Genomic DNA, 69,927 nt, shown 5'->3' with positions numbered 1-69,927 from the left:
GAGTTACATTGAGATAGAGGGGTCACTCTGGTCTCCCCTGGGTGTGTTACATTGACAGAGTTGGGTGAGTCTGCTCTTCCCTGGGTCTGTGATAATGACAGAGTGGGGTCAGTCTGCTCTTCCCTGGGTGGGTTCCATTGTCTGAGTGCAGTCAGTCTGCTCTTCCCTGGGTGGGTTACCTTGACAGAGTGGGGTCAGTCTGCTCTTCCCTGGGTGTGTTACATTGACAGAGTGGGGTCAGTCTGCCCTTCCCTGGGTGTGTTACATTGACAGAGTGGGGACAGTCTGCTCTTCCCTGGGTGTGTTACACTGACAGAGTGGGGTCAGTCTGCTCTTCCCTGGGTGTGTTACATTAACAGAACGGGGTCAGTCTGTTCTTCCCTGGGTGGGTTATATTGACAGAACGGGGTCTGTCTGCTCTTCCCTGGGTGTGTTACATTGACAGAGTGGGGTCAGTCTGCTCTTCCCTGGGTGTGTTACATTGACAGAGTGGGGTCAATCTGCTCTTCCCTGGGTGTGTTACATTGACAGAGTGGGGTAAGTCTGCTCTCCCCTGGGTGTCTTACATTGACAGATTGGGGTCAGTCTGTTCTTCCCTGGGTGTGTTACATTGACAGAATGGGGTCAGTCTGCTCTTCCCTGAGTGTGTTACATTGACAGAGTGGGGTCAGTCTGCTCTTCCCTGGGTCTGTTACATTGACAGAGTGGGGTAAATCTGTTCTTCCCTGGGTGTGTTACATTGACAGAGAGGGGTCAGTCTGCTCATCCCTGGGTGGGTTACATTGACCGAGTGCGGTCAGTCTGCTCTTCTCTGGATGTGTTACATTGAAAGTGTGGGGTCAGTCTGCTCTTCCCTGGGTGTGTTACATTGACACAGTGGGATCAATCTTCTCTTCCCTGGGTGTGTTACATTGACAGAGTGCGGTCAGTCTGCTCTTCCCTGGGTGCATGACATTGACAGAGTGGGGTCAGTCTGCTCTTCCCTGGGTGTGTTACATTGACAGAGTGGGGTTAGTCTGCTCTTCCCTGGGTATGTTACATTGAGATAGAGGGGTCACTCTGGTCTCCCCTGGGTGTGTTACATTGACAGAGTTGGGTGAGTCTGCTCTTCCCTGGGTCTGTGATAATGACAGAGTGGGGTCAGTCTGCTCTTCCCTGGGTGGGTTACATTGTCTGAGTGCAGTCAGTCTGCTCTTCCCTGGGTGGGTTACCTTGACAGAGTGAGGTCAGTCTGCTCTTCCCTGAGTGTTTTACTTTGACAGAGTGGGAAGAGTCTGCTCTTCCCTGAGTGTGTTACTTTGACAGAGTGGGGTCTGTCTGTTCTTCCCTAGGTGAGTTACATTGAGATAGAGGGGTCACTCTGGTCTCCCCTGGGTGTGTTACATTGACAGAGTTGGGTGAGTCTGCTCTTCCCTGGGTCTGTGATAATGACAGAGTGGGGTCAGTCTGCTCTTCCCTGGGTGGGTTACATTGTCTGAGTGCAGTCAGTCTGCTCTTCCCTGGGTGGGTTACCTTGACAGAGTGGGGTCAGTCTGCTCTTCCCTGGGTGTGTTACATTGACAGAGTGGGGTCAGTCTGCTCTTCCCTGGGTGTGTTACATTGACAGAGTGGGGACAGTCTGCTCTTCCCTGGGTGTGTTACACTGACAGAGTGGGGTCAGTCTGCTCTTCCCTGGGTGTGTTACATTAACAGAACGGGGTCAGTCTGTTCTTCCCTGGGTGGGTTATATTGACAGAACGGGGTCTGTCTGCTCTTCCCTGGGTGTGTTACATTGACAGAGTGGGGTCAGTCTGCTCTTCCCTGGGTGTGTTACATTGACAGAGTGGGGTCAATCTGCTCTTCCCTGGGTGTGTTACATTGACAGAGTGGGGTAAGTCTGCTCTCCCCTGGGTGTCTTACATTGACAGATTGGGGTCAGTCTGTTCTTCCCTGGGTGTGTTACATTGACAGAATGGGGTCAGTCTGCTCTTCCCTGGGTGTGTTACATTGACAGAGTGGGGTCAGTCTGCTCTTCCCTGGGTCTGTTACATTGACAGAGTGGGGTAAATCTGTTCTTCCCTGGGTGTGTTACATTGACAGAGAGGGGTCAGTCTGCTCATCCCTGGGTGGGTTACATTGACCGAGTGCGGTCAGTCTGCTCTTCTCTGGATGTGTTACATTGAAAGTGTGGGGTCAGTCTGCTCTTCCCTGGGTGTGTTACATTGACACAGTGGGATCAATCTTCTCTTCCCTGGGTGTGTTACATTGACAGAGTGCGGTCAGTCTGCTCTTCCCTGGGTGCGTGACATTGACAGAGTGGGGTCAGTCTGCTCTTCCCTGGGTGTGTTACATTGACAGAGTGGGGTCAGTCTGCTCTTCCCTGGGTGTGTTACATTGACAGAGTGGGGTTAGTCTGCTCTTCCCTGGGTATGTTACGTTGAGATAGAGGGGTCACTCTGGTCTCCCCTGGGTGTGTTACATTGACAGAGTTGGGTGAGTCTGCTCTTCCCTGGGTCTGTGATAATGACAGAGTGGGGTCAGTCTGCTCTTCCCTGGGTGGGTTACATTGTCTGAGTGCAGTCAGTCTGCTCTTCCCTGGGTGGGTTACATTGACAGAATGGGGTCAGTCTGCTCTTCCCTGGGTGAGTTACATCGAGGGAGAGGGGTCAGTCTGCTCTTCACTGGGTGGGTTACATTGACAGAGTGGGGTCAGTCCGCTCTTCCCTGGGTGTGTTACATTGACAGAGTGGGGTCAGTCTGCTCTTCCCTGGGTGTGTTACACTGACAGAGTGGTGTCAGTCTGCTCTTCCCTGGGTGTGTTACATTGACAGAGTGGGGTCAGTCTGCTCTTCCCTGGGTGGGTTACATTGTCAGAGTGGGGTCAGTCTGCTCTTCCCTGGGTGTGTTGCATTGACAGTGTAGGGTCAGTCTGCTCTTCCCTGGGTGTGTTACATTGACAGAGGGGGGTCAGTCTGCTCTTCCCAGGGTCTGTGATATTGACAGAGTGGGGTCAGTCTGCTCTTCCCTGGGTGTGTTACATTGACAGAGTGGGGTCAGTCTGCTTTTCCCTGGGTGTGTTACATTGACAGGGTGGGGTCAGTCTATCTTCCCTGGGTGAGTTACATGGAGAGAGAGGGGTCAGTCTGCTCTCCCCTAGGTGTGTTGCATTGACAGAGTGGGGTCAGTCTGCTCTTCCCTGGGTGTGTTACATTGAAAGAGTGGGGTCAGTCTGCTCTTCCCTGGGTGAGTTACACGGAGGGAGAGGGGTCAGTCTGCTCTTCCCTGGGTGTGTTACATTGACAGAGTGGGGTCAGTCTGCTCTTCCCTGGGTGTGTTACATTGACAGAGTGGGGACAGTCTGCACTTCCCTGGGTGTGTTACATTGACAGAGTGAGGTCAGTCTGCTCTTCCCTGAGTGTGTTACATTGACAGAGAGGGATCAGTCTGCTCTTCCCTGGCTGTGTTACAATGACAGAGTGGGGTCAGTCTTCTCTTCCCTGGTGGGTTACATTGACAGAGTGGGGTCAGTCTGTTCTTCCCTGGGTGTGTTACTTTGACATAGTGGGGTCAGTCTGCTCTTCCCTGAGAGTCTCACATTGACAGAGTGCGGTCAGTCTGCTCTTCCCTGAGAGTATCACATTGACAGAGAGGGGTCAGTGTGCTCTTCCCTGGCTGTGTTACAATGACAGAGTGGGGTCAGTCTGCTCTTCCCTGGGTGGGTTACATTGAAAGAGTCGGGTCAGTCTGCTCTTCCCTGGGTGAGTTACTCGGAGGGAGAGGGGTCAGTCTGCTCTTCCCTGGGTGTTTTACATTGACAGAGTGGGGTCAGTCTGCTCTTCCCGCGGTGTGTAACATTGACAGAGTGAGGTCAGTCTGCTCTTCCCTGGGTGAGTTACATTGACAGGGTTGGTTCAGTCTGCTCTCCCCTGGGTGTGATACATTGACAGAATGGGGTCAGACTGCTATTCCCTGATTATGTTACATTGACAGAGTGGGGTGTGTCTGCTCTTCCCTGGGTGTGTTACATTGACAGGGTGGGGTCAGTCTGCTCTTCCCTGGGTGTGATACATTGACAGAGTGGGGTCAGACTGCTATTCCCTGAGTATGTTACATTGACAGAGTGGGGTCAGTCTGCTCTTCACTGAGAATGTCACATTGACAGATTGGGGTCAGTCTGCTCCTCCCTGGGTGTGTGACATTGACAGAGTGCGGTCAGTCTGCTCTTCCCTGGGTGAGTTACATGGAGGGAGAGGGGTCAGTCTGCTCTTCACTGGGTGGGTTACATTGACAGAGTGGGGTCAGTCTGCTCTTCTCTGGGTGTGTTACATTGACAGAGTGGGGTCAGTCTGCTCTTCTCTGGGTGTGTTACTTTGACAGAGTGGGGTCTGTCTGCTCGTCCCTGGGTGTGTTACACTGACAGAGTGGGGTCAGTCTGCTCTTCCCTGGGTGTGTTACATTGACAGAACGGGGTCAGTCTGTTCTTCCCTGGGTGGGTTACATTGACAGAACGGGGTCTGTCTGCTCTTCCCTGGGTGTGTTACATTGACAGAGTGGGGTCAGTCTGCTCTTCCCTGGGTGTGTTACATTGACAGATTGGGGTCAGTCTGTTCTTCCCTGGGTGTGTTACATTGACAGAATGGGGTCAGTCTGCTCTTCCCTGGGTGTGTTACATTGACAGAGTGGGGTCAGTCTGCTCTTCCCTGGGTCTGTTACATTGACAGAGTGGGGTAAATCTGCTCTTCCCTGGGTGTGTTACATTGACAGAGAGGGGTCAGTCTGCTCTTCCCTGGGTGGGTTACTTTGACCGAGTGCGGTCAGTCTGCTCTTCTCTGGATGTGTTACATTGAAAGTGTGGGGTCAGTCTGCTCTTCCCTGGGTGTGTTACATTGACACAGTGGGATCAATCTTCTCTTCCCTGGGTGTGTTACATTGACAGAGTGCGGTCAGTCTGCTCTTCCCTGGGTGCGTGACATTGACAGAGTGGGGTCAGTCTGCTCTTCCCTGGGTGTGTTACATTGACAGAGTGGGGTCAGTCTGCTCTTCCCTGGGTGTGTTACATTGACAGAGTGGGGTTAGTCTGCTCTTCCCTGGGTATGTTACATTGACCGAGTGAGGTCAATCTTCTGTTCTCTGGGTGAGTTTCATTGACAGAGAGGGGTCAGTCTGTTCTTCCCTGGCTGTGTTACAATGACAGAGTGGGGTCAGACTGCTCTTCCTTGGGTGTGTTACATTGACAGAGTGGGGTCAGTCTGCTCTTCCCTGGGTGAGTTACATTGACCGAGTGCGGTCAGTCTGCTCTTCTCTGGATGTGTTACATTGAAAGTGTGGGGTCAGTCTGCTCTTCCCTGGGTGTGTTACATTGACACAGTGGGATCAATCTTCTCTTCCCTGGGTGTGTTACATTGACAGAGTGGGGTCAGTCTGCTCTTCCCTGGGTGTGTTGCATTGACAGAGTGGGGTCAGTCTGATCTTCCCTGTTTATGTTGCATTGACAGAGTGGGGTCAGTCTGCTCTTCCCCTGGGTGTGTTACATTAACAGAGTGGGGTCAGTCTGTTCTTCCCTGGGTGTGTTACTTTGACAGAGTGGGGTCAGTCTGCTCTTCCCTGAGAGTCTCACATTGACAGAGTGCGGTCAGTCTGCTCTTCCCTGAGAGTGTCACATTGACAGAGTGGGGTCAGTCTGCTCTTCACTGAGAGTGTCACATTGACAGATTGGGATCAGTCTGCTCTTCCCTGGGTGTGTGAAATTGACAGAGTGCGGTCAGTCTGCTCTTCCCTGGGTGAGTTACATGGAGGGAGAGGGGTCAGTCTGCTCTTCACTGGGTGCGTTACATTGACAGAGTGGGGTCAGTCCACTCTTCTCTGGGTGTGTTACATTGACAGAGTGGGGTCAGTCTGCTCTTCTCTGGGTGTGTTACTTTGACAGAGTGGGGTCAGTCTGCTCTTCCCTGTGTGTGTTACACTGACAGAGTGGGGTCAGTCTGCTCTTCCCTGGGTGTGTTAAATTGACAGAACGGGGTCAGTCTGTTCTTCCCTGGGTGGGTTACATTGACAGAACGGGGTCAGTCTGCTCTTCCCTGTGTGTGTTACATTGACAGAGTGGGGTAAATCTGCTCTTACCTGTGTGTGTTACATTGACAGAGTGGGGTAAGTCTGCTCTCCCCTGGGTGGCTTACATTGACAGAGTGTGGTCAGTCTGTTCTTCCCTGGATGTGTTACATTGCCAGAATGGGGTCAGTCTGCTCTTCCCTGGGTGTGTTACATTGACAGAGAGGGGTCAGTCTGCTCTTCCCTGGGTCTGTTACATTGACAGAGTGGGGTAAATCTGCTCTTCCCTGGGTGTGTTACATTAAAAGAGAGGGGTCAGTCTGCTCTTCCCTGGGTGGGTTACATTGACCGAGTGCGGTCAGTCTGCTCTTCTCTGGATGTGTTACATTGAAAGTGTGGGGTCAGTCTGCTCTTCGCTGGGTGTGTTACATTGACAGAGTGGGATCAATCTTCTCTTCCCTGGGGGTGTTACATTGACAGAGTGCGGTCAGTCTGCTCTTCCCTGGGTGCGTGACATTGACAGAGTGGGGTCAGTCTGCTCTTCCCTGGGTGTGTTACATTGACAGAGTGGGGTCAGTCTGCTCTTCCTTGGGTGTGTTACATTGACAGAGTGGGGTTTGTCTGCTCTTCCCTGGGTATGTTACATTGACAGGTTTGGTTCAGTCTGCTCTCCCCTGGGTGTGATACATTGACAGAGTGGGGTCAGACTGCTATTCCCTGAGTATGTCACATTGACAGAGTGGGGTCAGTCTGCTCTTCACTGAGTGTGTCACATTGACAGATTGGGGTCAGTCTGCTCTTCCCTGGGTGTGTGACATTGACAGAGTGCGGTCAGTCTGCTCTTCCCTGGGTGAGTTACATGGAGGGAGAGGGGTCAGTCTGCTCTTCACTGGGTGGGTTACATTGACAGAGTGGGGTCAGTCCGCTCTTCTCTGGGTGTGTTACATTGACAGAGTGGGGTTAGTCTGCTCTTCCCTGGGTATGTTACATTGACCGAGTGAGGTCAATCTTCTGTTCTCTGAGTGAGTTACATTGACAGAGAGGGGTCAGTCTGCTCTTCCCTGGCTGTGTTACAATGACAGAGTGGGGTCAGTCTGCTCTTCCCTGGGTGTGTTACATTGACAGAGTGGGGACAGTCTGCTCTTCCCTGGGTGTGTTACATTGACAGAGTGAGGTCAGTCTGCTCTTCCCTGAGTGTGTTACTTTGACAGAGTGGGAAGAGTCTGCTCTTCCCTGAGTGTGTTTCTTTGACAGAGTGGGGTCTGTCTGTTCTTCCCTAGGTGAGTTACATTGAGATAGAGGGGTCACTCTGGTCTCCCCTGGGTGGGTTACATTGTCTGAGTGCAGTCAGTCTGCTCTTCCCTGGGTGGGTAACATTGACAGAATGGGGTCAGTCTGCTCTTCCCTGGGTGAGTTACATCGAGGGAGAGGGGTCAGTCTGCTCTTCACTGGGTGGGTTACATTGACAGAGTGGGGTCAGTCCGCTCTTCCCTGGGTGTGTTACATTGACAGAGTGGGGTCAGTCTGCTCTTCCCTGGGTGTGTTACACTGACAGAGTGGTGTCAGTCTGCTCTTCCCTGGGTGTGTTACATTGACAGAGTGGGGTCAGTCTGCTCTTCCCTGGGTGGGTTACATTGTCAGAGTGGGGTCAGTCTGCTCTTCCCTGGGTGTGTTGCATTGACAGTGTAGGGTCAGTCTGCTCTTCCCTGGGTGTGTTACATTGACGGAGGGGGGTCAGTCTGCTCTTCCCAGGGTCTGTGATATTGACAGAGTGGGGTCAGTCTGCTCTTCCCTGGGTGTGTTACATTGACAGAATGGGGTCAGTCTGCTTTTCCCTGGGTGTGTTACATTGACAGGGTGGGGTCAGTCTATCTTCCCTGGGTGAGTTACATGGAGAGAGAGGGGTCAGTCTGCTCTCCCCTGGGTGTGTTGCATTGACAGAGTGGGGTCAGTCTGCTCTTCCCTGGGTGTGTTACATTGAAAGAGTGGGGTCAGTCTGCTCTTCCCTGGGTGAGTTACACGGAGGGAGAGGGGTCAGTCTGCTCTTCCCTGGGTGTGTCACATTGACAGAGTGGGGTCAGTTTGCTCTTCCCTGGGTGTGTTACATTGACAGAGTGGGGACAGTCTGCACTTCCCTGGGTGTGTTACACTGACAGAGTGAGGTCAGTCTGCTCTTCCCTGAGTGTGTTACATTGACAGAGAGGGATCAGTCTGCTCTTCCCTGGCTGTGTTACAATGACAGAGTGGGGTCAGTCTGCTCTTCCCTGGGTGGGTTACATTGACAGAGTGGGGTCAGTCTGTTCTTCCCTGGGTGTGTTACTTTGACATAGTGGGGTCAGTCTGCTCTTCCCTGAGAGTCTCACATTGACAGAGTGCGGTCAGTCTGCTCTTCCCTGAGAGTGTCACATTGACAGAGAGGCGTCAGTCTGCTCTTCCCTGGCTGTGTTACAATGACAGAGTGGGGTCAGTCTGCTCTTCCCTGGGTGGGTTACATTGAAAGAGTCGGGTCAGTCTGCTCTTCCCTGGGTGAGTTACACGGAGGGAGAGGGGTCAGTCTGCTCTTCCCTGGGTGTGTTACATTGACAGAGTGGGGTCAGTCTGCTCTTCCCTGGGTGAGTTACTTTGACAGGGTTGGTTCAGTCTGCTCTCCCCTGGGTGTGATACATTGACAGAGTGGGGTCAGACTGCTATTCCCTGATTATGTTACATTGACAGAGTGGGGTGTGTCTGCTCTTCCCTGGGTGTGTTACATTGACAGGGTGGGGTCAGTCTGCTCTTCCCTGGGTGTGTTACATTGACAGAGTGGGGTCACTCTGATCTTCCCTGGGTATGTTACATTGACGGGTTTGGTTCAGTCTGCTCTCCCCTGGGTGTGATACATTGACAGAGTGGGGTCAGACTGCTATTCCCTGAGTATGTTACATTGACAGAGTGGGGTCAGTCTGCTCTTCCCTGGGTGTGTGACATTGACAGAGTGCGGTCAGTCTGCTCTTCCCTGGGTGAGTTACATGGAGGGAGAGGGGTCAGTCTGCTCTTCACTGGGTGGGTTACATTGACAGAGTGGGGTCAGTCCGCTCTTCTCTGGGTGTGTTACATTGACAGAGTGGGGTCAGTCTGCTCTTCTCTGGGTGTGTTACTTTGACAGAGTGGGGTCTGTCTGCTCTTCCCTGTGTGTGTTACACTGACAGAGTGGGGTCAGTCTGCTCTTCCCTGGGTGTGTTACATTGACAGAACGGGGTCAGTCTGTTCTTCCCTGGGTGGGTTACATTGACAGAACGGGGTCTGTCTGCTCTTCCCTGGGAGTGTTACATTGACAGAGTGGGGTCAGTCTGCTCTTCCCTGCGTGTGTTACATTGACAGAGTGGGGTCAATCTGCTCTTCCCTGGGTGTGTTACATTGACAGAGTGGGGTAAGTCCGCTCTCCCCTGGGTGTCTTACATTGACAGATTGGGGTCAGTCTGTTCTTCCCTGGGTGTGTTACATTGACAGTATGGGGTCAGTCTGCTCTTCCCTGGGTGTGTTACATTGACAGAGTGGGGTCAGTCTGCTCTTCCCTGGGTCTGTTACATTGACAGAGTGGGGTAAATCTGCTCTTCCCTGGGTGTGTTACATTGACAGAGAGGGGTCAGTCTGCTCTTCCCTGGGTGGGTTACATTGACCGAGTGCGGTCAGTCTGCTCTTCTCTGGATGTGTTACATTGAAAGTGTGGGGTCAGTCTGCTCTTCCCTGGGTGTGTTACATTGACACAGTGGGATCAATCTTCTCTTCCCTGGGTGTGTTACATTGACAGAGTGCGGTCAGTCTGCTCTTCCCTGGGTGCGTGACATTGACAGAGTGGGGTCAGTCTGCTCTTCCCTGGGTGTGTTACATTGACAGAGTGGGGTCAGTCTGCTCTTCCCTGGGTGTGTTACATTGACAGAATGGGGTTAGTCTGCTCTTCCCTGGGTATGTTACATTGACCGAGTGAGGTCAATCTTCTGTTCTCTGGGTGAGTTACATTGACAGAGAGGGGTCAGTCTGCTCTTCCCTGGCTGTGTTACAATGACAGAGTGGGGTCAGACTGCTCTTCCTTGGGTGTGTTACATTGACAGAGTGGGGTCAGTCTGCTCTTCCCTGGGTGAGTTACATTGACCGAGTGCGGTCAGTCTGCTCTTCTCTGGATGTGTTACATTGACAGAGTGGGGTCAGACTGCTCTTCCCTGGGTGTGTTACATTGACAGAGTGGGGTCAGTCTGCTCTTCCCTGGGTGTGTTACATTGACACAGTGGGATCAATCTTCTCTTCCCTGGGTATGTTACATTGACCGAGTGAGGTCAATCTTCTGTTCTCTGGGTGAGTTACATTGACAGAGAGGGGTCAATCTGCTCTTCCCTGGCTGTGTTACAATGACAGAGTGGGGTCAGACTGCTCTTCCTTGGGTGTGTTACATTGACAGAGTGAGGTCAGTCTGCTCTTCCCTGGGTGAGTTACATTGACAGGGTTGGTTCAGTCTGCTCTCCCCTGGGTGTGATACATTGACAGAGTGGGGTGTGTCTGCTCTTCCCTGGGTGTGTTACATTGACAGAGTGGGGTCAGTCTGCTCTTCCCTGGGTGTGTTACATTGACAGAGTGGGGTCAGTCTGCTCTTCCCTGGGTGTGTTGCATTGACAGAGTGGGGTCAGTCTGATCTTCCCTGGGTATGTTGCATTGACAGAGTGGGGTCAGTCTGCTCTTCCCCTGGGTGTGTTACATTGACAGCGTGGGGTCAGTCTGTTCTTCCCTGGGTGTGTTACATTGACAGTATGGGGTCAGTCTGCTCTTCCCTGGGTGTGTTACATTGACAGAGTGGGGTCAGTCTGCTCTTCCCTGGGTCTGTTACATTGACAGAGTGGGGTAAATCTGCTCTTCCCTGGGTGTGTTACATTGACAGAGAGGGGTCAGTCTGCTCTTCCCTGGGTGGGTTACATTCACCGAGTGCGGTCAGTCTGCTCTTCTCTGGATGTGTTACATTGAAAGTGTGGGGTCAGTTTGCTCTTCCCTGGGTGTGTTACATTGACACAGTGGGATCAATCTTCTCTTCCCTGGGTGTGTTACATTGACAGAGTGCGGTCAGTCTGCTCTTCCCTGGGTGCGTGACATTGACAGAGTGGGGTCAGTCTGCTCTTCCCTGGGTGTGTTACATTGACACAGTGGGATCAATCTTCTCTTCCCTGGCTGTGTTACAATGACAGAGTGGGGTCAGACTGCTCTTCCTTGGGTGTGTTACATTGACAGAGTGAGGTCAGTCTGCTCTTCCCTGGGTGAGTTACATTGACAGGTTTGGTTCAGTCTGCTCTCCCCTGGGTGTGATACATTGACAGAGTGGGGTGTGTCTGCTCTTCCCTGGGTGCGTTACATTGACAGAGTGGGGTCAGTCTGCTCTTCCCTGGGTGTGTTACATTGACAGAGTGGGGTCAGTCTGCTCTTCCCTGGGTGTGTTGCATTGACAGAGTGGGGTCAGTCTGATCTTCCCTGGGTATGTTGCATTGACAGAGTGGGGTCAGTCTGCTCTTCCCCTGGGTGTGTTACATTGACAGAGTGGGGTCAGTCTGTTCTTCCCTGGGTGTGTTACATTGACAGTATGGGGTCAGTCTGCTCTTCCCTGGGTGTGTTACATTGACAGAGTGGGGTCAGTCTGCTCTTCCCTGGGTCTGTTACATTGACAGAGTGGGGTAAATCTGCTCTTCCCTGGGTGTGTTACATTGACAGAGAGGGGTCAGTCTGCTCTTCCCTGGGTGGGTTACATTCACCGAGTGCGGTCAGTCTGCTCTTCTCTGGATGTGTTACATTGAAAGTGTGGGGTCAGTTTGCTCTTCCCTGGGTGTGTTACATTGACACAGTGGGATCAATCTTCTCTTCCCTGGGTGTGTTACATTGACAGAGTGCGGTCAGTCTGCTCTTCCCTGGGTGCGTGACATTGACAGAGTGGGGTCAGTCTGCTCTTCCCTGGGTGTGTTACATTGACAGAGTGGGGTCAGTCTGCTCTTCCCTGGGTGTGTTACATTGACAGAGTGGGGTCAGTCTGCTCTTCCCTGGGTATGTTACATTGACCGAGTGAGGTCAATCTTCTGTTCTCTGGGTGAGTTACATTGACAGAGAGGGTCAGTCTGCTCTTCCCTGGCTGTGTTACATTGACAGAGTGGGGTCAGACTGCTCTTCCTTGGGTGTGTTACATTGACAGAGTGCGGTCAGTCTGCTCTTCCCTGGGTGAGTTACATTGACCGAGTGCGGTCAGTCTGCTCTTCTCTGGATGTGTTACATTGACAGAGTGGGGTCAGTCTGCTCTTCCCTGGGTGTGTTACATTGACAGAGTGGGGTCAGTCTGCTCTTCCCTGGGTGTGTTACATTGACACAGTGGGATCAATCTTCTCTTCCCTGGGTATGTTACATTGACCGAGTGAGGTCAATCTTCTGTTCTCTGGGTGAGTTACATTGACAGAGAGGGGTCAGTCTGCTCTTCCCTGGCTGTGTTACAATGACAGAGTGGGGTCAGACTGCTCTTCCTTGGGTGTGTTACATTGACAGAGTGGGGTCAGTCTGCTCTTCCCTGGGTGTGTTGCATTGACAGAGTGGGGTCAGTCTGATCTTCCCTGGGTATGTTGCATTGACAGAGTGGGGTCAGTCTGCTCTTCCCCTGGGTGTGGTACATTGACAGAGTGGGGTCAGTCTGCTCTTCCCCTGGGTGTGTTACATTGACAGAGTGGGGTCAGTCTATTCTTCCCTGGGTGTGTTACTTTGACAGAGTGGGGTCAGTCTGCTCTTCCCTGAGAGTCTCACATTGACAGAGTGCGGTCAGTCTGCTCTTCCCTGAGAGTGTCACATTGACAGAGTGGGGTCAGTCTGCTCTTCACTGAGAGTGTCACATTGACAGATTGGGTTCAGTCTGCTCTTCCCTGGGTGTGTTACATTGACAGAGTGGGGTCAGTCTGCTCTTCCCTGGGTGTGTTACTTTGACAGAGTGGGGTCAATCTGCTCTTCCCTGGGTGTGTTACATTGACAGAGTGGGGTAAGTCCGCTCTCCCCTGGGTGTCTTACATTGACAGATTGGGGTCAGTCTGTTCTTCCCTGGGTGTGTTACATTGACAGTATGGGGTCAGTCTGCTCTTCCCTGGGTGTGTTACATTGACAGAGTGGGGTCAGTCTGCTCTTCCCTGGGTCTGTTACATTGACAGAGTGGGGTAAATCTGCTCTTCCCTGGGTGGGTTACATTGACCGAGTGCGGTCAGTCTGCTCTTCTCTGGATGTGTTACATTGAAAGTGTGGGGTCAGTCTGCTCTTCCCTGGGTGTGTTACATTGACACAGTGGGATCAATCTTCTCTTCCCTGGGTGTGTTACATTGACAGAGTGCAGTCAGTCTGCTCTTCCCTGGGTGCGTGACATTGACAGAGTGGGGTCAGTCTGCTCTTCCCTGGGTGTGTTACATTGACAGAGTGGGGTCAGTCTGCTCTTCCCTGGGTGTGTTACATTGACAGAATGGGGTTAGTCTGCTCTTCCCTGGGTATGTTACATTGACCGAGTGAGGTCAATCTTCTGTTCTCTGGGTGAGTTACATTGACAGAGAGGGGTCAGTCTGCTCTTCCCTGGCTGTGTTACAATGACAGAGTGGGGTCAGACTGCTCTTCCTTGGGTGTGTTACATTGACAGAGTGGGGTCAGTCTGCTCTTCCCTGGGTGAGTTACATTGACCGAGTGCGGTCAGTCTGCTCTTCTCTGGATGTGTTACATTGACAGAGTGGGGTCAGTCTGCTCTTCCCTGGGTGTGTTACATTGACAGAGTGGGGTCAGTCTGCTCTTCCCTGGGTGTGTTACATTGACACAGTGGGATCAATCTTCTCTTGCCTGGGTATGTTACATTGACCGAGTGAGGTCAATCTTCTGTTCTCTGGGTGAGTTACATTGACAGAGAGGGGTCAGTCTGCTCTTCCCTGGCTGTGTTACAATGACAGAGTGGGGTCAGACTGCTCTTCCTTGGGTGTGTTACATTGACAGAGTGAGGTCAGTCTGCTCTTCCCTGGGTGAGTTACATTGACAGGGTTGCTTCAGTCTGCTCTCCCCTGGGTGTGATACATTGACAGAGTGGGGTGTGTCTGCTCTTCCCTGGGTGTGTTACATTGACAGAGTGGGGTCAGTCTGCTCTTCCCTGGGTGTGTTACATTGACAGAGTGGGGTCAGTCTGCTCTTCCCTGGGTATGTTGCATTGACAGAGTGGGGTCAGTCTGCTCTTCCCTGGTTGTGTTACTTTGACAGAGTGGGGTCAGTCTGCTCTTCCCTGGTTGTGTTACATTGACAGAGTGGGGTCAGTCTGCTCTTCCCTGGGTCTGTTACATTGACAGAGTGGGGTAAATCTGCTCTTCCCTGGGTGTGTTACATTGACAGAGAGGGGTCAGTCTGCTCTTCCCTGGGTGGGTTACATTGACCGAGTGCGGTCAGTCTGCTCTTCTCTGGATGTGTTACATTGAAAGTGTGGGGTCAGTCTGCTCTTCCCTGGGAGTGTTACATTGACACAGTGGGATCAATCTTCTCTTCCCTGGGTGTGTTACATTGACAGAGTGCGGTCAGTCTGCTCTTCCCTGCGTGCGTGACATTGACAGAGTGGGGTCAGTCTGCTCTTCCCTGGGTGTGTTACATTGACAGAGTGGGGTCAGTCTGCTCTTCCCTGGGTGTGTTACATTGACAGAGTGGGGTTAGTCTGCTCTTCCCTGGGTATGTTACATTGACCGAGTGAGGTCAATCTTCTGTTCTCTGGGTGAGTTACATTGACAGAGAGGGGTCAGTCTGCTCTTCCCTGGCTGTGTTACAATGACAGAGTGGGGTCAGTCTGCTCTTCCCTGGGTGTGTTACATTGACAGAGTGGGGACAGTCTGCTCTTCCCTGGGTGTGTTACATTGACAGAGTGAGGTCAGTCTGCTCTTCCCTGAGTGTGTTACTTTGACAGAGTGGGAAGAGTCTGCTCTTCCCTGAGTGTGTTTCTTTGACAGAGTGGGGTCTGTCTGTTCTTCCCTAGGTGAGTTACATTGAGATAGAGGGGTCACTCTGGTCTCCCCTGGGTGGGTTACATTGTCTGAGTGCAGTCAGTCTGCTCTTCCCTGGGTGGGTAACATTGACAGAATGGGGTCAGTCTGCTCTTCCCTGGGTGAGTTACATCGAGGGAGAGAGGTCAGTCTGCTCTTCACTGGGTGGGTTACATTGACAGAGTGGGGTCAGTCCGCTCTTCCCTGGGTGTGTTACATTGACAGAGTGGGGTCAGTCTGCTCTTCCCTGGGTGGGTTACATTGTCAGAGTGGGGTCAGTCTGCTCTTCCCTGGGTGTGTTGCATTGACAGTGTAGGGTCAGTCTGCTCTTCCCTGGGTGTGTTACATTGACGGAGGGGGGTCAGTCTGCTCTTCCCAGGGTCTGTGATATTGACAGAGTGAGGTCAGTCTGCTCTTCCCTGGGTGTGTTACATTGACAGAGTGGGGTCAGTCTGCTTTTCCCTGGGTGTGTTACATTGACAGGGTGGGGTTAGTCTATCTTCCCTGGGTGAGTTACATGGAGAGAGAGGGGTCAGTCTGCTCTCCCCTGGGTGTGTTGCATTGACAGAGTGGGGTCAGTCTGCTCTTCCCTGGGTGTGTTACATTGAAAGAGTGGGGTCAGTCTGCTCTTCCCTTGGTGAGTTACACGGAGGGAGAGGGGTCAGTCTGCTCTTCCCTGGGTGTGTCACATTGACAGAGTGGGGTCAGTCTGCTCTTCCCTGGGTGTGTTACATTGACAGAGTGGGGACAGTCTGCACTTCCCTGGGTGTGTTACATTGACAGAGTGAGGTCAGTCTGCTCTTCCCTGAGTGTGTTACATTGACAGAGAGGGATCAGTCTGCTCTTCCCTGGCTGTGTTACAATGACAGAGTGGGGTCAGTCTGCTCTTCCCTGGGTGGGTTACATTGACAGAGTGGGGTCAGTCTGTTCTTCCCTGGGTGTGTTACTTTGACATAGTGGGGTCAGTCTGCTCTTCCCTGAGAGTCTCACATTGACAGAGTGCGGTCAGTCTGCTCTTCCCTGAGAGTCTCACATTGACAGAGAGGGATCAGTCTGCTCTTCCCTGGCTGTGTTACAATGACAGAGTGGGGTCTGTCTGCTCTTCCCTGGCTGTGTTACAATGACAGAGTGGGGTCAGTCTGCTCTTCCCTGGGTGGGTTACATTGAAAGAGTTGGGTCAGTCTGCTCTTCCCTGGGTGAGTTACACGGAGGGAGAGGGGTCAGTCTGCTCTTCCCTGGGTGTGTTACATTGACAGAGTGGGGTCAGTCTGCTCTTCCCTGGGTGAGTTACATTGACAGGGTTGGTTCAGTCTGCTCTCCCCTGGGTGTGATACATTGACAGAGTGGGGTCAGACTGCTATTCCCTGATTATGTTACATTGACAGAGTGGGGTGTGTCTGCTCTTCCCTGGGTGTGTTACATTGACAGGGTGGGGTCAGCCTGCTCTTCCCTGGGTGTGTTACATTGACAGAGTGGGGTCACTCTGATCTTCCCTGGGTATGTTACATTGACGGGTTTGGTTCAGTCTGCTCTCCCCTGGGTGTGATACATTGACAGAGTGGGGTCAGACTGCTATTCCCTGAGTATGTTACATTGACAGAGTGGGGTCAGTCTGCTCTTCCCTGGGTGTGTGACATTGACAGAGTGCGGTCAGTCTGCTCTTCCCTGGGTGAGTTACATGGAGGGAGAGGGGTCAGTCTGCTCTTCACTGGGTGGGTTACATTGACAGAGTGGGGTCAGTCCGCTCTTCTCTGGGTGTGTTACATTGACAGAGTGGGGTCAGTCTGCTCTTCTCTGGGTGTGTTACTTTGACAGAGTGGGGTCTGTCTGCTCTTCCCTGGGTGTGTTACACTGACAGAGTGGGGTCAGTCTGCTCTTCCCTGGGTGTGTTACATTGACAGAACGGGGTCAGTCTGTTCTTCCCTGGGTGGGTTACATTGACAGAACGGGGTCTGTCTGCTCTTCCCTGGGAGTGTTACATTGACAGAGTGGGGTCAGTCTGCTCTTCCCTGGGTGTGTTACATTGACAGAGTGGGGTAAGTCCGCTCTCCCCTGGGTGTCTTACATTGACAGATTGGGGTCAGTCTGTTCTTCCCTGGGTGTGTTACATTGACAGTATGGGGTCAGTCTGCTCTTCCCTGGGTGTGTTACATTGACAGAGTGGGGTCAGTCTGCTCTTCCCTGGGTCTGTTACATTGACAGAGTGGGGTAAATCTGCTCTTCCCTGGGTGTGTTACATTGACAGAGAGGGGTCAGTCTGCTCTTCCCTGGGTGGGTTACATTGACCGAGTGCGGTCAGTCTGCTCTTCTCTGGATGTGTTACATTGAAAGTGTGGGGTCAGTCTGCTCTTCCCTGGGTGTGTTACATTGACACAGTGGGATCAATCTTCTCTTCCCTGGGTGTGTTACATTGACAGAGTGCGGTCAGTCTGCTCTTCCCTGGGTGCGTGACATTGACAGAGTGGGGTCAGTCTGCTCTTCCCTGGGTGTGTTACATTGACAGAGTGGGGTCAGTCTGCTCTTCCCTGGGTGTGTTACATTGACAGAATGGGGTTAGTCTGCTCTTCCCTGGGTATGTTACATTGACCGAGTGAGGTCAATCTTCTGTTCTCTGGGTGAGTTACATTGACAGAGAGGGTCAGTCTGCTCTTCCCTGGCTGTGTTACATTGACAGAGTGGGGTCAGACTGCTCTTCCTTGGGTGTGTTACATTGACAGAGTGCGGTCAGTCTGCTCTTCCCTGGGTGAGTTACATTGACCGAGTGCGGTCAGTCTGCTCTTCTCTGGATGTGTTACATTGACAGAGTGGGGTCAGTCTGCTCTTCCCTGGGTGTGTTACATTGACAGAGTGGGGTCAGTCTGCTCTTCCCTGGGTGTGTTACATTGACACAGTGGGATCAATCTTCTCTTCCCTGGGTATGTTACATTGACCGAGTGAGGTCAATCTTCTGTTCTCTGGGTGAGTTACATTGACAGAGAGGGGTCAGTCTGCTCTTCCCTGGCTGTGTTACAATGACAGAGTGGGGTCAGACTGCTCTTCCTTGGGTGTGTTACATTGACAGAGTGAGGTCAGTCTGCTCTTCCCTGGGTGAGTTACATTGACAGGGTTGGTTCAGTCTGCTCTCCCCTGGGTGTGATACATTGACAGAGTGGGGTGTGTCTGCTCTTCCCTGGGTGTGTTACATTGACAGAGTGGGGTCAGTCTGCTCTTCCCTCGGTGTGTTACATTGACAGAGTGGGGTCAGTCTGCTCTTCCCTGGGTGTGTTGCATTGACAGAGTGGGGTCAGTCTGATCTTCCCTGGGTATGTTGCATTGACAGAGTGGGGTCAGTCTGCTCTTCCCCTGGGTGTGTTACATTGACAGAGTGGGGTCAGTCTGTTCTTCCCTGGGTGTGTTACTTTGACAGAGTGGGGTCAGTCTGCTCTTCCCTGAGAGTCTCACATTGACAGAGTGCGGTCAGTCTGCTCTTCCCTGAGAGTGTCACATTGACAGAGTGGGGTCAGTCTGCTCTTCACTGAGAGTGTCACATTGACAGATTGGGTTCAGTCTGCTCTTCCCTGGGTGTGTGACATTGACAGAGTGCGGTCAGTCTGCTCTTCCCTGGGTGAGTTACATGGAGGGAGAGGGGTCAGTCTGCTCTTCACTGGGTGGGTTACATTGACAGAGTGGGGTCAGTCCGCTCTTCTCTGGGTGTGTTACATTGACAGAGTGGGGTCAGTCTGCTCTTCTCTGGGTGTGTTACATTGACAGAGTGGGGTCAGTCTGCTCTTCCCTGGGTGTGTTACACTGACAGAGTGGGGTCAGTCTGCTCTTCCCTGGGTGTGTTACATTGACAGAATGGGGTCAGTCTGTTCTTCACTGGGCGGGTTACATTGACAGAACGGGGTCTGTCTGCTCTTCCCTGGGTGTGTTACATTGACAGAGTGGGGTCAGTCTGCTCTTCCCTGGGTGTGTTACATTGACAGAGTGGGGTAAATCTGCTCTTACCTGGGTGTGTTACATTGACAGAGTGGGGTAAGTCTGCTCTCCCCTGGGTGGCTTACATTGACAGAGTGGGCTCAGTCTGTTCTTCCCTGGATGTGTTACATTGACAGAATGGGGTCAGTCTGCTCTTCCCTGGGTGTGTTACATTGACAGAGTGGGGTCAGTCTGCTCTTCCCTGGGTCTGTTACATTGACAGAGTGGGGTAAATCTGCTCTTCCCTGGGTGTGTTACATTGACAGAGAGGGGTCAGTCTGCTCTTCCCTGGGTGGGTTACATTGACCGAGTGCGGTCAGTCTGCTCTTCTCTGGATGTGTTACATTGAAAGTGTGGGGTCAGTCTGCTCTTCTCTGGGTGTGTTACATTGACACAGTGGGATCAATCTTCCTTTCCCTGGGTGTGTTACATTGACAGAGTGCGGTCAGTCTGCTCTTCCCTTGGTGCGTGACATTGACAGAGTGGGGTCAGTCTGCACTTCCCTGGGTGTGTTACATTGACAGAGTGGGGTCAGTCTGCTCTTCCCTGGGTGTGTTACATTGACAGAGTGGGTCTAGTCTGCTCTTCCCTGGGTATGTTACATTGACCGAGTGAGGTCAATCTTCTGTTCCCTGGGTGAGTTACATTGACAGAGAGGGGTCAGTCTGCTCTTCCCTGGCTGTGTTACAATGACAGAGTGGGGTCAGACTGCTCTTCCTTGGGTGTGTTACATTGACAGAGTGGGGTCAGTCTGCTCTTCCCGCAGTGTGTTACATTGTCAGAGTGAGGTCAGTCTGCTCTTCCCTGGGTGAGTTACATTGACAGGATGGGGTCAGTCTGCTCTCCCCTGGGTGTGATACATTGACAGAGTGGGGTCAGACTGCTATTCCCTGAGTATGTTACATTGACAGAGTGGGGTCAGTCTGCCCTTCCCTGGTTGTGTTACATTGACAGAGTGGGGTAAGTCTGCTCTTCCCTGGGTGTGTTACATTGACAGAGTGGGGTCTCTCTGCTCTTCCCTGGGTGCGTTACATTGACAGGGTGGGGTCAGTCTGCTCTTCCCCGGGTGTGTTACATTGATGGAGAGGGGTCAGTCTGCTCTTCCCTGGGTGTGTTACATTGAAAGAGTGGGGTCAGTCTGTTCTTCCCTGGGTGAGTTAAACGGAGGGAGAGGGGTCAGTCTGCTCTTCCCTGGGTGTGTTACATTGACAGAGTAGGGTCAGTCTGCTCTTCCCTGGGTGTGTTACATTGACAGAGTTGGGACAGTCTGCTCATCCCTGGGTGTGTTACATTTACAGAGTGAGGTCAGTCTGCTCTTCCCTGAGTGTGTTACTTTGACAGAGTGGGAAGAGACTGCTCTTCCCTGAGTGTGTTACTTTGACAGAGTGGGTTCAGTCTGTTCTTCCCTGGGTGCGTGACATTGACAGAGTGGGGTCAGTCTGTTCTTCCCTGGGTGTGTTACATTGACAGAGTGGGGTCAGTCTGCTCTTCCCTGGGTGTGTTACATTGACAGAGTGGGGTTAGTCTGCTCTTCCCTGGGTATTTTACATTGACCGAGTGAGGTCAATCTTCTGTTCCCTGGTTGAGTTACATTGACAGAGAGGGGTCAGTCTGCTCTTCCCTGGCTGTGTTACAATGACAGAGTGGGGTCAGACTGCTCTTCCTTGGGTGTGTTACATTGACAGAGTGGGGTCAGTCTGCTCTTCCCGCGGTGCGTTACATTGACAGAGTGAGGTCAGTCTGCTCTTCCCTGGGTGAGTTACATTGACAGGGTGGGGTCAGTCTGCTCTCCCCTGGGTGTGATACATTGACAGAGTGGGGTCAGACTGCTATTCCCTGAGTATGTTACTTTGACAGAGTGGGGTCAGTCTGCCCTTCCCTGATTGTGTTACATTCACAGAGTGGGGTCAGTCTGCTCTTCCCTGGCTGTGTTACATTGACAGAGTGGGGTCTGTCTGCTCTTCCCTGGGTGCGTTATATTGACAGGGTGGGGTCAGTCTGCTCTTCCCCGGGTGTGTTACATTGATGGAGTGGGGTCAGTCTGCTCTTCCCTGGGTGTGTTACATTGAAAGAGTGGGGTCACACTGCTCTTCCCTGGGTGAGTTACACGGAGGGAGAGGGGTCAGTCTGCTCTTCCCTGGGTGTGTTACATTGACAGAGTGGGGTCAGTCTGCTCTTCCCTGGCTGTGTTACATTGACAGAGTGGGGACCGTCTGCTCTTCCCTGAGTGTGTTACTTTGACAGAGTGGGGTCAGTCTGTTCTTCCCTAGGTGAGTTACATTGAGATAGAGGGGTCACTCTGGTCTCTCCTAGGTGTGTTACATTGACAGAGTTGGGTGAGTCTGCTCTTCCCTGGGTCTGTGATAATGACAGAGTGGGGTCAGTCTGCTCTTCCCTGGGTAGGTTACATTGACTGAGTGCGGTCAGTATGCTCTTCCCTGGGTGGGATTCATTGACAGAATGGGGTCAGTCTGCTCTTCCCTGGGTGAGTTACATGGAGGGAGAGGGGTCAGTCTGCTCTTCACTGGGTGGGTTACATTGACAGAGTGGGGTCATTCTGCTCTTCCCTGGGTGTGTTACACTGACAGAGTGGGGTCAGTCTGCTCTTCCATGGGCGTGTTACATTGACAGAGTGGGGTCAGTCTGCTCTTCCCTGGGTGGGTTACATTGTCAGAGTGGGGTCAGTCTGCTCTTCCCTGGGTGTGTTACATTGACATTGTAGGGTCAGTCTGCTCTTCCCTGGGTGTGTTACATTGACAAAGGGGGGTCAGTCTGCACTTCCCAGAGTCTGTGATATTGACAGAGTGGGGTCAGTCTGCTCTTCCCTGGGTGTGTTACATTGACAGAGTGGGGTCAGTCTGCTTTTCCCTGGGTGTGTTACATTGACAGGGTGGGGTCAGTCTATCTTCCCTGGGTGAGTTACATGGAGAGAGAGGGGTCAGTCTGCTCTCCCCTGGGTGTGTTGCATTGACAGAGTGGGGTCAGTCTGCTCTTCCCTGGGTGTGTTACATTGAAAGAGTGGGGTCAGTCTGCTATTCCCTGGGTGAGTTACATTGACAGGGTTGGTTCAGTCTGCTCTCCCCTGGGTGTGATACATTGACAGAGTGGGGTGTGTCTGCTCTTCCCTGGGTGTGTTACATTGACAAAGTGGGGTCAGTCTGCTCTTCCCTGGGTGTGAAACATTGACAGATTGGGGTCAGTCTGCTCTTCCCTGGGTGTGTTGCATTTACAGAGTGGGGTCAGTCTGATCTTCCCTGGGTATGTTGCATTGACAGAGTGGGGTCATTCTGCTCTTCCCTGGGTGTGTTACATTGACAGAGTGGGGTCAGTCTGTTCTTCCCTGCGTGTGTTACTTTGACAGAGTGGGGTCAGTCTGCTCTTCCCTGAGAGTCTCACATTGACAGAGTGCGGTCAGTCTGCTGTTCCCTGAGAGTGTCACATTGACAGAGTGGGGTCAGTCTGCTCTTCACTGAGAGTGTCACATTGACAGATTGGGCTCAGTCTGCTCTTCCCTGGGTGTGTGACATTGACAGAGTGCGGTCAGTCTGCTCTTCTCTGGATGTGTTACATTGAAAGTGTGGGGTCAGTCTGCTCTTCCCTGGGTATGTTACATTGACACAGTGGGATCAATCTTCTCTTCCCTGGGTGTGTTACATTGACAGAGTGCGGTCAGTCTGCTCTTCCCTGGGTGCGTGACATTGACAGAGTGGGGTCAGTCTGCTCTTCCCTGGGTGTGTTACATTGACAGAGTGGGGTTAGTCTGCTCTTCCCTGGGTATGTTACATTGACCGAGTGAGGTCAATCTTCTGTTCCCTGGGTGAGTTACATTGACAGGGAGGGGTCAGTCTGCTCTTCCCTGGCTGTGTTACAATGACAGAGTGGGGTCAGACTGCTCTTCCTTGGGTGTGTTACATTGACAGAGTGGGGTCAGTCTGCTCTTCCCGCGGTGTGTTACATTGACAGAGTGGGAAGAGTCTGCTCTTCCCTGAGTGTGTTACTTTGACAGAGTGGGGTCAGTCTGTTCTTCCCTAGGTGAGTTACATTGAGATAGAGGGGTCACTCTGGTCTCCCCTGGGTCTGTTACATTGACAGAGTTGGGTGAGTCTGCTCTTCCCTGGGTCTGTGATAATGACAGAGTGGGGTCAGTCTGCTCTTCCCTGGGTGGGTTACATTGTCTGAGTGCAGTCAGTCTGCTCTTCCCTGGGTGGGTTACATTGACAGAATGGGGTCAGTCTGCTCTTCCCTGGGTGAGTTACATAGAGGGAGAGGGGTCCGTCTGCTCTTCACTGGGTGGGTTACATTGACAGAATGGGGTCAGTCTGCTCTTCCCTGGGTGTGTTACATTGACAGAGTGGGGTCAGTCTGCTCTTCCCTGGGTGTGTTGCATTTACAGAGTGGGGTCAGTCTGATCTTCCCTGGGTATGTTGCATTGACAGAGTGGGGTCAGTCTGCTCTTCCCTGGGTGTGTTACATTGACAGAGTGGGGTTAGTCTGCTCTTCCCTGGGTATGTTACATTGACCGAGTGCGGTCAGTCTGCTCTTCCCTGGGTGTGTTACATTGACAGAGTGGGGTCAGTCTGCTCTTCCCTGGGTCTGTTACATTGACAGAGTGGGGTAAATCTGCTCTTCCCTGGGTGAGTTACATTGACAGGGTGGGGTCAGTCTGCTCTCCCCTGGGTGTGATACATTGACAGAGTGGGGTCAGACTGCTATTCCCTGAGTATGTTACATTGACAGAGTGGGGTCATTCTGCCCTTCCCTGGTTGTGTTACATTCACAGAGTGGGGTCAGTCTGCTCTTCCCTGGGTGGGTTACATTGACAGAGTGGGGTCTGTCTGCTCTTCCCTGGGTGCGTTATATTGACAGGGTGGGGTCAGTCTGCTCTTCCCCGGGTATGTTACATTGATGGAGTGGGGTCAGTCTGCTCTTCCCTGGGTGTGTTACATTGAAAGAGTGGGGTCACACTGCTCTTCCCTGGGTGAGTTACACGGAGGGAGAGGGGTCAGTCTGCTCTTCCCTGGGTGTGTTACATTGACAGAGTGGGGTCAGTCTGCTCTTCCCTGAGTGTGTTACACTGACAGAGTGGGGTCAGTCTGCTCTTCCATGGGCGTGTTACATTGACAGAGTGGGGTCAGTCTGCTCTTCCCTGGGTGGGTTACATTGTCAGAGTGGGGTCAGTCTGCTCTTCCCTGAGTGTGTTGCATTGACATTGGAGGGTCAGTCTGCTCTTCCCTGGGTGTGTTACATTGACAAAGGGGGGTCAGTCTGCTCTTCCCAGAGTCTTGTGTTATTGACAGAGTGGGGTCAGTCTGCTCTTCCCTGGGTGTGTTACATTGACAAAGTGGGGTCAGTCTGCTTTTCCCTGGGTGGGTTACATTGACAGGGTGGGGTCAGTCTATCTTCCCTGGGTGAGTTACATGGAGAGAGAGGGGTCAGTCTGCTCTCCCCTGGGTGTGTTGCATTGACAGAGTGGGGTCAGTCTGCTCTTCCCTGGGTGTGTTACATTGAAACAGTGGGGTCAGTCTGCTATTCCCTGGGTGAGTTACACGGAGGGAGAGGGGTCTTTCTGCTCTTCCCTGGGTGTGTTACATTGACAGAGTGGGGTCAGTCTGCTCTTCCCTGGGTGTGTTACATTGACAGAGTGGGGACCGTCTGCTATTCCCTGGGTGTGTTACATTGACAGAGAGGGGTCAGTCTGCTCTTCCTTGGGTGTGTTACATTGACAGAGTGGGGTCAGTCTGCTCTTCCCGCGGTGTGTAACATTGACAGAGTGAGGTCAGTCTGCTCTTCCCTGGGTGAGTTACATTGACAGGGTTGGTTCAGTCTGCTCTCCCCTGGGTGTGATACATTGACAGAGTGGGGTGTGTCTGCTCTTCCCTGGGTGTGTTACATTGACAGAGTCGGGTCAGTCTGCTCTTCCCTGGGTGTGTTACATTGACAGAGTGGGGTCAGTCTGCTCTTCCCTGGGTGTGTTGCATTTACAGAGTGGGGTCAGTCTGATCTTCCCTGGGTATGTTGCATTGACAGAGTGGGGTCAGTCTGCTCTTCCCTGGGTGTGTTACATTGACAGAGTGGGGTCAGTCTGTTCTTCCCTGGGTGTGTTACTTTGACAGAGTGGGGTCAGTCTGCTCTTCCCTGAGAGTCTCACATTGACAGAGTGCGGTCAGTCTGCTGTTCCCTGAGAGTGTCACATTGACAGAGTGGGGTCAGTCTGCTCTTCACTGAGAGTGTCACATTGACAGATTGGGCTCAGTCTGCTCTTCCCTGGGTGTGTGACATTGACAGAGTGCGGTCAGTCTGCTCTTCTCTGGATGTGTTACATTGAAAGTGTGGGGTCAATCTGCTCTTCCCTGGGTGTGTTACATTGACACAGTGGGATCAATCTTCTCTTCCCTGGGTGTGTTACATTGACAGAGTGCGGTCAGTCTGCTCTTCCCTGGGTGCGTGACATTGACAGAGTGGGGTCAGTCTGCTCTTCCCTGGGTGTGTTACATTGACAGAGTGGGGTTAGTCTGCTCTTCCCTGGGTATGTTACATTGACCGAGTGAGGTCAATCTTCTGTTCCCTGTGTGAGTTACATTGACAGGGAGGGGTCAGTCTGCTCTTCCCTGGCTGTGTTACAATGACAGAGTGGGGTCAGACTGCTCTTCCTTGGGTGTGTTACATTGACAGAGTGGGGTCAGTCTGCTCTTCCCGCGGTGTGTTACATTGACAGAGTGAGGTCAGTCTGCTCTTCCCTGGGTGACTTACATTGACAGGATGGGGTCAGTCTGCTCACCCCTGGGTGTGATACATTGACAGAGTGGGGTCAGACTGCTATTCCCTGAGTATGTTACATTTACAGAGTGGGGTCAGTCTGCCCTTCCCTGGTTGTGTTACATTGACAGAGTGGGGTAAGTCTGCTCTTCCCTGGGTGTGTTACATTGACAGAGTGGGGACTGTCTGCTCTTCCCTGGGTGCGTTACATTGACAGGGTGGGGTCAGTCTGCTCTTCCCCGGGTGTGTTACATTGATGGAGTGGGGTCAGTCTGCACTTCCCTGGGTGTGTGACATTGAAAGAGTGGGGTCAGTCTGCTCTTCCCTGGGTGAGTTACACGGAGGGAGAGGGGTCAGTCTGCTCTTCCCTGGGTGTGTTACATTGACAGAGTGGGGTCAGTCTGCTCTTCCCTGTGTGTGTTACATTGACAGAGTGGGGACAGTCTGCTCTTCCCTGGGTGTGTTACATTGACAGAGTGAGGTCAGTCTGCACTTCCCTGAGTGTGTTACTTTGACAGAGTGGGAAGAGTCTGCTCTTCCCTGAGTGTGTTACTTTGACAGAGCGGGGTCAGTCTGTTCTTCCCTAGGTGAGTTACATTGAGATAGAGGGGTCACTCTGGTCTCCCCTGGGTGTGTTACATTGACAGAGTTGGGTGAGTCTGCTCTTCCCTGGGTCTGTGATAATGACAGAGTGGGGTCAGTCTGCTCTTCCCTGGGTGGGTTACATTGTCTGAGTGCAGTCAGTCTGCTCTTCCCTGGGTGGGTTACATTGACAGAATGGGGTCAGTCTGCTCTTCCCTGGGTGAGTTACATAGAGGGAGAGGGGTCCGTCTGCTCTTCACTGGGTGGGTTACATTGACAGAATGGGGTCAGTCTGCTCTTCCCTGGGTGTGTTACATTGACAGAGTGGGGTCAGTCTGCTCTTCCCTGGGTGTGTTGCATTTACAGAGTGGGGTCAGTCTGATCTTCCCTGGGTATGTTGCATTGACAGAGTGGGGTCAGTCTGCTCTTCCCTGGGTGTGTTACATTGACAGAGTGGTGACAGTCTGTTCTTCCCTGGGTGTGTTACTTTGACAGAGTGGGGTCAGTCTGCTCTTCCCTGAGAGTCTCACATTGACAGAGTGCGGTCAGTCTGCTCTTCCCTGAGAGTGTCACATTGACAGAGTGGGGTCAGTCTGCTCTTCACTGAGAGTGTCACATTGACAGATTGGGGTCAGTCTGCTCTTCCCTGGGTGTGTGACATTGACAGAGTGCGGTCAGTCTGCTCTTCTCTGGATGTGTTACATTGAAAGTGTGGGGTCAGTCTGCTCTTCCCTGGGTGTGTTACATTGACACAGTGGGATCAATCTTCTCTTCCCTGGGTGTGTTACATTGACACAGTGGGATCAATCTTCTCTTCCCTGGGTGTGTTACATTGACAGAGTGCGGTCAGTCTGCTCTTCCCTGGGTGCGTGACATTGACAGAGTGGGGTCAGTCTGCTCTTTCCTGGGTGTGTTACATTGACAGAGTGGGGTTAGTCTGCTCTTCCCTGGGTATGTTACATTGACCGAGTGAGGTCAATCTTCTGTTCCCTGGGTGAGTTACATTGACAGGGAGGGGTCAGTCTGCTCTTCCCTGGCTGTGTTACAATGACAGAGTGGGGTCAGACTGCTCTTCCTTGGGTGTGTTACATTGACAGAGTGGGGTCAGTCTGCTCTTCCCGCGGTGTGTTACATTGACAGAGTGAGGTCAGTCTGCTCTTCCCTGGGTGAGTTACATTGACAGGATGGGGTCAGTCTGCTCCCCCCTGGGTGTGATACATTGACAGAGTGGGGTCACACTGCTATTCCCTGAGTATGTTACATTGACAGAGTGGGTTCAGTCTGCCCTTCCCTGGTTGTGTTACATTGACAGAGTGGGGTAAGTCTGCTCTTCCCTGGGTGTGTTACATTGACAGAGTGGGGACTGTCTGCTCTTCCCTGGGTGCGTTACATTGACAGGGTGGGGTCAGTCTGCTCTTCCCCGGGTGTGTTACATTGATGGAGTGGGGTCAGTCTGCTCTTCCCTGGGTGTGTAACATTGAAAGAGTGGGGTCAGTCTGCTCTTCCCTGGGTGAGTTACACAGAGGGAGAGGGGTCAGTCTGCTCTTCCCTGGGTGTGTTACATTGACAGAGTGGGGTCAGTCTGCTCTTCCCTGGGTGTGTTACATTGACAGAGTGGGGACAGTCTGCTCTTCCCTGAGTGTGTTACTTTGACAGAGTGGGAAGAGTCTGCTCTTCCCTGAGTGTGTTACTTTGACAGAGTGGGGTCAGTCTGTTCTTCCCTAGGTGAATTACATTGAGAGAGAGGGGTCACTCTGGTCTCCCCTGGGTGTGTTACATTGACAGAGTTGGGTGAGTCTGCTCTTCCCTGGGTCTGTGATAATGACAGAGTGGGGTCAGTCTGCTCTTCCCTGGGTGGGTTACATTGTCTGAGTGCAGTCAGTCTGCTCTTCCCTGGGTGGGTTACATTGACAGAATGGGGTCAGTCTGCTCTTCCCTGGGCGAGTTACATAGAGGGAGAGGGGTCAGCCTGCTCTTCACTGGGCGGGTTACATTGACAGAGTGTGGTCAGTCCGCTCTTCCCTGGGTGTGTTACATTGACAGAGTGGGGTCAGTCTGCTCTTCCCTGGGTGTGTTACACTGACAGAGTGGTGTCAGTCTGCTCTTCCCTGGGTGTGTTACATTGACAGAGTGGGGTCAGTCTGCTCTTCCCTGGGTGGGTTACATTGTCAGAGTGGGGTCACTCTGCTCTTCCCTGGGTGTGTTGCATTGACAGTGTAGGGTCAGTCTGCTCTTCCCTGGGTGTGTTACATTGACAGAGGGGGGTCAGTCTGCTCTTCCCAGGGTCTGTGATATTGACAGAGTGGGGTCAGTCTGCTCTTCCCTGGGTGTGTTACATTGACAGAGTGGGGTCAGTCTGCTTTTCCCTGGGTGTGTTACATTGACAGGGTGGGGTCAGTCTATCTTCCCTGGGTGAGTTACATGGAGAGAGAGGGGTCAGTCTGCTCTCCCCTGGGTGTGTTACATTGAAAGAGTGGGGTCAGTCTGCTCTTCCCTGGGTGAGTTACACGGAGGGAGAGGGGTCAGTCTGCTCTTCCCTGGGTGTGTTACATTGACTGAGTGGGGTCAGTCTGCTCTTCCCTGGGTGTGTTACATTGACAGAGTGGGGACAGTCCGCACTTCCCTGGGTGTGTTACATTGACAGAGTGAGGTCAGTCTGCTCTTCCCTGAGTGTGTTACATTGACAGAGAGGGATCAGTCTGCTCTTCCCTGGCTGTGTTACAATGACAGAGTGGGGTCAGTCTGCTCTTCCCTGGTGGGTTACATTGACAGAGTGGGGTCAGTCTGTTCTTCCCTGGGTGTGTTACTTTGACATAGTGGGGTCAGTCTGCTCTTCCCTGAGAGTCTCACATTGACAGAGTGCGGTCAGTCTGCTCTTCCCTGAGAGTGTCACATTGACAGAGAGGGGTCAGTCTGCTCTTCCCTGGGTGGGTTACATTGAAAGAGTCGGGTCAGTCTGCTCTTCCCTGGGTGCGTGACATTGACAGAGTGGGGTCAGTCTGCTCTTCCCTGGGTGTGTTACATTGACAGAGTGGGGTCAGTCTGCTCTTCCCGCGGTGTGTAACATTGACAGAGTGAGGTCAGTCTGCTCTTCCCTGGGTGAGTTACATTGACAGGGTTGGTTCAGTCTGCTCTCCCCTGGGTGTGATACATTGACAGAGTGGGGTCAGACTGCTATTCCCTGAGTATGTTACATTGACAGAGTGGGGTGTGTCTGCTCTTCCCTGGGTGTGTTACATTGACAGAGTGGGGTCAGTCTGCTCTTCCCTGGGTGTGTTACATTGACAGAGTGGGGTCAGTCTGATCTTCCCTGGGTATGTTACATTGACAGGTTTGGTTCAGTCTGCTCTCCCCTGGGTGTGATACATTGACAGAGTGGGGTCAGACTGCTATTCCCTGAGTATGTTACATTGACAGAGTGGGGTCAGTCTGCTCTTCACTGAGAGTTTCACATTGACAGATTGGGGTCAGTCTGCTCTTCCCTGGGTGTGTGACATTGACAGAGTGCGGTCAGTCTGCTCTTCCCTGGGTGAGTTACATGGAGGGAGAGGGGTCAGTCTGCTCTTCACTGGGTGGGTTACATTGACAGAGTGGGGTCAGTCCGCTCTTCTCTGGGTGTGTTACATTGACAGAGTGGGGTCAGTCTGCTCTTCTCTGGGTGCGTTACTTTGACAGAGTGGGGTCTGTCTGCTCTTCCCTAGGTGTGTTACACTGACAGAGTGGCGTCAGTCTGCTCTTCCCTGGGTGTGTTACTTGACAGAACGGGGTCAGTCTGTTCTTCCCTGGGTGGGTTACATTGACAGAACGGGGTCTGTCTGCTCTTCCCTGGGTGTGTTACATTGACAGAGTGGGGTCAGTCTGCTCTTCCCTGGGTGTGTTACATTGACAGAGTGGGGTCAATCTGCTCTTCCCTGGGTGTGTTACATTGACAGAGTGGGGTAAGTCTGCTCTCCCCTGGGTGTCTTACATTGACAGATTGGGGTCAGTCTGTTCTTCCCTGGGTGTGTTACATTGACAGAATGGGGTCAGTCTGCTCTTCCCTGGGTGTGTTACATTGACAGAGTGGGGTCAGTCTGCTCTTCCCTGGGTCTGTTACATTGACAGAGTTGGGTAAATCTGCTCTTCCCTGGGTGTGTTACATTGACAGAGAGGGGTCAGTCTGCTCTTCCCTGGGTGGGTTACATTGACCGAGTGCGGTCAGTCTGCTCTTCTCTGGATGTGTTACATTGAAAGTGTGGGGTCAGTCTGCTCTTCCCTGGGTGTGTTACATTGACACAGTGGGATCAATCTTCTCTTCCCTGGGTGTGTTACATTGTCAGAGTGCGGTCAGTCTGCTCTTCCCTGGGTGCGTGACATTGACAGAGTGGGGTCAGTCTGCTCTTCCCTGGGTGTGTTACATTGACAGAGTCGGGTCAGTCTGCTCTTCCCTGGGTGTGTTAAATTGACAGAGTGGGGACAGTCTGCTCTTCCCTGGGTGTGTTACATTGACAGAGTGAGGTCAGTCTGCTCTTCCCTGAGTGTGTTACTTTGACAGAGTGGGACGAGTCTGCTTCTCCCTGAGTGTGTTACTTTGACAGAGTGGGGTCTGTCTGTTCTTCCCTAGGTGAGTTACATTGAGATAGAGGGGTCACTCTGGTCTCCCCTGGGTGTGTTACATTGACAGAGTTGGGTGAGTCTGCTCTTCCCTGGGTCTGTGATAATGACAGAGTGGGGTCAGTCTGCTCTTCCCTGGGTGGGTTACATTGTCTGAGTGCAGTCAGTCTGCTCTTCCCTGGGTGGGTTACATTGACAGAATGGGGTCAGTCTGCTCTTCCCTGGGTGAGTTACATAGAGGGAGAGGGGTCAGTCTGCTCTTCACTGGGTGGGTTACATTGACAGAGTGGGGTCAGTCCGCTCTTCCCTGGGTGTGTTACATTGACAGAGTGGGGTCAGTCTGCTCTTCCCTGGGTGTGTTACCCTGACAGAGTGGTGTCAGTCTGCTCTTCCCTGGGTGTGTTACATTGACAGAGTGGGGTCAGTCTGCTCTTCCCTGGGTGGGTTACATTGTCAGAGTGGGGTCACTCTGCTCTTCCCTGGGTGTGTTGCATTGACAGTGTAGGGTCAGTCTGCTCTTCCCTGGGTGTGTTACATTGACAGAAGTGGGTCAGTCTGCTCTTCCCAGGGTCTGTGATATTGACAGAGTGGGGTCAGTCTGCTCTTCCCTGGGTGTGTTACATTGACAGAGTGGGGTCAGTCTGCTTTTCACTGGGTGTGTTACATTGAAAGGGTGGGGTCAGTCTATCTTCCCTGGGTGAGTTACATGGAGAGAGAGGGGTCAGTCTGCTCTCCCCTGGGTGTGTTGCATTGACAGAGTGGGGTCAGTCTGCTCTTCCCTGGTTGTGTTACATTGAAAGAGTGGGGTCAGTCTGCTCTTCCCTGGGTGAGTTACACGGAGGGAGAGGGGTCAGTCTGCTCTTCCCTGGGTGTGTTACATTGACAGAGTGGGGTCAGTCTGCTCTTCCCTGGGTGTGTTACATTGACAGAGTGGGGACAGTCTGCACTTCCCTGGGTGTGTTACATTGACAGAGTGAGGTCAGTCTGCTCTTCCCTGAGTGTGTTACATTGACAGAGAGGGATCAGTCTGCTCTTCCCTGGCTGTGTTACAATCACAGAGTGGGGTCAGTCTGCTCTTCCCTGGGTGGGTTACATTGAAAGAGTCGGGTCAGTCTGCTCTTCCCTGAGTGAGTTACACGGAGGGAGAGGGGTCAGTCTGCTCTTCCCTGGGTGAGTTACACGGAGGGAGAGGGGTCAGTCTGCTCTTCCCTGGGTGTGTCACATTGACAGAGTGGGGTCAGTCTGCTCTTCCCGCGGTGTGTAATATTGACAGAGTGAGGTCAGTCTGCTCTTCCCTGGGTGAGTTACATTGACAGGGTTGGTTCAGTCTGCTCTCCCCTGGCTGTGATACATTGACAGAGTGGGGTCAGACTGCTATTCCCTGATTATGTTACATTGACAGAGTGGGGTGTGTCTGCTCTTCCCTGGGTGTGTTACATTGACAGGGTGGGGTCAGTCTGCTCTTCCCTGGGTGTGTTACATTGACAGAGTGGGGTCAGTCTGATCTTCCCTGGGTATGTTACATTGACAGGTTTGGTTCAGTCTGCTCTCCCCTGGGTGTGATACATTGACAGAGTGGGGTCAGTCTGCTCTTCACTGAGAGTGTCACATTGACAGATTGGGGTCAGTCTGCTCTTCCCTGGGTGTGTGACATTGACAGAGTGCGGTCAGTCTGCTCTTCCCTGGGTGAGTTACATGGAGGGAAAGGGGTCAGTCTGCTCTTCACTGGGTGGGTTACATTGACAGAGTGGGGTCAGTCCGCTCTTCTCTGGGTGTGTTACATTGACAGAGTGGGGTCAGTCTGCTCTTCTCTGGGTGTGTTACTTTGACAGAGTGGGGTCAGTCTGCTCTTCCCTGGGTGTGTTACACTGACAGAGTGGGGTCAGTCTGCTCTTCCCTGGGTGTGTTACATTGACAGAACGGGGTCAGTCTGTTCTTCCCTGGGTGGGTTACATTGACAGAACGGGGTCTGTCTGCTCTTCCCTGGGTGTGTTACATTGACAGAGTGGGGTCAGTCTGCTCTTCCCTGGGTGTGTTACATTGACAGAGTGGGGTCAGTCTGCTCTTCCCTGGGTGTGTTACATTGACAGAGTGGGGTAAGTCTGCTCTCCCCTGGGTGTCTTACATTGACAGATTGGGGTCAGTCTGTTCTTCCCTGGGTGTGTTACATTGACAGAATGGGGTCAGTCTGCTCTTCCCTGGGTGTGTTACATTGACAGAGTGGGGTCAGTCTGCTCTTCCCTGGGTCTGTTACATTGACAGAGTGGGGTAAATCTGCTCTTCCCTGGGTGTGTTACATTGACAGAGAGGGGTCAGTCTGCTCTTCCCTGGGTGGGTTACATTGACCGAGTGCGGTCAGTCTGCTCTTCTCTGGATGTGTTACATTGAAACTGTGGGGTCAGTCTGCTCTTCCCTGGGTGTGTTACATTGACACAGTGGGATCAATCTTCTCTTCCCTGGGTGTGTTACATTGACAGAGTGCGGTCAGTCTGCTCTTCCCTGGGTGCGTGACATTGACAGAGTGGGGTCAGTCTGCTCTTCCCTGGGTATGTTACATTGACAGAGTGGGGTCAGTCTGCTCTTCCCTGGGTGTGTTACATTGACAGAGTGGGGTTAGTCTGCTCTTCCCTGGGTATGTTACATTGACCGAGTGAGGTCAATCTTCTGTTCTCTGGGTGAGTTACATTGACAGAGTGGTGTCAGACTGCTATACCCTGAGTATGTTACATTGACAGAGGAGGGTGTGTCTGCTCTTCCCTGGGTGTGTTACATTGACAGGGTGGGTCAGTCTGCTCTTCCCTGGGTGTGTTACATTGACAGAGTGGGGTCAGTCTGCTCTTCCCTGGGTGTGTTGCATTGTCAGAGAGGGATCAGTCTGCTCTTCCCTGGCTGTGTTACAATGACAGAGTGGGGTCAGTCTGCTCTTCCCTGAGTGGGTTACATTGACAGAGTGGGGTCAGTCTGTTCTTCCCTGGGTGTGTTCCTTTGACATAGTGGGGTCAGTCTGCTCTTCCCTGAGAGTCTCACATTGACAGAGTGCGGTCAGTCTGCTCTTCCCTGAGAGTGTCACATTGACAGAGAGGGGTCAGTCTGCTCTTCCCTGGCTGTGTTACAATGACAGAGTGGGGTCAGTCTGCTCTTCCCTGGGTGGGTTACATTGAAAGAGTCGGGTCAGTCTGCTCTTCCCTGGGTGAGTTACACGGAGGGAGAGGGGTCAGTCTGCTCTTCCCTGGGTGAGTTACACGGAGGGAGAGGGGTCAGTCTGCTCTTCCCTGGGTGTGTTACATTGACAGAGTCGGGTCAGTCTGCACTTCCCGCGGTGTGTAATATTGACAGAGTGAGGTCAGTCTGCTCTTCCCTGGGTGAGTTACATTGACAGGGTTGGTTCAGTCTGCTCTCCCCTGGGTGTGATACATTGACAGAGTGGGGTCAGACTGCTATTCCCTGATTATGTTACATTGACAGAGTGGGGTGTGTCTGCTCTTCCCTGGGTGTGTTACATTGACAGGGTGGGGTCAGTCTGCTCTTCCCTGGGTGTGTTACATTGACAGAGTGGGGTCAGTCTGATCTTCCCTGGGTATGTTACATTGACAGGTTTGGTTCAATCTGCTCTCCCCTGGGTGTGATACATTGACAGAGTGGGGTCAGTCTGCTCTTCACTGAGAGTGTCACATTGACAGATTGGGGTCAGTCTGCTCTTCCCTGGGTGTGTGACATTGACAGAGTGCGGTCAGTCTGCTCTTCCCTGGGTGAGTTACATGGAGGGAGAGGGGTCAGTCTGCTCTTCACTGGGTGGGTTACATTGACAGAGTGGGGTCAGTCCGCTCTTCTCTGGGTGTGTTACATTGACAGAGTGGGGTCAGTCTGCTCTTCTCTGGGTGTGTTACTTTGACAGAGTGGGGTCAGTCTGCTCTTCCCTGGGTGTGTTACACTGACAGAGTGGGGTCAGTCTGCTCTTCCCTGGGTGTGTTACATTGACAGAACGGGGTCAGTCTGTTCTTCCCTGGGTGGGTTACATTGACAGAACGGGGTCTGTCTGCTCTTCCCTGGGTGTGTTACATTGACAGAGTGGGGTCAGTCTGCTCTTCCCTGGGTGTGTTACATTGACAGAGTGGGGTCAGTCTGCTCTTCCCTGGGTGTGTTTCATTGACAGAGTGGGGTAAGTCTGCTCTCCCCTGGGTGTCTTACATTGACAGATTGGGGTCAGTCTGTTCTTCCCTGGGTGTGTTACATTGACAGAATGGGGTCAGTCTGCTCTTCCCTGGGTGTGTTACATTGACAGAGTGGGGTCAGTCTGCTCTTCCCTGGGTCTGTTACATTGACAGAGTGGGGTAAATCTGCTCTTCCCTGGGTGTGTTACATTGACAGAGAGGGGTCAGTCTGCTCTTCCCTGGGTGGGTTACATTGACCGAGTGCGGTCAGTCTGCTCTTCTCTGGATGTGTTACATTGAAACTGTGGGGTCAGTCTGATCTTCCCTGGGTGTGTTACATTGACACAGTGGGATCAATCTTCTCTTCCCTGGGTGTGTTACATTGACAGAGTGCGGTCAGTCTGCTCTTCCCTGGGTGCGTGACATTGACAGAGTGGGGTCAGTCTGCTCTTCTCTGGGTGTGTTACATTGACAGAGTGGGGTCAGTCTGCTCTTCCCTGGGTGTGTTACATTGACAGAGTGGGGTTAGTCTGCTCTTCCCTGGGTATGTTAGATTGACCGAGTGAGGTCAATCATCTGTTCTCTGGGTGAGTTACATTGACAGAGAGGGGTCAGTCTGCTCTTCCCTGGCTGTGTTACAATGACAGAGTGGGGTCAGACTGCTCTTCCTTGGGTGTGTTACATTGACAGAGTGGGGTCAGTCTGCTCTTCCCTGGGTGAGTTACATTGACAGGGTGGGGTCAGTCTGCTCTCCCTTGGGTGTGATGCATTGACAGAGTGGGGTCAGACTGCTATTCCCTGAGTATGTTACATTGACAGAGTGGGTTCAGTCTGCCCTTCCCTGGGTGTGTTACATTGACAGAGTGGGGTCAGTCTGCTCTTCCCTGGGTGTGTTACATTGACAGAGTGGGGTCTGTCTGCTCTTCCCTGGGTGCGTTACATTGACAGGGTGGGGTCAGTCTGCTCTTCCCCGGGTGTGTTACATTGATGGAGTGGGGTCAGTCTGCTCTTCCCTGGGTGTGTTACATTGAAAGAGTGGGGTCAGTCTGTTCTTCCCTGGGTGAGTTACACGGAGGGAGAGGGGTCAGTCTGCTCTTCCTTGGGTGTGTTACATTGACAGAGTCGGGTCAGTCTGCTCTTCCCAGGGTGTGTTACATTGACAGAGTGGAGACAGTCTGCTCTTCCCTGGGTGTGTTACATTGTCAGAGTGAGGTCAGTCTGCTCTTCCCTGGGTGCGTGACATTGACAGAGTGGGGGCAGTCTGCTCTTCCCTGGGTGTGTTACATTGAAAGAGTGGGGTTTGTCTGCTCTTCCCTGGGTATGTTACATTGACGGAGTGAGGTCAATCATCTGTTCCCTGGGTGAGTTACATTGACAGAGAGGCGTCAATTTTCTCTTCCCTGGCTGTGTTACAATGACAGAGTGGGGTCAGACTGCTCTTCCTTGGGTGTGTTACATTGACAGAGTGGGGTCAGTCTGCTCTTCCCGCGGTGTGTAACACTGACAGAGTGAGGTCAGTCTGCTCTTCCCTGGGTGAGTTACATTGACAGGGTTGGTTCAGTCTGCTATCCCCTGGGTGTGATACATTGACAGAGTGGTGTCAGACTGCTATACCCTGAGTATGTTACATTGACAGAGGAGGGTGTGTCTGCTCTTCCCTGGGTGTGTTACATTGACAGGGTGGGTCAGTCTGCTCTTCCCTGGGTGTGTTACATTGACAGAGTGGGGTCAGTCTGCTCTTCCCTGGGTGTGTTGCATTGACAGAGTGGGGTCAGTCTGATCTTCCCTGGGTATGTTGCATTGACAGAGTGGGGTCAGTCTGCTCTTCCCTGGGTGGGTTACATTGACAGAGTGGGGTCAGTCTGTTCTTCCCTGGGTGTGTTACTTTGACAGAGTGGGGTCAGTCTGCTCTTCCCTGAGAGTCTCACATTGACAGAGTGCGGTCAGTCTGCTCTTCCCTGAGAGTCTCACATTGACAGAGTGGGGTCAGTCTGCTCTTCACTGAGAGTGTCACATTGACAGATTGGGGTCAGTCTGCTCTTCCCTGGGTGTGTTACATTGACAGAGTGCCGTCAGTCGGCTCTTCCCTTGGTGAGTTACATGGAGGGAGAGGGGTCAGTCTGCTCTTCACTGGGTGGTTTACATTGACAGAGTGGGGTCAGTCTGCTCTTCCCTGAGAGTCTCACATTGACAGAGTGCGGTCAGTCTGCTCTTCCCTGGGTGTGTTACACTGACAGAGTGGGGTCAGTCTGCTCTTCCCTGGGTGTGTTACATTGACAGAACGGGGTCATTCTGTTCTTCCCTGGGTGGGTTACATTGACAGAACGGGGTCTGTCTGCTCTTCCCTGGGTGTGTTACATTGACAGAGTGGGGTCAGTCTGCTCTTCCCTGAGTGTGTTACATTGACAGAGTGGGGTAACTCTGCTCTTCCCTGGGTGTGTTACATTGACAGAGAGGGGTCAGTCTGCTCTTCCCTGGGTGGGTTACATTGACCAAGTGCGGTCAGTCTGCTCTTCTCTGGATGTGATACATTGAAAGTGTGGGGTCAGTCTGCTCTTCCCTGGGTGTGTTACATTGACACAGTGGGATCAATCTTCTCTTCCCTGGGTGTGTTACATTGACAGTGTGCGGTCAGTCTGCTCTTCCCTGGGTGCGTGACATTGACAGAGTGGGGTCAGTCTGCTCTTCCCTGGGTGTGTTACATTGACAGAGTGGGGTCAGTCTGCTCTTCCCTGGGTGTGTTACATTGACAGAGTGGGGTTAGTCTGCTCTTCCCTGGGTATGTTACATTGACCGAGTGAGGTCAATCTTCTGTTCTCTGGGTGAGTTACATTGACAGAGAGGGTTCAGTCTGCTCTTCCCTGGCTGTGTTACAATGACAGAGTGGGGTCAGACTGCTCTTCCTTGGGTGTGTTACATTGACAGAGTGGGGTCAGTCTGCTCTTCCCTGGGTGAGTTACATTGACAGGGTGGGGTCAGTCTGCTCTTCCCTGGGTGTGTTACATTGACAGAGTGGGGTCAGTCTGCTCTTCCCTGGGTGTGTTACATTGACAGAGTGGGGTTAGTCTGCTCTTCCCTGGGTATGTTACATTGACCGAGTGAGGTCAATCTTCTGTTCTCTGGGTGAGTTACATTGACAGAGAGGGGTCAGTCTGCTCTTCCCTGGCTGTGTTACAATGACAGAGTGGGGTCAGACTGCTCTTCCTTGGGTGTGTTACATTGACAGAGTGGGGTCAGTCTGCTCTTCCCGCGGTGTGTAACACTGACAGAGTGAGGTCAGTCTGCTCTTCCCTGGGTGAGTTACATTGACAGGGTTGGTTCAGTCTGCTATCCCCTGGGTGTGATACATTGACAGAGTGGTGTCAGACTGCTATACCCTGAGTATGTTACATTGACAGAGGAGGGTGTGTCTGCTCTTCCCTGGGTGTGTTGCATTGACAGAGTGGGGTCAGTCTGATCTTCCCTGGGTATGTTGCATTGACAGAGTGGGGTCAGTCTGCTCTTCCCTGGGTGGGTTACATTGACAGAGTGGGGTCAGTCTGTTCTTCCCTGGGTGTGTTACTTTGACAGAGTGGGGTCAGTCTGCTCTTCCCTGAGAGTCTCACATTGACAGAGTGCGGTCAGTCTGCTCTTCCCTGAGAGTCTCACATTGACAGAGTGGGGTCAGTCTGCTCTTCACTGAGAGTGTCACATTGACAGATTGGGGTCAGTCTGCTCTTCCCTGGGTGTGTTACATTGACAGAGTGCCGTCAGTCGGCTCTTCCCTTGGTGAGTTACATGGAGGGAGAGGGGTCAGTCTGCTCTTCACTGGGTGGTTTACATTGACAGAGTGGGGTCAGTCTGCTCTTCCCTGAGAGTCTCACATTGACAGAGTGCGGTCAGTCTGCTCTTCCCTGGGTGTGTTACACTGACAGAGTGGGGTCAGTCTGCTCTTCCCTGGGTGTGTTACATTGACAGAACGGGGTCATTCTGTTCTTCCCTGGGTGGGTTACATTGACAGAACTGGGTCTGTCTGCTCTTCCCTGGTTGTGTTACATTGACAGAGTGGGGTCAGTCTGCTCTTCCCTGGGTGTGTTACATTGACAGAGTGGGGTAACTCTGCTCTTCCCTGGGTGTGTTACATTGACAGAGAGGGGTCAGTCTGCTCTTCCCTGGGTGGGTTACATTGACCAAGTGCGGTCAGTCTGCTCTTCTCTGGATGTGATACATTGAAAGTGTGGGGTCAGTCTGCTCTTCCCTGGGTGTGTTACATTGACACAGTGGGATCAATCTTCTCTTCCCTGGGTGTGTTACATTGACAGAGTGCGGTCAGTCTGCTCTTCCCTGGGTGCGTGACATTGACAGAGTGGGGTCAGTCTGCTCTTCCCTGGGTGTCTTACATTGACAGAGTGGGGTCAGTCTGCTCTTCCCTGGGTGTGTTACATTGACAGAGTGGGGTTAGTCTGCTCTTCCCTGGGTATGTTACATTGACCGAGTGAGGTCAATCTTCTGTTCTCTGGGTGAGTTACATTGACAGAGAGGGGTCAGTCTGCTCTTCCCTGGCTGTGTTACAATGACAGAGTGGGGTCAGACTGCTCTTCCTTGGGTGTGTTACATTGACAGAGTGGGGTCAGTCTGCTCTTCCCTGGGTGAGTTACATTGACAGGGTGGGGTCAGTCTGCTCTTCCCTGGGTGTGTTACATTGACAGAGTGGGGTCAGTCTGCTCTTCCCTGGGTGTGTTACATTGACAGAGTGGGGTTAGTCTTCTCTTCCCTGGGTATGTTACATTGACAGAGTGAGGTCAATCTTCTGTTCTCTGGGTGAGTTACATTGACAGAGAGGGGTCAGTCTGCTCTTCCCTGGCTGTGTTACAATGACAGAGTGGGGTCAGACTGCTCTTCCTTGGGTGTGTTACATTGACAGAGTGGGGTCAGTCTGCTCTTCCCTGGGTGAGTTACATTGACAGGGTGGGGTCAGTCTGCTCTCCCTTGGGTGTGATACATTGACAGAGTGGGGTCAGACTGCTATTCCCTGAGTATGTTACATTGACAGAGTGGGTTCAGTCTGCCCTTCCCTGGGTGTGTTACATTGACAGAGTGGGGTCAGTCTGCTCTTCCCTGGGTGTGTTACATTGACAGAGTGGGGTCTGTCTGCTCTTCCCTGGGTGCGTTACATTGACAGGGTGGGGTCAGTCTGCTCTTCCCCGGGTGTGTTACATTGATGGAGTGGGGTCAGTCTGCTCTTCCCTGGGTGTGTTACATTGAAAGAGTGGGGTCAGTCTGCTCTTCCCTGGGTGAGTTACACGGAGGGAGAGGGGTCAGTCTGCTCTTCCCTGGGTGTGTTACATTGACAGAGTCGGGTCAGTCTGCTCTTCCCAGGGTGTGTTACATTGACAGAGTGGGGACAGTCTGCTCTTCCCTGGGTGTGTTACATTGACAGAGTGAGGTCAGTCTGCTCTTCCCTGGGTGCGTGACATTGACAGAGTGGGGGCAGTCTGCTCTTCCCTGGGTGTGTTACATTGACAGAGTGGGGTCAGTCTGCTCTTCCCTGTGTGTGTTATATTGAAAGAGTGGGGTTTGTCTGCTCTTCCCTGGGTATGTTACATTGACCGAGTGAGGTCAATCATCTGTTCCCTGGGTGAGTTACATTGACAGAGAGGGGTCAATTTGCTCTTCCCTGGCTGTGTTACAATGACAGAGTGGGGTCAGACTGCTCTTCCTTGGGTGTGTTACATTGACAGAGTGGGGTCAGTCTGCTCTTCCCGCGGTGTGTAACATTGACAGAGTGAGGTCAGTCTGCTCTTCCCTGGGTGAGTTACATTGACAGGGTTGGTTCAGTCTGCTATCCCCTGAGTATGTTACATTGACAGAGTGGGGTGTGTCTGCTCTTCCCTGGGTGTGTTACATTGACAGGGTGGGTCAGTCTGCTCTTCCCAGGGTGTGTTACATTGACAGAGTGGGGTCTGTCTGCTCTTCCCTGGGTGTGTTGCATTGACGGAGTGGGGACAGTCTGATCTTCCCTGGGTATGTTGCATTGACAGAGTGGGGTCAGTCTGCTCTTCCCTGGGTGTGTTACATTGACAGAGTGGGGTAAGTCTGTTCTTCCCTGGGTGTGTTAATTTGACAGAGTGGGGTCAGTCTGCTCTTCCCTGAGAGTCTCACATTGACAGAGTGCGGTCAGTCTGCTCTTCCCTGAGAGTCTCACATTGACAGAGTGCGGTCAGTCTGCTCTTCACTGAGAGTGTCACATTGACAGATTGGGGTCAGTCTGCTCTTCCCTGGGTGTGTTACATTGACAGAGTGCCGTCAGTCGGCTCTTCCCTGGGTGAGTTACATGGAGGGAGAGGGGTCAGTCTGCTCTTCACTAGGTGGGTTACATTGACAGAGTGGGGTCAGACCGCTCTTCTCTGGGTGTGTTACTTTGACAGTGTGGGGTCAGTCTGCTCTTCCCTGGGTGTGTTACACTGACAGAGTGGGGTCAGTCTGCTCTTCCCTGGGTGTGTTACATTGACAGAGTGGGGTCAGTCTGTTCTTCCCTGGGTGGGTTACATTGACAGAACGGGGTCTGTCTGCTCTTCCCTGGTTTTGTTACATTGACAGAGTGGGGTCAGTCTGCTCTTCCCTGGGTGTGTTACATTGACATAGTGGGGTCAATCTGCTCTTCCCTGGGTGTGTTACATTGACAGAGTGGGGTAAGTCTGCTCTCCCCTGTGTGTCTGACATTGACAGAGTGGGGTCAGTCTGTTCTTCCCTGGGTGTGTTACATTGACAGAATGGGGTCAGTCTGCTCTTCCCTGGGTGTGTTACATTGACAGAGTGGGGTCAGTCTGCTCTTCCCTGGGTCTGTTACATTGACAGAGTGGAGTAAATCTGCTCTTCCCTGCGTGTGTTACATTGACAGAGAGGGGTCAGTCTGCTCTTCCCTGGGTGGTTTACATTGACCGAGTGCGGTCAGTCTGCTCTTCTCTGGATGTGTTACATTGAAAGTGTGGGGTCAGTCTGCTCTTCCCTGGGTGTGTTACATTGACACAGTGGGATCACTCTTCTCTTCCCTGGGTGTGTTACATTGACAGAGTGGGGTCAGTCTGCTCTTCCCTGGGTGCGTGACATTGACAGAGTGGGGTCAGTCTGCTCTTCCCTGGGTGTCTTACATTGACAGAGTGGGGTCAGTCTGCTCTTCCCTGGGTGTGTTACATTGACAGAGTGGGGTTAGTCTGCTCTTCCCTGGGTATGTTACATTGACCGAGTGAGGTCAATCTTCTGTTCCCTGGGTGAGTTACATTGACAGAGAGGGGTCAGTCCGCTCTTCCCTGGCTGTGTTACATTGACAGAGTGAGGTCAGTCTGCTCTTCCCTGGGTGAGTTACATTGACAGAGTGGGGTCAGTCTGCTCTCCCCTGGGTGTGATACATTGACAGAGTGGGGTCAGACTGCAATTCCCTGAGTTGTTACATTGACAGAGTGGGGTCAGTCTGCCCTTCCCTGGTTGTGTTACATTGACAGAGTGGGGTCAGTCTGCTCTTCCCTGGGTGTGTTACATTGACAGAGTGGGGTCTGTCTGCTCTTCCCTGGGTGCGTTACATTGACAGGGTGGGGTCAGTCTGCTCTTCCCCGGGTGTGTTACATTGATGGAGTGGGGTCAGTCTGCTCTTCCCTGGGTGTGTTACATTGAAAGAGTGGGGTCAGTCTGCTCTTCCCTGGGTGAGTTACACGGAGGGAGAGGGGTCAGTCTACTCTTCCCTGGGTGTGTTACATTGACAGAGTGGGGTCAGTCTGCTCTTCCCTGGGTGTGTTACATTGACAGAGTGGGGACAGTCTGCTCTTCCCTGGGTGTGTTACATTGACAGAACGGGGTCTGTCTGCTATCCCCTGAGTATGTTACATTGACAGAGTGGGGTGTGTCTGCTCTTCCCTGGGTGTGTTACATTGACAGGGTGGGTCAGTCTGCTCTTCCCTGGGTGTGTTACATTGACAGAGTGGGGTCTGTCTGCTCTTCCCTGGGTGTGTTGCATTGACGGAGTGGGGACAGTCTGATCTTCCCTGGGTATGTTGCATTGACAGAGTGGGGTCAGTCTGCTCTTCCCTGGGTGTGTTACATTGACAGAGTGGGGTAAGTCTGTTCTTCCCTGGGTGTGTTAATTTGACAGAGTGGGGTCAGTCTGCTCTTCCCTGAGAGTCTCACATTGACAGAGTGCGGTCAGTCTGCTCTTCCCTGAGAGTCTCACATTGACAGAGTGCGGTCAGTCTGCTCTTCACTGAGAGTGTCACATTGACAGATTGGGGTCAGTCTGCTCTTCCCTGGGTGTGTTACATTGACAGAGTGCCGTCAGTCGGCTCTTCCCTGGGTGAGTTACATGGAGGGAGAGGCGTCAGTCTGCTCTTCACTAGGTGGGTTACATTGACAGAGTGGGGTCAGACCGCTCTTCTCTGGGTGTGTTACTTTGACAGTGTGGGGTCAGTCTGCTCTTCCCTGGGTGTGTTACACTGACAGAGTGGGGTCAGTCTGCTCTTCCCTGGGTGTGTTACATTGACAGAGTGGGGTCAGTCTGTTCTTCCCTGGGTGGGTTACATTGACAGAACGGGGTCTGTCTGCTCTTCCCTGGTTTTGTTACATTGACAGAGTGGGGTCAGTCTGCTCTTCCCTGGGTGTGTTACATTGACATAGTGGGGTCAATCTGCTCTTCCCTGGGTGTGTTACATTGACAGAGTGGGGTAAGTCTGCTCTCCCCTGTGTGTCTGACATTGACAGAGTGGGGTCAGTCTGTTCTTCCCTGGGTGTGTTACATTGACAGAATGGGGTCAGTCTGCTCTTCCCTGGGTGTGTTACATTGACAGAGTGGGGTCAGTCTGCTCTTCCCTGGGTCTGTTACATTGACAGAGTGGAGTAAATCTGCTCTTCCCTGCGTGTGTTACATTGACAGAGAGGGGTCAGTCTGCTCTTCCCTGGGTGGTTTACATTGACCGAGTGCGGTCAGTCTGCTCTTCTCTGGATGTGTTACATTGAAAGTGTGGGGTCAGTCTGCTCTTCCCTGGGTGTGTTACATTGACACAGTGGGATCACTCTTCTCTTCCCTGGGTGTGTTACATTGACAGAGTGGGGTCAGTCTGCTCTTCCCTGGGTGCGTGACATTGACAGAGTGGGGTCAGTCTGCTCTTCCCTGGGTGTCTTACATTGACAGAGTGGGGTCAGTCTGCTCTTCCCTGGGTGTGTTACATTGACAGAGTGGGGTTAGTCTGCTCTTCCCTGGGTATGTTGCATTGACCGAGTGAGGTCAATCTTCTGTTCCCTGGGTGAGTTACATTGACAGAGAGGGGTCAGTCCGCTCTTCCCTGGCTGTGTTACATTGACAGAGTGAGGTCAGTCTGCTCTTCCCTGGGTGAGTTACATTGACAGAGTGGGGTCAGTCTGCTCTCCCCTGGGTGTGATACATTGACAGAGTGGGGTCAGACTGCAATTCCCTGAGTTGTTACATTGACAGAGTGGGGTCAGTCTGCCCTTCCCTGGTTGTGTTACATTGACAGAGTGGGGTCAGTCTGCTCTTCCCTGGGTGTGTTACATTGACAGAGTGGGGTCTGTCTGCTCTTCCCTGGGTGCGTTACATTGACAGGGTGGGGTCAGTCTGCTCTTCCCCGGGAGTGTTACATTGATGGAGTGGGGTCAGTCTGCTCTTCCCTGGGTGTGTTACATTGAAAGAGTGGGGTCAGTCTGCTCTTCCCTGGGTGAGTTACACGGAGGGAGAGGGGTCAGTCTACTCTTCCCTGGGTGTGTTACATTGACAGAGTGGGGTCAGTCTGCTCTTCCCTGGGTGTGTTACATTGACAGAGTGGGGACAGTCTGCTCTTCCCTGGGTGTGTTACATTGACAGAACGGGGTCTGTCTGCTCTTCCCTGGGTATGTTACATTGACTGAGTGAGGTCAATCATCTGTTCCCTGGGTGAGTTACATTGACAGAGAGGGGTCAATTTGCTCTTCCCTGGCTGTGTTACAATGACAGAGTGGGGTCAGACTGCTCTTCCTTGGGTGTCTTACATTGACAGATTGGGGTCAGTCTGTTCTTCCCTGGGTGTGTTACATTGACAGAATGGGGTCAGTCTGCTCTTCCCTGGGTGTGTTACATTGACAGAGTGGGGTCAGTCTGCTCTTCCCTGGGTCTGTTACATTGACAGAGTGGGGTAAATCTGCTCTTCCCTGGGTGTGTTACATTGACAGAGAGGGGTCAGTCTGCTCTTCCCTGGGTGGGTTACATTGACCGAGTGCGGTCAGTCTGCTCTTCTCTGGATGTGTTACATTGAAAGTGTGGGGTCAGTCTGCTCTTCCCTGGGTGTGTTACATTGACACAGTGGGATCAATCTTCTCTTCCCTGGGTGTGTTACATTGACAGAGTGCGGTCAGTCTGCTCTTCCCTGTGTGCGTGACATTGACAGAGTGGGGTCAGTCTGCTCTTCCCTGGGTGTGTTACATTGACAGAGTGGGGTCAGTCTGCTCTTCCCTGGGTGTGTTACATTGACAGAGTGAGGTCAGTCTGCTCTTCCCTGAGTGTGTTACTTTGACAGAGTGGGAAGAGTCTGCTCTTCCCTGAGTGTGTTACTTTGACAGAGTGGGGTCTGTCTGTTCTTCCCTAGGTGAGTTACATTGAGATAGAGGGGTCACTCTGGTCTCCCCTGGGTGTGTTACATTGACAGAGTCTGGTGAGTCTGCTCTTCCCTGGGTCTGTGATAATGACAGAGTGGGGTCAGTCTGCTCTTCCCTGGGTGGGTTACATTGTCTGAGTGCAGTCAGTCTGCTCTTCCCTGGGTGGGTTACATTGACAGAATGGGGTCAGTCTGCTCTTCCCAGGGTGAGTTACATAGAGGGAGAGGGGTCAGTCTGCTCTTCACTGGGTGGGTTACATTGACAGAGTGGGGTCAGTCCGCTCTTCCCTGGTTGTGTTACATTGACAGAGTGGGGTCAGTCTGCTCTTCCCTGGGTGTGTTACACTGACAGAGTGGTGTCAGTCTGCTCTTCCCTGGGTGTGTTACATTGACAGAGTGGGGTCAGTCTGCTCTTCCCTGGGTGTGTTGCATTGACAGTTTAGGGTCAGTCTGCTCTTCCCTGGGTGTGTTACATTGACAGAGGTGGGTCAGTCTGCTCTTCCCAGGGTCTGTGATATTGACAGAGTGGGGTCAGTCTGCTCTTCCCTGGGTGTGTTACATTGACAGAGTGGGGTCAGTCTGCTTTTCACTGGGTGTGTTACATTGAAAGGGTGGGGTCAGTCTATCTTCCCTGGGTGAGTTACATGGAGAGAGAGGGGTCAGTCTGCTCTCCCCTGGGTGTGTTGCATTGACAGAGTGGGGTCAGTCTGCTCTTCCCTGGTTGTGTTACATTGAAAGAGTGGGGTCAGTCTGCTCTTCCCTGGGTGAGTTACACGGAGGGAGAGGGGTCAGTCTGCTCTTCCCTGGGTGTGTTACATTGACAGAGTGGGGTCAGTCTGCTCTTCCCTGGGTGTGTTACATTGACAGAGTGGGGACAGTCTGCACTTCCCTGGGTGTGTTACATTGACAGAGTGAGGTCAGTCTGCTCTTCCCTGAGTGTGTTACATTGACAGAGAGGGATCAGTCTGCTCTTCCCTGGCTGTGTTACAATCACAGAGTGGGGTCAGTCTGCTCTTCCCTGAGTGGGTTACATTGACAGAGTGGGGTCAGTCTGTTCTTCCCTGGGTGTGTTCCTTTGACATAGTGGGGTCAGTCTGCTCTTCCCTGAGAGTCTCACATTGACAGAGTGCGGTCAGTCTGCTCTTCCCTTAGAGTGTCACATTGTCAGAGAGAGGTCAGTCTGCTCTTCCCTGGCTGTGTTACAATGACAGAGTGGGGTCAGTCTGCTCTTCCCTGGGTGGGTTACATTGAAAGAGTCGGGTCAGTCTGCTCTTCCCTGGGTGAGTTACACGGAGGGAGAGGGGTCAGTCTGCTCTTCCCTGGGTGAGTTACACGGAGGGAGAGGGGTCAGTCTGCTCTTCCATGGGTGTGTTACATTGACAGAGTGGGGTCAGTCTGCTCTTCCCGCGGTGTGTAATATTGACAGAGTGAGGTCAGTCTGCTCTTCCCTGGGTGAGTTACATTGACAGAGTGGGGACAGACTGCTCTTCCCTGGGTGTGTTACATTGACAGAACGGGGTCTGTCTGCTCTTCCCTGGGTGTGTTACATTGACAGGTTTGGTTCAGTCTGCTCTCCCCTGGGTGTGATACATTGACAGAGTGGGGTCAGACTGCTATTCCCTGATTATGTTACATTGACAGAGTGGGGTGTGTCTGCTCTTCCCTGGGTGTGTTACATTGACAGGGTGGGGTCAGTCTGCTCTTCCCTGGGTGTGTCACATTGACAGAGTGGGGTCCGTCTGATCTTCCCTGGGTGTGTGACATTGACAGAGTGCGGTCAGTCTGCTCTTCCCTGGGTGAGTTACATGGAGGGAGAGGGGTCAGTCTGCTCTTCACTGGGTGGGTTACATTGACAGAGTGGGGTCAGTCCGCTCTTCTCTGGGTGTGTTACATTGACAGAGTGGGGTCAGTCTGCTCTTCTCTGGGTGTGTTAATTTGACAGAGTGGGGTCAGTCTGCTCTTCCCTGGGTGTGTTACACTGACAGAGTGGGGTCAGTCTGCTCTTCCCTGGGTGTGTTACATTGACAGAACGGGGTCAGTCTGTTCTTCCCTGGGTGGGTTACATTGACAGAACGGGGTCTGTCTGCTCTTCCCTGGGTGTGTTACATTGACAGAGTGGGGTCAGTCTGCTCTTCCCTGGGTGGGTTACATTGACTGAGTGTGGTCAGTCTGCTCTTCCCTGTGTGGGTTACATTGACAGAATGGGGTCAGTCTGCTTTTCCCTGGGTGAGTTACATGGAGGGAGAGGGGTCAGTCTGCTCTTCACTGGGTGGGTTACATTGACAGAGTGGGGTCAGTCCGCTCTTCCCTGGGTGTCTTACATTGACAGATTGGGGTCAGTCTGTTCTTCCCTGGGTGTGTTACATTGACAGAATGGGGTCAGTCTGCTCTTCCCTGGGTGTGTTACATTGACAGAGTGGGGTCAGTCTGCTCTTCCCTGGGTCTGTTACATTGACAGAGTGGGGTAAATCTGCGCTTCCCTGGGTGTGTTACATTGACAGAGAGGGGTCAGTCTGCTCTTCCCTGGGTGTGTTACATTGACACAGTGGGATCAATCTTCTCTTCCCTGGGTGTGTTACATTGACAGAGTGCGGTCAGTCTGCTCTTCCCTGGGTGCGTGACATTGACAGAGTGGGGTCAGTCTGCTCTTCCCTGGGTATGTGACATTGACAGAGTGGGGTCAGTCTGCTCTTCCCTGGGTGTGTTACATTGACAGAGTGGGGTTAGTCTGCTCTTCCCTGGGTATGTTACATTGACCGAGTGAGGTCAATCTTCTGTTCTCTGGGTGAGTTACATTGACAGAGAGGGGTCAGTCTGCTCTTCCCTGGCTGTGTTACAATGACAGAGTGGGGTCAGACTGCTCTTCCTTGGGTGTGTTACATTGACAGAGTGGGGTCAGTCTGCTCTTCCCTGGGTGAGTTACATTGACCGAGTGCGGTCAGTCTGCTCTTCTCTGGATGTGTTACATTGAAAGTGTGGGGTCAGTCTGCTCTTCCCTGGGTGTGTTACATTGACACAGTGGGATCAATCTTCTCTTCCCTGGGTGTGTTACATTGACAGAGTGCGGTCAGTCTGCTCTTCCCTGGGTGCGTGACATTGACAGAGTGGGGTCAGTCTGCTCTTCCCTGGGTGTGTTACATTGACAGAGTGGGGTCAGTCTGCTCTTCCCTGGGTGTGTTACATTGACAGAGTGGGGTTAGTCTGCTCTTCCCTGGGTATGTTACATTGACCGAGTGAGGTCAATCTTCTGTTCTCTGGGTGAGTTACATTGACAGAGAGGGGTCAGTCTGCTCTTCCCTGGCTGTGTTACAATGACAGAGTGGGGTCAGACTGCTCTTCCTTGGGTGTGTTACATTGACAGAGTGGGGTCAGTCTGCTCTTCCCTGGGTGAGTTACATTGACAGGGTGGGGTCAGTCTGCTCTCCCTTGGGTGTGATACATTGACAGAGTGGGGTCAGACTGCTATTCCCTGAGTATGTTACATTGACAGAGTGGGTTCAGTCTGCCCTTCCCTGGGTGTGTTACATTGACAGAGTGGGGTCAGTCTGCTCTTCCCTGGGTGTGTTACATTGACAGAGTGGGGTCTGTCTGCTCTTCCCTGGGTGCGTTACATTGACAGGGTGGGGTCAGTCTGCTCTTCCCTGGGTGTCTTACATTGACAGAGTGGGGTCAGTCTGCTCTTCCCTGGGTGTGTTACATTGACAGAGTGGGGTTAGTCTGCTCTTCCCTGGGTATGTTACATTGACCGAGTGAGGTCAATCTTCTGTTCCCTGGGTGAGTTACATTGACAGAGAGGGGTCAGTCCGCTCTTCCCTGGCTGTGTTACATTGACAGAGTGAGGTCAGTCTGCTCTTCCCTGGGTGAGTTACATTGACAGAGTGGGGTCAGTCTGCTCTCCCCTGGGTGTGATACATTGACAGAGTGGGGTCAGACTGCAATTCCCTGAGTTGTTACATTGACAGAGTGGGGTCAGTCTGCCCTTCCCTGGTTGTGTTACATTGACAGAGTGGGGTCAGTCTGCTCTTCCCTGGGTGTGTTACATTGACAGAGTGGGGTCTGTCTGCTCTTCCCTGGGTGCGTTACATTGACAGGGTGGGGTCAGTCTGCTCTTCCCCGGGTGTGTTACATTGATGGAGTGGGGTCAGTCTGCTCTTCCCTGGGTGTGTTACATTGAAAGAGTGGGGTCAGTCTGCTCTTCCCTGGGTGAGTTACACGGAGGGAGAGGGGTCAGTCTACTCTTCCCTGGGTGTGTTACATTGACAGAGTGGGGTCAGTCTGCTCTTCCCTGGGTGTGTTACATTGACAGAGTGGGGACAGTCTGCTCTTCCCTGGGTGTGTTACATTGACAGAACGGGGTCTGTCTGCTATCCCCTGAGTATGTTACATTGACAGAGTGGGGTGTGTCTGCTCTTCCCTGGGTGTGTTACATTGACAGGGTGGGTCAGTCTGCTCTTCCCTGGGTGTGTTACATTGACAGAGTGGGGTCTGTCTGCTCTTCCCTGGGTGTGTTGCATTGACGGAGTGGGGACAGTCTGATCTTCCCTGGGTATGTTGCATTGACAGAGTGGGGTCAGTCTGCTCTTCCCTGGGTGTGTTACATTGACAGAGTGGGGTAAGTCTGTTCTTCCCTGGGTGTGTTAATTTGACAGAGTGGGGTCAGTCTGCTCTTCCCTGAGAGTCTCACATTGACAGAGTGCGGTCAGTCTGCTCTTCCCTGAGAGTCTCACATTGACAGAGTGCGGTCAGTCTGCTCTTCACTGAGAGTGTCACATTGACAGATTGGGGTCAGTCTGCTCTTCCCTGGGTGTGTTACATTGACAGAGTGCCGTCAGTCGGCTCTTCCCTGGGTGAGTTACATGGAGGGAGAGGCGTCAGTCTGCTCTTCACTAGGTGGGTTACATTGACAGAGTGGGGTCAGACCGCTCTTCTCTGGGTGTGTTACTTTGACAGTGTGGGGTCAGTCTGCTCTTCCCTGGGTGTGTTACACTGACAGAGTGGGGTCAGTCTGCTCTTCCCTGGGTGTGTTACATTGACAGAGTGGGGTCAGTCTGTTCTTCCCTGGGTGGGTTACATTGACAGAACGGGGTCTGTCTGCTCTTCCCTGGTTTTGTTACATTGACAGAGTGGGGTCAGTCTGCTCTTCCCTGGGTGTGTTACATTGACATAGTGGGGTCAATCTGCTCTTCCCTGGGTGTGTTACATTGACAGAGTGGGGTAAGTCTGCTCTCCCCTGTGTGTCTGACATTGACAGAGTGGGGTCAGTCTGTTCTTCCCTGGGTGTGTTACATTGACAGAATGGGGTCAGTCTGCTCTTCCCTGGGTGTGTTACATTGACAGAGTGGGGTCAGTCTGCTCTTCCCTGGGTCTGTTACATTGACAGAGTGGAGTAAATCTGCTCTTCCCTGCGTGTGTTACATTGACAGAGAGGGGTCAGTCTGCTCTTCCCTGGGTGGTTTACATTGACCGAGTGCGGTCAGTCTGCTCTTCTCTGGATGTGTTACATTGAAAGTGTGGGGTCAGTCTGCTCTTCCCTGGGTGTGTTACATTGACACAGTGGGATCACTCTTCTCTTCCCTGGGTGTGTTACATTGACAGAGTGGGGTCAGTCTGCTCTTCCCTGGGTGCGTGACATTGACAGAGTGGGGTCAGTCTGCTCTTCCCTGGGTGTCTTACATTGACAGAGTGGGGTCAGTCTGCTCTTCCCTGGGTGTGTTACATTGACAGAGTGGGGTTAGTCTGCTCTTCCCTGGGTATGTTGCATTGACCGAGTGAGGTCAATCTTCTGTTCCCTGGGTGAGTTACATTGACAGAGAGGGGTCAGTCCGCTCTTCCCTGGCTGTGTTACATTGACAGAGTGAGGTCAGTCTGCTCTTCCCTGGGTGAGTTACATTGACAGAGTGGGGTCAGTCTGCTCTCCCCTGGGTGTGATACATTGACAGAGTGGGGTCAGACTGCAATTCCCTGAGTTGTTACATTGACAGAGTGGGGTCAGTCTGCCCTTCCCTGGTTGTGTTACATTGACAGAGTGGGGTCAGTCTGCTCTTCCCTGGGTGTGTTACATTGACAGAGTGGGGTCTGTCTGCTCTTCCCTGGGTGCGTTACATTGACAGGGTGGGGTCAGTCTGCTCTTCCCCGGGAGTGTTACATTGATGGAGTGGGGTCAGTCTGCTCTTCCCTGGGTGTGTTACATTGAAAGAGTGGGGTCAGTCTGCTCTTCCCTGGGTGAGTTACACGGAGGGAGAGGGGTCAGTCTACTCTTCCCTGGGTGTGTTACATTGACAGAGTGGGGTCAGTCTGCTCTTCCCTGGGTGTGTTACATTGACAGAGTGGGGACAGTCTGCTCTTCCCTGGGTGTGTTACATTGACAGAACGGGGTCTGTCTGCTCTTCCCTGGGTATGTTACATTGACTGAGTGAGGTCAATCATCTGTTCCCTGGGTGAGTTACATTGACAGAGAGGGGTCAATTTGCTCTTCCCTGGCTGTGTTACAATGACAGAGTGGGGTCAGACTGCTCTTCCTTGGGTGTCTTACATTGACAGATTGGGGTCAGTCTGTTCTTCCCTGGGTGTGTTACATTGACAGAATGGGGTCAGTCTGCTCTTCCCTGGGTGTGTTACATTGACAGAGTGGGGTCAGTCTGCTCTTCCCTGGGTCTGTTACATTGACAGAGTGGGGTAAATCTGCTCTTCCCTGGGTGTGTTACATTGACAGAGAGGGGTCAGTCTGCTCTTCCCTGGGTGGGTTACATTGACCGAGTGCGGTCAGTCTGCTCTTCTCTGGATGTGTTACATTGAAAGTGTGGGGTCAGTCTGCTCTTCCCTGGGTGTGTTACATTGACACAGTGGGATCAATCTTCTCTTCCCTGGGTGTGTTACATTGACAGAGTGCGGTCAGTCTGCTCTTCCCTGTGTGCGTGACATTGACAGAGTGGGGTCAGTCTGCTCTTCCCTGGGTGTGTTACATTGACAGAGTGGGGTCAGTCTGCTCTTCCCTGGGTGTGTTACATTGACAGAGTGAGGTCAGTCTGCTCTTCCCTGAGTGTGTTACTTTGACAGAGTGGGAAGAGTCTGCTCTTCCCTGAGTGTGTTACTTTGACAGAGTGGGGTCTGTCTGTTCTTCCCTAGGTGAGTTACATTGAGATAGAGGGGTCACTCTGGTCTCCCCTGGGTGTGTTACATTGACAGAGTCTGGTGAGTCTGCTCTTCCCTGGGTCTGTGATAATGACAGAGTGGGGTCAGTCTGCTCTTCCCTGGGTGGGTTACATTGTCTGAGTGCAGTCAGTCTGCTCTTCCCTGGGTGGGTTACATTGACAGAATGGGGTCAGTCTGCTCTTCCCAGGGTGAGTTACATAGAGGGAGAGGGGTCAGTCTGCTCTTCACTGGGTGGGTTACATTGACAGAGTGGGGTCAGTCCGCTCTTCCCTGGTTGTGTTACATTGACAGAGTGGGGTCAGTCTGCTCTTCCCTGGGTGTGTTACACTGACAGAGTGGTGTCAGTCTGCTCTTCCCTGGGTGTGTTACATTGACAGAGTGGGGTCAGTCTGCTCTTCCCTGGGTGTGTTGCATTGACAGTTTAGGGTCAGTCTGCTCTTCCCTGGGTGTGTTACATTGACAGAGGTGGGTCAGTCTGCTCTTCCCAGGGTCTGTGATATTGACAGAGTGGGGTCAGTCTGCTCTTCCCTGGGTGTGTTACATTGACAGAGTGGGGTCAGTCTGCTTTTCACTGGGTGTGTTACATTGAAAGGGTGGGGTCAGTCTATCTTCCCTGGGTGAGTTACATGGAGAGAGAGGGGTCAGTCTGCTCTCCCCTGGGTGTGTTGCATTGACAGAGTGGGGTCAGTCTGCTCTTCCCTGGTTGTGTTACATTGAAAGAGTGGGGTCAGTCTGCTCTTCCCTGGGTGAGTTACACGGAGGGAGAGGGGTCAGTCTGCTCTTCCCTGGGTGTGTTACATTGACAGAGTGGGGTCAGTCTGCTCTTCCCTGGGTGTGTTACATTGACAGAGTGGGGACAGTCTGCACTTCCCTGGGTGTGTTACATTGACAGAGTGAGGTCAGTCTGCTCTTCCCTGAGTGTGTTACATTGACAGAGAGGGATCAGTCTGCTCTTCCCTGGCTGTGTTACAATCACAGAGTGGGGTCAGTCTGCTCTTCCCTGAGTGGGTTACATTGACAGAGTGGGGTCAGTCTGTTCTTCCCTGGGTGTGTTCCTTTGACATAGTGGGGTCAGTCTGCTCTTCCCTGAGAGTCTCACATTGACAGAGTGCGGTCAGTCTGCTCTTCCCTTAGAGTGTCACATTGTCAGAGAGAGGTCAGTCTGCTCTTCCCTGGCTGTGTTACAATGACAGAGTGGGGTCAGTCTGCTCTTCCCTGGGTGGGTTACATTGAAAGAGTCGGGTCAGTCTGCTCTTCCCTGGGTGAGTTACACGGAGGGAGAGGGGTCAGTCTGCTCTTCCCTGGGTGAGTTACACGGAGGGAGAGGGGTCAGTCTGCTCTTCCATGGGTGTGTTACATTGACAGAGTGGGGTCAGTCTGCTCTTCCCGCGGTGTGTAATATTGACAGAGTGAGGTCAGTCTGCTCTTCCCTGGGTGAGTTACATTGACAGAGTGGGGACAGACTGCTCTTCCCTGGGTGTGTTACATTGACAGAACGGGGTCTGTCTGCTCTTCCCTGGGTGTGTTACATTGACAGGTTTGGTTCAGTCTGCTCTCCCCTGGGTGTGATACATTGACAGAGTGGGGTCAGACTGCTATTCCCTGATTATGTTACATTGACAGAGTGGGGTGTGTCTGCTCTTCCCTGGGTGTGTTACATTGACAGGGTGGGGTCAGTCTGCTCTTCCCTGGGTGTGTCACATTGACAGAGTGGGGTCCGTCTGATCTTCCCTGGGTGTGTGACATTGACAGAGTGCGGTCAGTCTGCTCTTCCCTGGGTGAGTTACATGGAGGGAGAGGGGTCAGTCTGCTCTTCACTGGGTGGGTTACATTGACAGAGTGGGGTCAGTCCGCTCTTCTCTGGGTGTGTTACATTGACAGAGTGGGGTCAGTCTGCTCTTCTCTGGGTGTGTTAATTTGACAGAGTGGGGTCAGTCTGCTCTTCCCTGGGTGTGTTACACTGACAGAGTGGGGTCAGTCTGCTCTTCCCTGGGTGTGTTACATTGACAGAACGGGGTCAGTCTGTTCTTCCCTGGGTGGGTTACATTGACAGAACGGGGTCTGTCTGCTCTTCCCTGGGTGTGTTACATTGACAGAGTGGGGTCAGTCTGCTCTTCCCTGGGTGGGTTACATTGACTGAGTGTGGTCAGTCTGCTCTTCCCTGTGTGGGTTACATTGACAGAATGGGGTCAGTCTGCTTTTCCCTGGGTGAGTTACATGGAGGGAGAGGGGTCAGTCTGCTCTTCACTGGGTGGGTTACATTGACAGAGTGGGGTCAGTCCGCTCTTCCCTGGGTGTCTTACATTGACAGATTGGGGTCAGTCTGTTCTTCCCTGGGTGTGTTACATTGACAGAATGGGGTCAGTCTGCTCTTCCCTGGGTGTGTTACATTGACAGAGTGGGGTCAGTCTGCTCTTCCCTGGGTCTGTTACATTGACAGAGTGGGGTAAATCTGCGCTTCCCTGGGTGTGTTACATTGACAGAGAGGGGTCAGTCTGCTCTTCCCTGGGTGTGTTACATTGACACAGTGGGATCAATCTTCTCTTCCCTGGGTGTGTTACATTGACAGAGTGCGGTCAGTCTGCTCTTCCCTGGGTGCGTGACATTGACAGAGTGGGGTCAGTCTGCTCTTCCCTGGGTATGTGACATTGACAGAGTGGGGTCAGTCTGCTCTTCCCTGGGTGTGTTACATTGACAGAGTGGGGTTAGTCTGCTCTTCCCTGGGTATGTTACATTGACCGAGTGAGGTCAATCTTCTGTTCTCTGGGTGAGTTACATTGACAGAGAGGGGTCAGTCTGCTCTTCCCTGGCTGTGTTACAATGACAGAGTGGGGTCAGACTGCTCTTCCTTGGGTGTGTTACATTGACAGAGTGGGGTCAGTCTGCTCTTCCCTGGGTGAGTTACATTGACCGAGTGCGGTCAGTCTGCTCTTCTCTGGATGTGTTACATTGAAAGTGTGGGGTCAGTCTGCTCTTCCCTGGGTGTGTTACATTGACACAGTGGGATCAATCTTCTCTTCCCTGGGTGTGTTACATTGACAGAGTGCGGTCAGTCTGCTCTTCCCTGGGTGCGTGACATTGACAGAGTGGGGTCAGTCTGCTCTTCCCTGGGTGTGTTACATTGACAGAGTGGGGTCAGTCTGCTCTTCCCTGGGTGTGTTACATTGACAGAGTGGGGTTAGTCTGCTCTTCCCTGGGTATGTTACATTGACCGAGTGAGGTCAATCTTCTGTTCTCTGGGTGAGTTACATTGACAGAGAGGGGTCAGTCTGCTCTTCCCTGGCTGTGTTACAATGACAGAGTGGGGTCAGACTGCTCTTCCTTGGGTGTGTTACATTGACAGAGTGGGGTCAGTCTGCTCTTCCCTGGGTGAGTTACATTGACAGGGTGGGGTCAGTCTGCTCTCCCTTGGGTGTGATACATTGACAGAGTGGGGTCAGACTGCTATTCCCTGAGTATGTTACATTGACAGAGTGGGTTCAGTCTGCCCTTCCCTGGGTGTGTTACATTGACAGAGTGGGGTCAGTCTGCTCTTCCCTGGGTGTGTTACATTGACAGAGTGGGGTCTGTCTGCTCTTCCCTGGGTGCGTTACATTGACAGGGTGGGGTCAGTCTGCTCTTCCCCGGGTGTGTTACATTGATGGAGTGGGGTCAGTCTGCTCTTCCCTGGGTGTGTTACATTAAAAGAGTGGGGTCAGTCTGCTCTTCCCTGGGTGAGTTACACGGAGGGAGAGGGGTCAGTCTGCTCTTCCCTGGGTGTGTTACATTGACAGAGTCGGGTCAGTCTGCTCTTCCCAGGGTGTGTTACATTGACAGAGTGGGGACAGTCTGCTCTTCCCTCGGTGAGTTCCATTGTCAGAGTGGGGTCAGTCTGCTCTTCCCTGGGTGCGTGACATTGACAGAGTGGGGGCAGTCTGCTCTTCCCTGGGTGTGTTACATTGACAGAGTGGGGTCAGTCTGCTCTTCCCTGGGTGTGTTACATTGAAAGAGTGGGGTTTGTCTGCTCTTCCCTGGGTATGTTACATTGACCGAGTGAGGTCAATCATCTGTTCCCTGGGTGAGTTACATTGACAGAGAGGGGTCAATTTGCTCTTCCCTGGCTGTGTTACAATGACACAGTGGGGTCAGACTGCTCTTCCTTGGGTGTGTTACATTGACAGAGTGGGGTCAGTCTGCTCTTCCCACGGTGTGTAACACTGACATTGTGAGGTCAGTCTGCTCTTCCCTGGGTGAGTTACATTGACAGGGTTGGTTCAGTCTGCTATCCCCTGGGTGTGATACATTGACAGAGTGGTGTCAGACTGCTATACCCTGAGTATGTTACATTGACAGAGGAGGGTGTGTCTGCTCTTCCCTGGGTGTGTTACATTGACAGGGTGGGTCAGTCTGCTCTTCCCTGGGTGTGTTACATTGACAGAGTGGGGTCAGTCTGCTCTTCCCTGGGTGTGTTGCATTGACAGAGTGGGGTCAGTCTGATCTTCCCTGGGTATGTTGCATTGACAGAGTGGGGTCAGTCTGCTCTTCCCTGGGTGGGTTACATTGACAGAGTGGGGTCAGTCTGTTCTTCCCTGGGTGTGTTACTTTGACAGAGTGGGGTCAGTCTGCTCTTCCCTGAGAGTCTCACATTGACAGAGTGCGGTCAGTCTGCTCTTCCCTGAGAGTCTCACATTGACAGAGTGGGGTCAGTCTGCTCTTCACTGAGAGTGTCACATTGACAGATTGGGGTCAGTCTGCTCTTCCCTGAGAGTCTCACATTGACAGAGTGCCGTCAGTCGGCTCTTCCCTGGGTGAGTTACATGGAGGGAGAGGGGTCAGTCTGCTCTTCACTGGGTGGTTTACATTGACAGAGTGGGGTCAGTCCGCTCTTCTCTGGGTGTGTTACATTGACAGAGTGGTGTCAGTCTGCTCTTCCCTGAGAGTCTCACATTGACAGAGTGCGGTCAGTCTGCTCTTCCCTGGGTGTGTTACACTGACAGAGTGGGGTCAGTCTGCTCTTCCCTGGGTGTGTTTCATTGACAGAACGGGGTCATTCTGTTCTTCCCTGGGTGTGTTGCATTGACAGTGCAGGGTCAGTCTGCTCTTCCCTGGGTGTGTTACATTGACAGAGTGGGGTCAGTCTGCTCTTCCCTGGGTGTGTTACATTGACAGAGTGGGGTAACTCTGCTCTCCCCTGGGTGTCTTACATTGACAGATTGGGGTCAGTCTGTTCTTCCCTGGGTGTGTTACATTGACAGAATGGGGTCAGTCTGCTCTTCCCTGGGTGTGTTGCATTGACAGAGTGGGGTCAGTCTGCGCTTCCCTGGGTCTGTTACATTGACAGAGTGGGGTAAATCTGCTCTTCCCTGGGTGTGTTACATTGACAGAGAGGGGTCAGTCTGCTCTTCCCTGGGTGGGTTACATTGACCGAGTGCGGTCAGTCTGCTCTTCTCTGGATGTGATACATTGAAAGTGTGGGGTCAGTCTGCTCTTCCCTGGGTGTGTTACATTGACACAGTGGGATCAATCTTCTCTTCCCTGGGTGTGTTACATTGACAGAGTGCGGTCAGTCTGCTCTTCCCTGGGTGCGTGACATTGACAGAGTGGGGTCAGTCTGCTCTTCCCTGGGTGTGTTACATTGACAGAGTGGGGTCAGTCTGCTCTTCCCTGGGTGTGTTACATTGACAGAGTGGGGTTAGTCTGCTCTTCCCTGGGTATGTTAGATTGACCGAGTGAGGCCAATCTTCTGTTCTCTGGGTGAGTTACATTGACAGAGAGGGGTCAGTCTGCTCTTCCCTGGCTGTGTTACAATGACAGAGTGGGGTCAGACTGCTCTTCCTTGGGTGTGTTACATTGACAGAGTGGGGTCAGTCTGCTCTTCCCTGGGTGAGTTACATTGACCGAGTGCGGTCAGTCTGCTCTTCTCTGGATGTGTTACATTGAAAGTGTGGGGTCAGTCTGCTCTTCCCTGGGTGTGTTACATTGACACAGTGGGATCAATCTTCTCTTCCCTGGGTGTGTTACATTGACAGAGTGCGGCCAGTCTGCTCTTCCCTGGGTGCGTGACATTGACAGAGTGGGGTCAGTCTGCTCTTCCCTGGGTGTGTTACATTGACAGAGTGGGGTCAGTCTGCTCTTCCCTGGGTGTGTTACATTGACAGAGTGGGGTTAGTCTGCTCTTCCCTGGGTATGTTACATTGACCGAGTGAGGTCAATCTTCTGTTCTCTGGGTGAGTTACATTGACAGAGAGGGGTCAGTCTGCTCTTCCCTGGCTGTGTTACAATGACAGAGTGGGGTCAGACTGCTCTTCCTTGGGTGTGTTACATTGACAGAGTGGGGTCAGTCTGCTCTTCCCTGGGTGAGTTACATTGACAGGGTGGAGTCAGTCTGCTCTCCCTTGGGTGTGATACACTGACAGAGTGGGGTCAGACTGCTATTCCCTGAGTATGTTACATTGACAGAGTGGGTTCAGTCTGCCCTTCCCTGGGTGTGTTACATTGACAGAGTGGGGTCAGTCTGCTCTTCCCTGGGTGTGTTACATTGACAGAGTGGGGTCTGTCTGCTCTTCCCTGGGTGCGTTACATTGACAGGGTGGGGTCAGTCTGCTCTTCCCCGGGTGTGTTACATTGATGGAGTGGGGTCAGTCTGCTCTTCCCTGGGTGTGTTACATTGAAAGAGTGGGGTCAGTCTGCTCTTCCCTGGGTGAGTTACACGGAGGGAGAGGGGTCAGTCTGCTCTTCCCTGGGTGTGTTACATTGACAGAGTCGGGTCAGTCTGCTCTTCCCAGGGTGTGTTACATTGACAGAGTGGGGACAGTCTGCTCTTCCCTGGGTGTGTTACATTGACAGAGTGAGGTCAGTCTGCTCTTCCCTGGGTGCGTGACATTGACAGAGTGGGGGCAGTCTGCTCTTCCCTGGGTGTGTTACATTGACAGAGTGGGGTCAGTCTGCTCTTCCCTGGGTGTGTTATATTGAAAGAGTGGGGTTTGTCTGCTCTTCCCTGGGTATGTTACATTGACCGAGTGAGGTCAATCATCTGTTCCCTGGGTGAGTTACATTGAGAGAGAGGGGTCAATTTGCTCTTCCCTGGCTGTGTTACAATGACAGAGTGGGGTCAGACTGCTCTTCCTTGGGTGTGTTACATTGACAGAGTGAGGTCAGTCTGCTCTTCCCTGGGTGAGTTACATTGACAGGGTTGGTTCAGTCTGCTATCCCCTGAGTATGTTACATTGACAGAGTGGGGTGTGTCTGCTCTTCCCTGGGTGTGTTACATTGACAGGGTGGGTCAGTCTGCTCTTCCCTGGGTGTGTTACATTGACAGAGTGGGGTCTGTCTGCTCTTCCCTGGGTGTGTTGCATTGACGGAGTGGGGACAGTCTGATCTTCCCTGGGTATGTTGCATTGACAGAGTGGGGTCAGTCTGCTCTTCCCTGGGTGGGTTACATTGACAGAGTGGGGTCAGTCTGTTCTTCCCTGGGTGTGTTACTTTGACAGAGTGGGGTCAGTCTGCTCTTCCCTGAGAGTCTCACATTGACAGAGTGCGGTCAGTCTGCTCTTCCCTGAGAGTCTCACATTGACAGAGTGGGGTCAGTCTGCTCTTCACTGAGAGTGTCACATTGACAGATTGGGGTCAGTCTGCTCTTCCCTGGGTGTGTTACATTGACAGAGTGCCGTCAGTCGGCTCTTCCCTGAGTGAGTTACATGGAGGGAGAGGGGTCAGTCTGCTCTTCACTGGGTGGGTTACATTGACAGAGTGGGGTCAGTCCGCTCTTCTCTGGGTGTGTTACTTTGACAGTGTGGGGTCAGTCTGCTCTTCCCTGGGTGTGTTACACTGACAGAGTGGGGTCAGTCTGCTCTTCCCTGGGTGTGTTACATTGACAGAGTGGGGTCAGTCTGTTCTTCCCTGGGTGGGTTACATTGACAAAACGGGGTCTGTCTGCTCTTCCCTGGGTTTGTTACATTGACAGAGTGGGGTCAGTCTGCTCTTCCCTGGGTGTGTTACATTGACATAGTGGGGTCAATCTGCTCTTCCCTGGGTGTGTTACATTGACAGAGTGGGGTAAGTCTGCTCTCCCCTGTGTGTCTGACATTGACAGAGTGGGGTCAGTCTGTTCTTCCCTGGGTGTGTTACATTGACAGAATGGGGTCAGTCTGCTCTTCCCTGGGTGTGTTACATTGACAGAGTGGGGTCAGTCTGCTCTTCCCTGGGTCTGTTACATTGACAGAGTGGAGTAAATCTGCTCTTCCCTGGGTGTGTTACATTGACAGAGAGGGGTCAGTCTGCTCTTCCCTGGGTGGTTTACATTGACCGAGTGCGGTCAGTCTGCTCTTCTCTGGATGTGTTACATTGAAAGTGTGGGGTCAGTCTGCTCTTCCCAGGGTGTGTTACATTGACACAGTGGGATCAATCTTCTCTTCCCTGGGTGTGTTACATTGACAGAGTGGGGTCAGTCTGCTCTTCCCTGGGTGCGTGACATTGACAGAGTGGGGTCAGTGTGCTCTTCCCTGGGTGTCTTACATTGACAGAGTGGGGTCAGTCTGCTCTTCCCTGGGTGTGTTACATTGACAGAGTGGGGTTAGTCTGCTCTTCCCTGGGTATGTTACATTGACCGAGTGAGGTCAATCTTCTGTTCCCTGGGTGAGTTACATTGACAGAGAGGGGTCAGTCCGCTCTTCCCTGGCTGTGTTACAATGACAGAGTGGGGTCAGTCTGCTCTTCCTTGGGTGTGTTACATTGACAGACTGGGGTCAGTCTGCTCTTCCCGCGGTGTGTTACATTGACAGAGTGAGGTCAGTCTGCTCTTCCCTGGGTGAGTTACATTGACAGGGTGGGGTCAGTCTGCTCTCCCCTGGGTGTGATACATTGACAGAGTGGGGTCAGACTGCAATTCCCTGAGTATGTTACATTGACAGAGTGGGGTCAGTCTGCCCTTCCCTGGTTGTGTTACATTGACAGAGTGGGGTCAGTCTGCTCTTCCCTGGGTGTGTTACATTGACAGAGTGGGGTCTGTCTGCTCTTCCCTGGGTGCGTTACATTGACAGGGTGGGGTCAGTCTGCTCTTCCCCGGGTGTGTTACATTGATGGAGTGGGGTCAGTCTGCTCTTCCCTGGGTGTGTTACATTGAAAGAGTGGGGTCAGTCTGCTCTTCCCTGGGTGAGTTACACGGAGGGAGAGGGGTCAGTCTACTCTTCCCTGGGTGTGTTACATTGACAGAGTGGGGTCAGTCTGCTCTTCCCTGGGTGTGTTACATTGACAGAGTGGGGACAGTCTGCTCTTCCCTGGGTGTGTTACATTGACAGAACGGGGTCTGTCTGCTCTTCCCTGGGTGTGTTACATTGACAGAGTAGGGTCAGTCTGCTCTTCCCTGGGTGTGTTACATTGACAGAGTGGGGTAAGTCTGCTCTCCCCTGGGTGTCTTACATTGACAGAGTGGGGTCAGTCTGTTCTTCCCTGGGTGGGTTAATTTGACCGAGTGCGGTCAGTCTTCTCTTCCCTGGGTGTGTTACATTGACAGAGTGGGGTCAGTCTGCTCTTCCCTGGGTGTGTTACATTGACAGAGTGGGGTCAGTCTGTTCTTCCCTGGGTGGGTTACATTGACAGAGTGGGGTCAGTCTGCTCTTCCCTGGGTGTGTTACATTGAAAGAGTGGGGTTTGTCTGCTCTTCCCTGGGTATGTTACATTGACCGAGTGAGGTCAATCATCTGTTCCCTGGGTGAGTTACATTGAGAGAGAGGGGTCAATTTGCTCTTCCCTGGCTGTGTTACAATGACAGAGTGGGGTCAGACTGCTCTTCCTTGGGTGTGTTACATTGACAGAGTGGGGTCAGTCTGCTCTTCCCGCGGTGTGTAACATTGACAGAGTGAGGTCAGTCTGCTCTTCCCTGGGTGAGTTACATTGACAGGGTTGGTTCAGTCTGCTATCCCCTGGGTGTGATACATTGACAGAGTGGTGTCAGACTGCTATACCCTGAGTATGTTACATTGACAGAGTGGGGTGTGTCTGCTCTTCCCTGGGTGTGTTACATTGACAGGGTGGGTCAGTCTGCTCTTCACTGGGTGTGTTACATTGACAGAGTGGGGTCAGTCTGCTCTTCCCTGGGTGGGTTGCATTGAGAGAGTGGGGTCAGTCTGATCTTCCCTGGGTATGTTGCATTGACAGAGTGGGGTCAGTCTGCTCTTCCCTGGGTGGGTTACATTGACAGAGTGGGGTCAGTCTGTTCTTCCCTGGGTGTGTTACTTTGACAGAGTGGGGTCAGTCTGCTCTTCCCTGAGAGTCTCACATTGTCAGAGTGCCGTCAGTCGGCTCTTCCCTGGGTGAGTTACATGGAGGGAGAGGGGTCAGTCTGCTCTTCACTGGGTGGGTAACATTGACAGAGTGGGGTCAGTCCGCTCTTCTCTGGGTGTGTTACATTGACAGAGTGGGGTCAGTCTGCTCTTCTCTGGGTGTGTTACTTTGACTAAGTGGGGTCAGTCTGCTCTTCCCTGGGTGTGTTACACTGACAGAGTGGGGTCAGTCTGCTCTTCCCTGCGTGTGTTACATTGACAGAACGGGGTCAGTCTGTTCTTCCCTGGGTGGGTTACATTGACAGAACGGGGTCTGTCTGCTATTCCCTGGGTGTGTTACATTGACAGAGTGGGGTCAGTCTGCTCTTCCCTGGGTGTGTTACATTGACAGAGTGGGGTAAGTCTGCTCTCCCCACGAGTGTCTTACATTGACAGATTGGGGTCAGTCTGTTCTTCCCTGGGTGTGTTACATTGACAGAATGGGGTCAGTCTGCTCTTCCCTGGGTGTGTTACATTGACAGAGTGGGGTCAGTCTGCTCTTCCCTGGGTCTGTTACATTGACAGAGTGGGGTCAGACTGCTCTTCCCTGGGTGTGTTACATTGACAGAGAGGGGTCAGTCTGCTCTTCCCTCGGTGGGTTACATTGACCGAGTGCGGTCAGTCTGCTCTTCTCTGGATGTGTTACATTGAAAGTGTGGGGTCAGTCTGCTCTTCCCTGGGTGTGTTACATTGACACAGTGGGATCAATCTTCTCTTCCCTGGGTGTGTTACATTGACAGAGTGCGGTCAGTCTGCTCTTCCCTGGGTGAGTGACATTGACAGAGTAGGGTCAGTCTGCTCTTCCCTGGGTGTGTTACATTGACAGAGTGGGGTCAGTCTGCTCTTCCCTGGGTGTGTTACATTGACAGAGTGGGGTTAGTCTGCTCTTCCCTGGGTATGTTACATTGACCGAGTTAGGTCAATCTTCTGTTCTCTGGGTGAGTTACATTGACAGAGAGGGGTCAGTCTGCTCTTCCCTGGCTGTGTTACAATGACAGAGTGGGGTCAGACTGCTCTTCCTTGGGTGTGTTACATTGACAGAGTGGGGTCAGTCTGCTCTTCCCTGGGTGAGTTACATTGACCGAGTGCGGTCAGTCTGCTCTTCTCTGGATGTGTTACATTGAAAGTGTGGGTTCAGTCTGCTCTTCCCTGGGTGTGTTACATTGACACAGTGGGATCAATCTTCTCTTCCCTGGGTGTGTTACATTGACAGAGTGCGGTCAGTCTGCTCTTCCCTGGGTGCGTGACATTGACAGAGTGGGGTCAGTCTGCTCTTCCCTGGGTGTGTTACATTGACAGAGTGGGGTCAGTCTGCTCTTCCCTGGGTGTGTTACATTGACAGAGTGGGGTTAGTCTGCTCTTCCCTGGGTATGTTACATTGACCGAGTGAGGTCAATCTTCTGTTCTCTGGGTGAGTTACATTGACAGAGAGGGGTCAGTCTGCTCTTCGCTGGCTGTGTTACAATGACAGAGTGGGGTCAGACTGCTCTTCCTTGGGTGTGTTACATTGACAGAGTGGGGTCAGTCTGCTCTTCCCTGGGTGAGTTACATTGACAGGGTGGGGTCAGTCTGCTCTCCCTTGGGTGTGATACATTGACAGAGTGGGGTCAGACTGCTATTCCCTGAGTATGTTACATTGACAGAGTGGGTTCAGTCTGCCCTTCCCTGGGTGTGTTACATTGACAGAGTGGGGTCAGTCTGCTCTTCCCTGGGTGTGTTACATTGACAGAGTGGGGTCTGTCTGCTCTTCCCTGGGTGCGTTACATTGACAGGGTGGGGTCAGTCTGCTCTTCCCCGGGTGTGTTACATTGATGGAGTGGGGTCAGTCTGCTCTTCCCTGGGTGTGTTACATTGAAAGAGTGGGGTCAGTCTGCTCTTCCCTGGGTGAGTTACACGGAGGGAGAGGGGTCAGTCTGCTCTTCCCTGGGTGTGTTACATTGACAGAGTCGGGTCAGTCTGCTCTTCCCAGGGTGTGTTACATTGACAGAGTGGGGAAAGTCTGCTCTTCCCTGGGTGTGTTACATTGACAGAGTGAGGTCAGTCTGCTCTTCCCTGGGTGCGTGACATTGACAGAGTGGGGGCAGTCTGCTCTTCCCTGGGTGTGTTACATTGACAGAGTAGGGTCAGTCTGCTCTTCCCTGGGTGTGTTACATTGAAAGAGTGGGGTTTGTCTGCTCTTCCCTGGGTATGTTACATTGACCGAGTGAGGTCAATCATCTGTTCCCTGGGTGAGTTACATTGACAGAGAGGGGTCAATTTGCTCTTCCCTGGCTGTGTTACAATGACAGAGTGGGGTCAGACTGCTCTTCCTTGGGTGTGTTACATTGACAGAGTGGGGTCAGTCTGCTCTTCCCTGGGTGTGTTACATTGACAGAGTGGGGTCAGTCTGCTCTTCCCTGGGTGTGTTACATTGACAGAGTGGGGTTAGTCTGCTCTTCCCTGGGTGTGTTACATTGACAGAACGGGGTCAGTCTGTTCTTCCCTGGGTGGGTTACATTGACAGAACGGGGTCTGTCTGCTATTCCCTGGGTGTGTTACATTGACAGAGTGGGGTCAGTCTGCTCTTCCCTGGGTGTGTTACATTGACAGAGTGGGGTAAGTCTGCTCTCCCCACGAGTGTCTTACATTGACAGATTGGGGTCAGTCTGTTCTTCCCTGGGTGTGTTACATTGACAGAATGGGGTCAGTCTGCTCTTCCCTGGGTGTGTTACATTGACAGAGTGGGGTCAGTCTGCTCTTCCCTGGGTCTGTTACATTGACAGAGTGGGGTCAGACTGCTCTTCCCTGGGTGTGTTACATTGACAGAGAGGGGTCAGTCTGCTCTTCCCTGGGTGGGTTACATTGACCGAGTTCGGTCAGTCTGCTCTTCTCTGGATGTGTTACATTGAAAGTGTGGGGTCAGTCTGCTCTTCCCTGGGTGTGTTACATTGACACAGTGGGATCAATCTTCTCTTCCCTGGGTGTGTTACATTGACAGAGTGCGGTCAGTCTGCTCTTCCCTGGGTGCGTGACATTGACAGAGTAGGGTCAGTCTGCTCTTCCCTGGGTGTGTTACATTGACAGAGTGGGGTCAGTCTGCTCTTCCCTGGGTGTGTTACATTGACAGAGTGGGGTTAGTCTGCTCTTCCCTGGGTATGTTACATTGACCGAGTTAGGTCAATCTTCTGTTCTCTGGGTGAGTTACATTGACAGAGAGGGGTCAGTCTGCTCTTCCCTGGCTGTGTTACAATGACAGAGTGGGGTCAGACTGCTCTTCCTTGGGTGTGTTACATTGACAGAGTGGGGTCAGTCTGCTCTTCCCTGGGTGAGTTACATTGACCGAGTGCGGTCAGTCTGCTCTTCTCTGGATGTGTTACATTGAAAGTGTGGGTTCAGTCTGCTCTTCCCTGGGTGTGTTACATTGACACAGTGGGATCAATCTTCTCTTCCCTGGGTGTGTTACATTGACAGAGTGCGGTCAGTCTGCTCTTCCCTGGGTGCGTGACATTGACAGAGTGGGGTCAGTCTGCTCTTCCCTGGGTGTGTTACATTGACAGAGTGGGGTCAGTCTGCTCTTCCCTGGGTGTGTTACATTGACAGAGTGGGGTTAGTCTGCTCTTCCCTGGGTATGTTACATTGACCGAGTGAGGTCAATCTTCTGTTCTCTGGGTGAGTTACATTGACAGAGAGGGGTCAGTCTGCTCTTCCCTGGCTGTGTTACAATGACAGAGTGGGGTCAGACTGCTCTTCCTTGGGTGTGTTACATTGACAGAGTGGGGTCAGTCTGCTCTTCCCTGGGTGAGTTACATTGACAGGGTGGGGTCAGTCTGCTCTCCCTTGGGTGTGATACATTGACAGAGTGGGGTCAGACTGCTATTCCCTGAGTATGTTACATTGACAGAGTGGGTTCAGTCTGCCCTTCCCTGGGTGTGTTACATTGACAGAGTGGGGTCAGTCTGCTCTTCCCTGGGTGTGTTACATTGACAGAGTGGGGTCTGTCTGCTCTTCCCTGGGTGCGTTACATTGACAGGGTGGGGTCAGTCTGCTCTTCCCCGGGTGTGTTACATTGATGGAGTGGGGTCAGTCTGCTATTCCCTGGGTGTGTTACATTGAAAGAGTGGGGTCAGTCTGCTCTTCCCTGGGTGAGTTACACGGAGGGAGAGGGGTCAGTCTGCTCTTCCCTGGGTGTGTTACATTGACAGAGTCGGGTCAGTCTGCTCTTCCCAGGGTGTGTTACATTGACAGAGTGGGGAAAGTCTGCTCTTCCCTGGGTGTGTTACATTGACAGAGTGAGGTCAGTCTGCTCTTCCCTGGGTGCGTGACATTGACAGAGTGGGGGCAGTCTGCTCTTCCCTGGGTGTGTTACATTGACAGAGTAGGGTCAGTCTGCTCTTCCCTGGGTGTGTTACATTGAAAGAGTGGGGTTTGTCTGCTCTTCCCTGGGTATGTTACATTGACCGAGTGAGGTCAATCATCTGTTCCCTGGGTGAGTTACATTGACAGAGAGGATTCAATTTGCTCTTCCCTGGCTGTGTTACAATGACAGAGTGGGGTCAGACTGCTCTTCCTTGGGTGTGTTACATTGACAGAGTGGGGTCAGTCTGCTCTTCCCTGGGTGTGTTACATTGACAGAGTGGGGTCAGTCTGCTCTTCCCTGGGTGTGTTACATTGACAGAGTGGGGTTAGTCTGCTCTTCCCTGGGTGTGTTACATTGACAGAACGGGGTCAGTCTGTTCTTCCCTGGGTGGGTTACATTGACAGAACGGGGTCTGTCTGCTATTCCCTGGGTGTGTTACATTGACAGAGTGGGGTCAGTCTGCTCTTCCCTGGGTGTGTTACATTGACAGAGTGGGGTAAGTCTGCTCTCCCCACGAGTGTCTTACATTGACAGATTGGGGTCAGTCTGTTCTTCCCTGGGTGTGTTACATTGACAGAATGGGGTCAGTCTGCTCTTCCCTGGGTGTGTTACATTGACAGAGTGGGGTCAGTCTGCTCTTCCCTGGGTCTGTTACATTGACAGAGTGGGGTCAGACTGCTCTTCCCTGGGTGTGTTACATTGACAGAGAGGGGTCAGTCTGCTCTTCCCTGGGTGGGTTACATTGACCGAGTTCGGTCAGTCTGCTCTTCTCTGGATGTGTTACATTGAAAGTGTGGGGTCAGTCTGCTCTTCCCTGGGTGTGTTACATTGACACAGTGGGATCAATCTTCTCTTCCCTGGGTGTGTTACATTGACAGAGTGCGGTCAGTCTGCTCTTCCCTGGGTGCGTGACATTGACAGAGTGGGGTCAGTCTGCTCTTCCCTGGGTGTGTTACATTGACAGAGTGGGGTCAGTCTGCTCTTCCCTGGGTGTGTTACATTGACAGAGTGGGGTTAGTCTGCTCTTCCCTGGGTATGTTACATTGACCGAGTTAGGTCAATCTTCTGTTCTCTGGGTGAGTTACATTGACAGAGAGGGGTCAGTCTGCTCTTCCCTGGCTGTGTTACAATGACAGAGTGGGGTCAGACTGCTCTTCCTTGGGTGTGTTACATTGACAGAGTGGGGTCAGTCTGCTCTTCCCTGGGTGAGTTACATTGACCGAGTGCGGTCAGTCTGCTCTTCTCTGGATGTGTTACATTGAAAGTGTGGGTTCAGTCTGCTCTTCCCTGGGTGTGTTACATTGACACAGTGGGATCAATCTTCTCTTCCCTGGGTGTGTTACATTGACAGAGTGCGGTCAGTCTGCTCTTCCCTGGGTGCGTGACATTGACAGAGTGGGGTCAGTCTGCTCTTCCCTGGGTGTGTTACATTGACAGAGTGGGGTCAGTCTGCTCTTCCCTGGGTGTGTTACATTGACAGAGTGGGGTTAGTCTGCTCTTCCCTGGGTATGTTACATTGACCGAGTGAGGTCAATCTTCTGTTCTCTGGGTGAGTTACATTGACAGAGAGGGGTCAGTCTGCTCTTCCCTGGCTGTGTTACAATGACAGAGTGGGGTCAGACTGCTCTTCCTTGGGTGTGTTACATTGACAGAGTGGGGTCAGTCTGCTCTTCCCTGGGTGAGTTACATTGACAGGGTGGGGTCAGTCTGCTCTCCCTTGGGTGTGATACATTGACAGAGTGGGGTCAGACTGCTATTCCCTGAGTATGTTACATTGACAGAGTGGGTTCAGTCTGCCCTTCCCTGGGTGTGTTACATTGACAGAGTGGGGTCAGTCTGCTCTTCCCTGGGTGTGTTACATTGACAGAGTGGGGTCTGTCTGCTCTTCCCTGGGTGCGTTACATTGACAGGGTGGGGTCAGTCTGCTCTTCCCCGGGTGTGTTACATTGATGGAGTGGGGTAAGTCTGCTCTTCCCTGGGTGTGTTACATTGAAAGAGTGGGGTCAGTCTGCTCTTCCCTGGGTGAGTTACACGGAGGGAGAGGGGTCAGTCTGCTCTTCCCTGGGTGTGTTACATTGACAGAGTCGGGTCAGTCTGCTCTTCCCAGGGTGTGTTACATTGACAGAGTGGGGAAAGTCTGCTCTTCCCTGGGTGTGTTACATTGACAGAGTGAGGTCAGTCTGCTCTTCCCTGGGTGCGTGACATTGACAGAGTGGGGGCAGTCTGCTCTTCCCTGGGTGTGTTACATTGACAGAGTGGGGTCAGTCTGCTCTTCCCTGGGTGTGTTACATTGAAAGAGTGGGGTTTGTCTGCTCTTCCCTGGGTATGTTACATTGACCGAGTGAGGTCAATCATCTGTTCCCTGGGTGAGTTACATTGACAGAGAGGGGTCAATTTGCTCTTCCCTGGGTGTGTTACATTGACAGAGTGAGGTCA

The sequence above is a fragment of the Chiloscyllium punctatum genome, unplaced genomic scaffold (genome assembly GCF_047496795.1).
Source record: "Chiloscyllium punctatum isolate Juve2018m unplaced genomic scaffold, sChiPun1.3 scaffold_90, whole genome shotgun sequence".
NCBI classification, from domain to species: domain Eukaryota; kingdom Metazoa; phylum Chordata; class Chondrichthyes; order Orectolobiformes; family Hemiscylliidae; genus Chiloscyllium; species Chiloscyllium punctatum.
The sequence above is the reverse complement of the archived record's forward strand: the minus strand, read 5'-3'. Positions refer to the sequence as shown.